Source organism: Nicotiana tomentosiformis, chromosome 12 (assembly GCF_000390325.3).
Source record: "Nicotiana tomentosiformis chromosome 12, ASM39032v3, whole genome shotgun sequence".
Taxonomy (NCBI): domain Eukaryota; kingdom Viridiplantae; phylum Streptophyta; class Magnoliopsida; order Solanales; family Solanaceae; genus Nicotiana; species Nicotiana tomentosiformis.
The window spans coordinates 7420698-7492786 of NC_090823.1; the positions used below are offsets into that span (position 1 = coordinate 7420698).

At 37.8% G+C, this 72089-nt stretch overlaps 2 protein-coding genes across 4 annotated transcripts; both read right to left on the bottom strand.

The window, feature by feature from the left end:
• Positions 1–28646: 28646 nt before the first annotated feature.
• LOC138903492 (uncharacterized) lies at positions 28647–34748 on the bottom strand. Of its 2 annotated transcripts, none has more exons than XR_011412637.1 (2): positions 30232–34740; positions 28647–29137 (listed from the first exon to the last, which is right to left on the bottom strand). XR_011412637.1 is itself a non-coding variant. In XM_070191689.1 (2 exons), the coding sequence occupies exon 2, from the start codon at positions 31740–31742 to the stop codon at positions 30327–30329; it is 1416 nt and encodes a 471-aa protein (XP_070047790.1). In that variant the 5' UTR covers positions 31743–31891; positions 34451–34748; the 3' UTR covers positions 29535–30326. The 2 variants fall into 2 exon arrangements, 1 of the variants encoding a protein (XP_070047790.1); XM_070191689.1 differs by lacking the exon at positions 28647–29137 and having other exon boundaries at positions 29535–31891; positions 34451–34748.
• Positions 34749–58022: 23274 nt separating this feature from the next.
• LOC138903494 (uncharacterized) lies at positions 58023–64132 on the bottom strand. 2 transcript variants are annotated; one of them, XR_011412638.1, is made up of 2 exons: positions 59606–64132; positions 58023–58513 (listed from the first exon to the last, which is right to left on the bottom strand). XR_011412638.1 is itself a non-coding variant. In XM_070191691.1 (2 exons), exon 2 carries the CDS (start codon positions 61114–61116, stop codon positions 59701–59703), a length of 1416 nt encoding a protein of 471 aa, XP_070047792.1. In that variant the 5' UTR covers positions 61117–61265; positions 63863–64132; the 3' UTR covers positions 58911–59700. The 2 variants fall into 2 exon arrangements, 1 of the variants encoding a protein (XP_070047792.1); XM_070191691.1 differs by lacking the exon at positions 58023–58513 and having other exon boundaries at positions 58911–61265; positions 63863–64132.
• Between the last annotated feature and the right edge of the window lie 7957 nt (positions 64133–72089).

The following is a 72089-nucleotide window of genomic DNA, read 5'->3' on the forward strand; positions in this document are numbered from 1 at the left end:
TATCTTGATTTACTCCAGCAGTCGGGAGGAGCATGAGCAGCATCTTCGAAGTGTGCTTCACACCTTGAAGAATAATCAGTTATATGCCAAATTTTCAAAATGCGAGTTTTGGTTAGACTCAGTTGCCTTTTGGGACATGTTGTATCGGTATAAGGAATAAAGGTGGATCTGAAGAAGATTGAGGCTTTTCAGAATTGGCCTAGACCTACTTCGGCTACAGAGATCCGGAGTTTCCTGGGTTTGGCAGGTTATTATCGTCGGTTCGCGGAAGGGTTTTCATTTATAGCAAGCACCTTGACCAGACTAACCCAGAAGGGCGTTCCATTCAGATGGTCAGACGAGTGTGAGTTGAGCTTTCACAAGCTCAAGACTGCTTTGACTACGGCGCCAGTATTGGTATTACCCACAGGCTCAAGATCATACACGGTATATTGTGACGCATCTCACATTGGGTTTGGTGCAGTATTAATGCAAGATGGCAAGGTAATTGCATATGCGTCGTGGCAGTTGAAAGTTCACGAGAAGAATTATCTTGTTCATGATGTAGAATTGGCAGCCATTGTTCATGCGCTGAAGATTTGGAGGCATTACCTCTACGGTGTCTCGTGTGAGGTATTTACTGATCATCGTAGCCTTCAGTATCTGTTCAAACAAAAAGATCTTAATTTGAGGCAGAGAAGATGGTTGGAGTTGTTGAAAGACTATGATATCACCATTTTGTATCACCTCGAAAAGGCTAATGTGGTGGCCGATGCTTTGAGTAGAAAGGCTGTGAGTATGGGCAGTCTTGCGTATATTCCGGTTGGTGAGAGGCCATTAGCTGCAGATGTTCAGACTTTGGCTAACCAGTTCGTGAGGTTAGATGTTTCAGAACCCAGTCGGGTTTTAGCTTGCACAGTCGCTCGGTCTTCTTTATATGAGCGCATCAGAGAGAGGCAGTATGATGATCCTCATTTACTTGTCCTTAAGGACACGGTGCGGCACGGTGATGCCAAACAAGTTGTTGTGGGGGAAGATGGAGTTCTGCGAATGTAGGGCCATATTTATGTGCCTAATATGGATGGGCTTCATGAATTAATTCTTGAAGAGGCACACAGTTCCAGGTATTCTATTCATCCAGGTACCGCAAAAATGTATCAAGATTTGCGGCAACATTATTGATGGAGAAGAATGAAAAAGGATATAGTTTCACATGTAGCTCGGTGTCTGAATTGTCAGCAAGTTAAGTACGAGCATCAGAGACCTGGTGGTTTGTTTAAGAAGTTAGAAATTCCTAAGTAGAAGTGGGAGCGTATCACAATGGATTTAGTTGTTGGGCTCCCACGGACTCAGAGAAATTTTGACGTAGTTTGGGTCATTATGGACAGGTTGACCAAGTCAGTCCATTTCATTCTAGTGGTAGTTACCTATTCTTCAGAGAGGTTAGCTGAAATTTACATTCGTGAGATTGTCCGCCTTCACGGTGTGCCCGTGTCTATTATTTCATATTGAGGTACGTAGTTTACCTCACATTTCTGGAGGGTTGTACAGCGTGAGTTAGGCACGCGGGTGTAGTTAAGTACAGCATTTCATCCACATACAGACGGACAGTCAGAGCGTACTATTCAGATATTGGAAGATATGATTCGCGCTTGTGTTATAGACTTTGGAGGTTCTTGGGATCATTTCTTACCACTTGCGGAGTTTGCTTATAATAATAGCTACCAGTCGAGCATTCAGATGGCTCCATATGAGGCATTATACGGAAGGCGATGTCGATCGCCAGTTGGTTGGTTTGAACCGGGAGAGGCTCGATTGTTGGGTACCGATTTGGTACAGGATGCCTTGGATAAGGTCAAGATTATTCAGGATCGACTTCGTACAGCTCAGTCTAGGCAAAAGAGTTATGTCGATCATAAAGTTTGTGATATTGCATTCATGGTTTGAGAACGAATATTGCTCTGGGTTTCACCTACGAAATGTGTAACGAGGTTCGGAAAGAAGGGAAAGTTGAGCCCTAACTATATCGGAACCTTTGAAATTCTTGAAAGGGTGGGTGAAGTAGCCTACAGACTTGCATTACCACCTAGTTTATCAGCGGTTCATCCGGTGTTCCATGTGTCTATGCTCCGGAAATATCATGGTGATTCGTCCCATGTGTTAGATTTCAACTCAGTCCAATTGGACAAAGATTTGACTTACGAGGAGGAGCCGGTGGCTATTCTAGCCCAGCAGGTCCGACAATTGAGGTCAAAGAGTTATCCTTCAGTTCGGGTGCATCTACCTAGGAGTCCGAGTCGAACATGCAGAGTAAATATCCACACCTTTTCTCCAGCTCAGGTACTTTTTCTAACTTCGTTCGAGGACGAACGTTTGTTTTAGAGGTAGATAATGTGATGACCCAAAATGTCATCTTTAAAATTAATAAGTAATTCTATGTTCTAAGACCTTAAAAAGCACCATTTATTATTCCTCGACTTACGTGCGCAGTTCGTAAAATTTTTCAAAAAGTTTTCATGTGAAAATGGATTAAAATGGAAAATAGAGCTTTAAAACTCAACTAAGTTGACTTTGGTCAACATTTTGAGCAAATGGATCGGGATCAGTGTTTTGAAAACTTCGGTAGGTCCGTATTGTGATTTGGGACTTGGGCGTATGACCGGAATTTAATTTGGAGTCCCTAACTCAAGTTATGACCATTTAACGGAATTAGCAATTTAAAGGCTAAATATTTCAAGTTTGAACACGGGGTTGACTTTTTGATATAGGAGCCGGAATCCGATTCTGGAAATTTGAACAGCTCTGTTATGTCATTTATGACTTGTGTGCCAAATTTGAAGTCATTACGGATTCATTTAATATGTTTTGGCACGAGATTTGCAAATTGAAAGTTTAAAACTCAAAGTTCGAATCGGGGTGTGAATTGTAATTTCAGTGTTGTTTGACATGAGTTTAGACCCCTAGTAAGTTCGTATTATGTTACGGGACTTGTTGGTATATTCGAGCGGGGTCCCGAGTACCCCGAGAGTGAAACGGATCGAAATCGAATTTAAGAATTGGACTTTAGCAAAATCTGAAATTTTGAGTTCTGGTGTAATTGCACCTGCGGAATTTTGACTGCAGGTGCGAGCTCGCAGAAGCGAGACTTCCATCGCAGATGCGGTCTTCGCAGGTGCGACCCTTTTGCGTAGAAGGGGACGTCGCAGGTGCGACATTTTTGTCCGCAGATGCGGAACCTCACCTGGCAGCCCACTTCGCAAATGCGAGACCGCAGGTGCGAAATTATAGCCCGCAAATGCGAAAATACTAGGCAGAATACATAAAATCGGATCTTAGCCATTTTTACTCAATTTTGAGTTTTAAGTCTCGGATTTGGGCGATTTCAAGGGGGATTTTCACGACTTTGAACTGGGTAAGTGTTCTTTATCATAAAGTGATTATATTTCACAAATCCATGTCTATATTCATCATTCATTTCGAATTTAGATGGAAGAAATTGGAATTTTTGTAAAACTTTCCAAAAACAAAAAAATATAAGATTTGAAGGTCCATTTGATATCGGAATTGGACAAATTTGGTATGGTTGAACTCGTATCAGAACGGGTGTTTGGATTTTGCGAGTTTTTCCGAGATTTGAGATGTGGGTCCCACTGCCGAATATTTTAATGAATTTTGGATTTTTATCCGGAAAAATTATTAATTCCTATGATTAGTATTGAATATATAGAATTATTTGTGAATAGATTTGAAACTTTCGGAGGCAAATTTGAAAGGAAAAGTTGTGGTTGAATAATTGATTGGAATTTGCAAAGCGAGGTAAGTGTCGGGGTTAACCTTGACTTGAGGGAATAGAACCCTTAAATTGTTTGTTATGTGAATTGCATGTAAACGACATATAGGCAAGGTGACGAGTGTCTATACGTCGTCAAACTAATTATTTGCCTGCTTACTTGAAAAATCATAAATTATTTTTAATCATAAATTAATTATTAGAATAATTGTTTCTCTATTATTCTTTACAAATATAAATTCTTGAATTCCTGCATTTATTGTTACATGTTATTTGAATTATGTGCCTTAATTGTTATTTGACATTTAGCATATTAAATATTAAACTGCCTATTTGCTCCCTGATTTCCATAATAATTTGCTATTTGTTATTGTTTGCTTCATAATTAAACCATAATTATTGTATGTTTGTTGTCTTGAAATTCTATATTAATTGTTACATTTATTGGGAAAATTTCTTCTATAAGAATTGGTAAATGAAAATGTTGGAGGAACGGGTTGCACGCCGCAACAGACTTATTAAAAGTCAATATTGGAGGATCGGGTTGCACGCCGCAACAGACTTATTAAAAGTCAATATTGGAGGATCGGGTTGCACGCCGCAACAGACTTGATTAATGTGAATATAATGGAGAGCGGGTTGCACGCTGCAACAGAATTAAGTGTGAATATATGGTAAGAGCGGGTTGCATGCTACAACTGAATTGATGGAAATGATAATTGGTTATGACTGCTGAGTTGGCTTCAATTATTATAAATGAGTTACTTGATTTATTTCTATTATTGTTGTTGTATCTAATATTGCGTACAGGTAATGTAAGTGACCCGTCTTAGCCTCGTCACTACTTCATCGAGGTTAGGCTCAACACTTACCAGTACATGGGGTCGGTTGTACTGATACTACACTCTGCACTTCTTGTGCTGATTTTGGAGTTGGTCCCAGCGGCGTGCCATAGTTTTGCTCGGATTTCAGGTACTCGGAGGAGACTTGAGGTATAAATGCATGGCGTCCGCAATTCTGAAGTCCCCGTCTATTTCACTTTAGGTGTGTGTTTATTTTCCGGCAGCCTTACTTTATTCAGACCTTTATTTGTATTTATTCTAGAAGCTCGTGCACTTGTGACACCAATTCTGGGATGGTATTTAGACATCGTTGTTTGATGGATTATTTCACTATATTTCAAACTTTGCTTCCGCATTTGTTTCCTTGTTATCAATACATTTAAAAAAAAAATTAAAATGGTTAATATTATTCTAACGTTAGCTTGCCTAGCAAGTGAAATGTTAGGCGCCATCATGGTCCGAAGGTGGGAATTTTGGGTCGTGACAGGGGGGGAGTGTCATAACCTACCATATCATCATGTCACGTTGGTGCCATTTGGCATATATTAATGCCATGTGGAAGCTTACATAGGAGGAAGGCTAGCATTTATGAGAAGATTCTGGAGAAGTATGGACATTTCCTTTGGAAGACCCGAGATCCTTATGGAACTGCTAGAAAAGTCATTGGAATCTTCTAGGCTTATAGAGAATTCTACAGAAAGCCCTTATCTTGTAAATATTAAGGACTTGTGTAATAATTAATATTTACACACTAGCCCCAAGGAGACTAGTATATAAAGGGGGTCATTCATTTGTAAATCACCAAGCAAAAACAATCAAGTTCTCTTTAATACAAAAGCTTCCTTTGGCAATTATCCTGTGTTCTAAAAATCCTTAGCGATCTTGAGTGTAGCAAGGCTGACTTGGCATAGCAAGAACGTGAGCAAGTTGTGCAACATCGTGAGCGAGTTGTCAAGTGCCACACGTGTACTTATTTAATGACTAAGGATGTGACATTTAGCTGTCTTTTTTATTGGATGGAACATGGAAACCACAAATCGGCATTAAAGTGTAATTAAGTGTGGTCATCAAAATAGTTAGTATTTTCCACAACCCAAATTCCACAATAGGTTTGTGATGGCGCGCCCAACGATGTTATTATGCAAGCCAACGCGTGAATCTCCATTTAATTATCCATTTTAACCTTTAAAATCAGAAATTCCTTAATCAAATAGAATTAAATGGATAACTCATGAATACATATGTTATTCTTTACCAAATTTTCGAGTATGGATGAATCATAAATCGAAGCAATAATAACCATATTGGGTACAACTCTGAACATCTACTGGAAACTCCCAAAACCTGATGTTACAAATGCATGGGCATCTACTAGAATATATAATATTCTTACACAACTTTCTAAAATAGACCGAAAATAATAAATGGATAAGACGGGGACTTTGTGTTGCGGATCGTAACATAAGGAGCAACTCACCATAAAGTCCCCTCAGTAATTGTGCCTACGCGCCCAAATGACGGCCAAATATATCTATCTCAGTACATGCACAATATAGTGCAGAAGTATAGTATGAGTACGTAAATCAACGCGTACTCAGTAAGTATTTAGCTTAACTCCCAAGAAGTAGTGACGAGGGATCGACATCGACACTTACTAGTGGTCCAATAAGTAAAACAGTGATAACAAATATATGTACATAACACGATCCTCAACAAAACAGCAAATATGAGGTCCTCAATAACCGAATACTACCTCAAATGGAATACATAATGGCTAACACAGATAAAACGGCACATCATAAGTCAGGAAAACTCATCGTTACAGTGACTTTTTATCAAATATTACGCACGATTCTGTCGAGGCAAACAACTCGATCCCGTAAGAATAATGGCATGAGTTCCTGCCATGGCATACGACCCGATCCCAGCTAAGGCACTCAACCTGATCCCATAATCGTGTACATTGCTAAGGTCGACCGATGCGAACCATAGATACATATCATAATACTGCTGAGAGGTACAACACTATCCTATAATGATACTGTTGAGGCGTTCAACCCGATCCCATAAGAATAGTAAATACTTTGACGGGTAACTTGCCCCACTCATGAATATATGTATGAGTTATGAAATATAAGAAACTTTTCGAACAATTTCGTACAACGCGGGAGAAATTCGCAAAAGGATGTACAATTCCTACTGCTAATCATGCAGGTCGCCAAAAATCTAAAATAACATGTCTGATACTTTACGCAAGTCTAGTCTTAGGCAAAAATGTAATTTAAAGCATTTAAACAAGCAAGAATAACTCAAATATTACAATTAAAGCATGGCCTGAGTCTAAGTCTACACGGACCTAATTAAGAATTCTAGCATACACATGGACGCTCGTCACTTCATACGTGTATAGCTCCCATAGCATGTAGCATTTAACAAATAAAACACATATAGGGTAAACTCCCCCTCACAAGGTTAGACAGAGACTTACCTTGCTCCGAAATCCGATAACCGGTTCCAACGCTATTCTAACTCCTCAAAACAATGCCAAACGATCTGAAACTAGTCAGACAACGTGAAGACCAATCAAAATATACTCAAAGGCGTGTAATTTAATAATTTATAAAAATTCCCAACTCTACTCGAAAAGTCAACAAAATCAACGTCCGGGCTCAAGTGCCCGGATTCTGAAAATTCTCTAAGATAAATATTACCGATAGTATCATGAACTCAAATATATAATTTATTCTCAATTCCATGTCTAATTTTGTGGTTAAAACTCAAAAATACTATTATCTAGATTTTTTCAAAAATCGCAAAATTTCTACCAATTCCATGTTAAAATCCATATATAATTCATGTATTTAACTTACAACAAATGGGAATAATTTACCTCATTATTGATGATGAAAATGGCTCCTCTAAACTGCCCAAAATCGGGTCCAAATAAGAAAATGAGATGAAATGAGCCAAAACCCGATTTGGCTAACATATAGTCTGCCCAAGCATCCTTCTTCGCGAATGCGATATGTGCCTCGCGTTCGCGCAACACAACTCAGCTCCAGCACAAACTTACTCTTCAAGATCGTGATACCAGGCCTGCAAATACGATGCCTTACCAGGCGGCCCTTCACGAACTCCACCGTGCCTCCACGAATGCGAAGGCCAAGACTCCCAGGCCCACCTTCCCTTTCGTGAATGCGATCGGGCTGTCACGGACGTGGAGCACCACTACACAAACCTTCACGAACGTGGATCACCTATCAGGAACGCGATGAACAAAAGACCTACATCTCAAATCCTTCTTCGCGAACACGTTCTCCCCACAAATCTAGAACTAGCATTAGCAGTTGCAAAACAAGAAGAAATGGTCTGAAACCACCCCGAAACACACCCGAGGCTCCCGGGACCTGTTGAATCACACCGGCAGTCCCAATACCTTGTCAAAACCAATACAAAGGCTCGAAATGCCATGATTAACATCAAAACCACAAATCGATGATGAAATCCATTTATTACCTTTCGAACTTCATTGAACGCGTCTGAATCACACTTAGACATGTCGAATCACCATCATACTTCACGCACAAGTTCCAATCAATAAAATGAACCTACACAAGGTCCCAGAACATTGTACGGAGTCCGATAACATCAAAGTCCACTCTAAGTCAAACTTAGCAAATTTCAAAACCTTCAAAATGCAAACTTATGTTATTAAGCATTGAAACGCTCCCGAACCATCCGATACTCGGCCCGAATATACGCCCAAGTCCAAAATAACCTTGCAAACCTATAGGAACCTTCAAATCCCGATTCCAAGGTCATTTACTCAAAAGTCAAACCTTGGTCAACTCTTCCAACTTAAAACTTCCGAATTGAGAATTATTCTTCCAAATCAACTCCGAACTTCTTGAAAATCAAAATCAACCACACGTGCAAGTCATAATACATAAAGTGAAAATACTCAAGGTCTCAAACCGTCAAACGGCATGCTAGAATTCAAAATGACTGGTCGTGTCATTACATTCTCCCCCACTTAAACATACGTTCATTCTCGAATGTGCCAAGAATCGTTCCAAAGTCTTCAATATCATTGTTTAACATCTTGTGCACCTACCCGTGCCACCAAAATCCATATGAGCATATTAGTTCAACCCAAAGTGAAGATTCTTCCTGCTACCTTAGCGCACAAGTCGTTGAACCAAATCTCAATATCCTGAATTTCCTACAAGATTGAATTTCCTACATATATACATTGTAGCAATCTCCACAAGTTGTACCAGAACATACGTATACACTCAAGTCGTAACCATGCGACGCATCGCATAATTCATATGCCCGCAGAAATATCATCCAACCGTAACAACAACCAATTTCCAAATTTAGCACCCTTAATACACCTCCTAACATATCAAATCCATATTCGTACCCTTGCAATACTGCACCAAAGAAAGAGACATGCAGAATCTCATAACCACCTGTCAAACCAACAAATCATGGAGCCCTTTTGCTCGACAAGAACCATTGCCACAGTATGAACCGATTAGTGACATTCTCCCCCAGACATACATTATTCAAATATAATTATGTTGATTCCAGGTCCATCAACCACGTCTCACCCAGTACAAGCTACGCAGTCGATAAGCCTCATCAAAACCATAAAAAATCTCATATGGTTCCATCAATGCGCCAACAAGCTACAACTCGAATATGACCAATAAGGAAAAGCAAACCCGAGTAAAGAACTATCCAGCCCGTGTAACAAATAAAACAACCAGACAATGTTATGAACCTACCGAAGAGATGAGGAAAAAGACACACAAAATAATTATAAGGAATCGTACCCAACATCTCACCATTGCGGGGTGAACCCGATCCACACATGATATCATTGCGGTGCGCAACCCCATCCAAACATCATACCCATGGCGGCGTGCCACCCAATCCACACATAACAATCAGTAAGGAAATAACCATCGAGCTCAAAAGCTCATACCCACTAAAAACACGTATATTAACCACTAGGATGTAAAGTACATAAACATAACCCTAGGGAGAAGGATAGTGCCATGTGTTACAAAAGGCCAAGCACTACTAGGGTGAAATAACCAACCAGTATCTCGAGAGCCATCTCGCTCATATAATACTACTAGCTACAGAGGATCACGACTCACGTGTGAATAATCGAGTTGTCTCACAACCCACATGGTATAATAGAGTAATACATGAAATAGACAACGACGGGAATAACATCCACCAAACCCGAAGACACATCCATAGACAATGTTGCATCATATAAACATGGTGTAGAATATACCTTGACATTAGGTCTGCCAACGAACCTCAAAGCCGATTTCAATCATTCCAAAATAGGCCAATAACCTTCCAAAGATTCATAATGACCCTATCAATGTCACATACGATAAACCATTAAATCCGGAACAAACTTCCACGGTCTGCAATCTAAAGAATAGAGTGTCTCTCAGACATAAACTCTCCAATCAGCGACAGTACCAGAATCTTCATACCTGATTTCTATCTCTACCACTTAAATGACTAATACGTCATACTTATATGATCATTCCGTGGGAGATACTCTCACAACCTTCCACACCAGGTAGCAAATCTACACATCCATAGCTGCCAGCCATACTATTTCTGTAATATAAGTCAAGAATCCGCAGATCAATATGCAATGCCTCTTCCACAGAACACCATTCTCAAGTGGCACTAATATAGCGTCAACATACTCTGAACATCTAAAATCTTTCCCCACTCCTCCGAGCTAGTGATATCCCTGTCAAAAATGAACCGCAACCTTGATCCTTCAATTCAAATTCAACATCGCTGACTGCACATGTCATGCTATTATGCGATAATGCAAGAATCCCATCATAATTACTGAACCACTGATGGAACAAACACTTCATCGGCCAGAACCTTCTGCAACTCATTTCAAGAGAAAGAATCGCAGCACGCAACCAACTTCTCATAATCGTAGAAGACACAAACCTCAAATCGTGGCCAAAACTGTCATAACCTCTTCGGACCCATTTGCATATATCCAAACCGTCTAGATTGGATCCCTCCAAATCAACCAAATTGCGGAGGCTGACAAGCCCACAAGTATAGTCATTAAACACTTGTATAGCCTTATCACAGCGAAAGAATCGGTCATTTCCTTTACCATGCCGATCTAAACCACTGCTAAACTAACTTAACTCCTGAGTTTTCTCTTGACTTATCTTCAGAATCAGTACCTCTCTTTTCCAGCACACAATGGACCTCAATCGACACTCATCTCTAGTGGCCCCAAACCGCAAGACCACATTGCCTCAATATCCATAAGTCACTTTATACTTTTCTCATGCATTCTACAGTATCTCCAACTGATACACTCGCGATGAAAGATCTTTTGCGAATCCGAATTTATTTGTTCCATCCTTCTAACATTGTACCATATACTTGATGATAACATAGGAATACTCCGAGTATCCATCATAATTGGCCGCAATACTTAATCCTTAGCCACATAACAAACTCGAAAATCCTTAAGCACCCCACCTTAAATCTCGATTCCACTATAACCATTATTGAGAGTCGCCCACTCTAATCCAGTCCCGATTGTATAACCAATAATTAGTGCTCTGTTAGCACATGAATATACTAAAGAATCAATCGAATGAAGCACGTACCTTGAACATCATGTTCACAAAGAAGTGTAAAATCTGAGTCATCCCACAATCTACACATTAATGAATAGGGCGAAATATATCACACATCTATCAGATTCCTTGCTCGAATTACCCTTCATGTTCTCTTTCTCAGTCATAGCTAATCCACCAACGTACCGATAATTAGAAATTTCAAAGACACATAATCATGCGACCCATGCATTGACGGTAGGCTCCTCCTCTTGGCTTTAAGCCACAATCACAAAATCTTAGGACACACAATGACTTCTCCCGCTAGCTACCAGATCCCACATCATTACTCAGACAAATCACTCGTAAGCTCTTGTTGTACTACTCATAACTCACCATGAATTACTAGCCCCAAACGCACACTCAACCTCCTATTAGTCACACCATCTTCTCAAGTAATACAAACCCACATGGTAGTACATGCTCCCTGTTGAATAAAAGGTAGAGCTCTTCATAGGAACTTAATAAGAAATCATCCACCCATAACCTTCCCACAATAGATAGCCCACATGTGTAACCCTTATGTCGACATCCTCTGACAACACTGCCATGGTTATAACCACTATGAAACCGGCTAATCCTCTTGATTCCACACTCGTCCATCAGCTGTAGAGTCCGTTCATTTCATTAACATCAACTGAAGGTCCGACAATATGTTTAAAACCCAAAACTATGTTGCATCCTAAAATGACAATCAAGCGTTCCCATTTCCTCTGCATCCTAGCTAACTCTTTTCATCACATTCGAACTTTCTGAGTACAGAAGCCACTACCTTGAACAAAGTACCCCATACATAGTCATTTGTCCACCATGACCCACATCGCTCTAAGCTTTTTCAAAGCATGTGGTTATCCTACCACAAAATTCATACGATACACTCCCATTCCCATTCTGGTTAAACCATATTCCTAAGCAACCAGTCGATCTCTATTGCTCGTACTTGACCTGCTAACGATCCAACCACCGCAAGACATATCCTACCATGTTCCTTCTCATCATCCAGCACTAGTCATACTGCTCCAAATCATGATCCACCTCCGTAGCACCCGAACAAATAGGTTTCCATCAACTTAAAACCTCATCAATATCATCTTCCTCGAGCCATCAATACCGGAACCACCTATCCGACCCTGAAGTCGTGATACACAGCCATCTCAGATAATAACTTCTTAGGTACCATTTCACAACATTGTGGTCCAAAGGCTAAAAACATAATGCATTCAAACAAGGACGATGACACCATAACATAACTAATAATTCCACCAAAGTTTGGAAATATCCAATCTCGCGACTCCGCCAACCAACGCCTGAACATCCATAGTCTGATTGCCTCTCCTCCGCTGGAATTTAATGTCAAATCTTCCAGTCACAAACCGATTAACCCTCCTCATGAAGCACTCACTGCCACAACACCCAAGCAAATATTGTCGCGTCCCCATTTTTCTCCCTCAAAAATCAGGTTTCGACATGTGACAACTCTTTTAAAGAAGGCATTAAAAGAGGAGAGTTGCCACCTAACGGTTTAAGGTGAGTTAGGGAACCTATTCACATATGACTCAGGTTTGACTAGTTTGCATCACCAAATATCGGGTAAGGGCTCGAAATTACCTCGAAGAGAAGGTGTTAGGCACTCTTCGAGGTCCATAACTGTGGGTCTCGGCTGAACTTGAATTATATGAATTATTCGGATAAATAAAGACAAAGAAATCAAGAAGTTTGAGAAATTTTATTATTGAAAGGGCTTTGAGGAAATACAAACACTTGATTCAAATATAAAAAGGGAATAAGAGTGGGGGTCCTAAGTTTTTTAGCCTAAAGGATCACCCCGTGCTACATAAATAATACTTCGTAACTCCCTCAAGATGGGGTGTTACTCGTATTATTCAGCGGGTACAGACTATCATCTCCTGCTACCCGATTACTATATTTAAGATAATACCTAAAGCGCACTAGTTCAATTATAAGTCGTACCTTATGTGTGCACTACCCGTCCCATACCTATGGTCCAGGAGGCATTAGACCTCTATTTTGGGTAGTTTTAGGCTTTACTTAGGCTGCTCAAAAATATCAAAACTAGGCGACAATTTAAAACAAATAGGACTGCACTTAAGGACAGTTAAAAGGCTCAAGTTATCCTCCGCAGTTAGACAACAAATGCACGCAAATAGATTTTTACGTTAGGCATTAGACAGATTCAGAATTGAGGAAGATTGAAGTCATTAAGCTCTATAGACATGGTTTCTATCTGATCCAAATGTGCAAGCAGTTTCAGATGCAGGGCGCCACTTTAGACCTATGGTTTCTAAATTACCAGTTTGAGAGTATCTGATACTGCTAAGTTGTTTATTGAGATTATAAATTATAAGTTAATAAAACTTATAGCATGATCTCTAAGTGGTTTACACAATAAGGGACGGTAAAGGTTATTGGAAATGCTCAGAATTTGCTCATGCTTTCTAATAGTGGCATGGCTAAGCAGTAAACAATGTTTGAAGAGTCCAGTATCAGCACTTTAGAGTGAGTAGTAATACCTTATAGGCAGGATTTCTAAAAATTGGCGATTGGAGCCGATTTTTATATTTTAGCTCCTATAGGCATGTTTTCTAGGTGCAATAGTGAATTAAATAATTAAAATCCTATAGGCATGATATCTAATGAACATGGTGAAATTATGCAAATTGAAGGACAGTTATTGGCATTTATTTCCTATAGGCATGTTGTCTAGCGACACATAGCAATAGACATGGGATAAATAAAGCACTTATGCTTTGATAGCATACAAGTTATGTGAGGGTGTGATTTCCCTAATGGCATGATTTCTAATAGTGTACATAGAGAGTGAACGACACATATAGAAAACACATCATTAAGTCTTATAGGCATGTTATCTACCCATCGCATATGAATATTAAATCTACCCCTTTCCTTTTACTATCAACCCCAATTGTTTATACAAAGATTATTACAGGCCCAATAGTGAGTAAAATAACAATGTAACATAACAGTAAAAAGGCCCACAGTAGTCTCAAATAAATACCCAGCATTGCCTGGGCCTTCAACATCTCCTACAGCATACCCAGGCCTTCAACATCTCCGTCGCGTTCAATACATGACTCAAGGGTCCATAGAAGGATCCAAACCAATTTACTTAACCACAACACCAAGTGTTACGCCACTTGAAACAACCAAATTCAGACACACAGTACATGACAGGGGGAAATGGAATTGTAGGAACATTTTTGGAGGTTGAAGGAGTGACTAAGGACCAAGCCCTAGTGTGTCAAAGTTCACAAGAGTCTCAATTGGACCCCGAGCAGTGCTCACACTAGGGAGGTCGATAATAGAACCTAGATAGCCTTGACTTTCAGCCGGCTAAGAATGAGAATTCAGAATAGCATGAGTAGTAAATAAGGAGAGTGGATAGTGATAGAGGGACAGAAATTAAGTACTACACCAAGTTAAGCATACAGAGCAACTAATCAAGTAGGCCAGTGGGTTTAGCAAGATAGCAAAGCACCACATAGATAGTCTCATATTGAAAGAAATTAGGGAAGCAACAAGTTTGCAAGATATACATAGATTATCATTCATGACATTAAACCAATTGAGACCTAAGAAGTTTGTATTGAGCTAAGCATGCATATTAGGGTCATACTAATCAGTATTTAGACATTGTGATAAACACTGAAGAGGCAAGACATTAAAAACATACTGGAAAAACATATTAGCATGGGAGCAAGATCATAGTTGAGGCAGAAATGAATGTTTAACTTAAAATACTAAGTGATGCTAAGGAAAACATGTTTAGAGTGAACCTTAAAGCAGTGTTCTATATAGTTGTGGCTAGTACACAAAGAACAGTCAATCATGCACAAAACTCAACACTAAATGATTCATAGAGGGAGATTTCCATAGAGTTGTAGTAGTATCCAAAGTATGAAGAAACTCTATAACTAACAACAGATAGTCGCAACAGTTAGATTTAGATCAAAATAGGCACGCATTGAAACTCAAAACTGAAACATATTCAGATGCTAGAAGTACAAGACTGATTCCACAAGAAAACAAAGAACCAACATAGAAGTGCAGACCAGCCTAACACAAACTAAGGACAAAGCAGTAAACTATATCATTCATTCAACCATCATAGGATGAAAAAAGAGTATCGAGCATTATCATAATAGTGTTATATCAGGGATTCTCAAACTAAATCATAGTCATATAATTCAAACACATTTAAGTATGCAGAAGGAAAGAAAGAAAATTAACATTGCAGGGGTTAAAGCACTAACCAATAGCAAAGATTATACGAACAGGAGAATAGTAAAGAGCTTAATAGCAAGAACCCCAAATCTCCGATGCTTCAGAGTTTACAAGAGCCTCGATAAGGGCTCCGAGAAGTGCTTGCACCGAAGGAGGTCGTTTAATAGCCTTGGCTTTCAGCCGGCCCAGAATTTCACAGAATATTCGAGTGTAATAAAGTGAATTAGTAAGTGAAAGGAGGAGAAAAATGAGAATAATAGCAGTGATTAGGAGACTACCAGGTCTCTTTAAGGGGTTTTAAGGGAGGGGTTTATATAGTGTAGAAATCAACCAAGTAAACATGGAAAACAAATTATTCAAACACAAATAAAGAAAGATATACTAGAGTCAATTATAATCGGTTATTTTTAGGGCGTGAACAAAGGGGTTCAGTAAATCAACCGGGAATAACAACTATCACGCAAATAATACTAAAAATAAAGGAATACAGAAGATTAAACAGATAATAAGGAAAATATCATACCAAAAATCATTTAGAGTCAGATTTAGTGCAAAATATAGTAGAAAATAGGAAAAGAATAGTCAAACACGGAAAAGGAAAAATATCAATCAATTGAAAAATCAGTAAAGGAAAACAAAAGGAAAGTCTCAAACCCCAGTTGGGACTGACGACTTGAATCGAACCAATAATGCAAGAATCGTTCAATATAACATACATATAGACGAAAGATCGTCCAGATCCTCATAGAATCAAAGTAAATCGGTTTGTTCTTGAGAAGTAGTTCTTGCCAAAAATAGGGCAAGAACTAAGTAACACATGGAAAGAACTAACACCGTAAACATGTGTATAACGATAGAGTATCACAAAATAGGTAAGTAGATCATGGATTGATTCTATGTTTGAGTCGGAATCGGAGAGGATTAAGGGTTACGACGACTAGGATTTAATTAGAAAAGAAGAGAGATGAGAGAGTTTAGGGGCGGAAGGTTTAGAAAATGGGGTTAGGGTTTGGGTGATCGGTAGTTAATTAAAAGGGGGGAATGGCTAGGGGTCGTTGATAATTTGAGATCAGCAGCCAGGACTAGAGGAGAAGCGGACGGGTCGCGAACCGGGTCCCCGGTCGGGTTATAACTAAGGGGTCGTTTGGACAAGGGTTGGGCTAAATATATTGGGCCAATTTGGTTCATAAAATTAGTTTAAAGCTAGGCTATTATTTAAATACACAAAAATAATTTATAAAAATGTTTGACAAATAAGAAAAAATATTATTTATACACTAAAATGCTTAACAATAATAACTTTATATTATAAAAATATAAAATACTATTTTGACACAAGTAATATAAATAAAGAGTATTTTTGTACAGATATAGGCTATTACTGCAAAATTGCGTAAATAGCTTAACAATATTAATGTAATTACATAAAATGAAGTAAAATATTTGAAACATGTATTATAGGTGCGAAAATAATAACTTTAAGTAGTTAAGTCATCATCAAATACTTTGAAGGAGTAATTAATAATTATTCAAGTAATCAATTTAAAAGCTCTAAAAAATATGAAAAATTATAGAAAATGATTGTATAGGTTTGTAAACTAAATGATGATGCAAATATACCATGTTGAAAGTATATATGCATTTGTTTAGAAAATATGAGGGAACCATTGGGTATCAACAGCACCCTACCATTTACACCAGTACTGAGTGATAAGAGGACATGAATATCATAATATATTGTGTATAATCTCGAAACCAGGGGCAATACTAACACTGGGCTGAAACGACAGAAAAACCCTCCACAAGGTGACGATAATATTCTTCCCGCATATGCAGGGAAAAATATCCTGCACCATATCTGTAGCATCTCCACAACTCGTTGGTGCCCAACTGATATCTAGTGCCCAACATCGCATACAAATGAGTATGAAGAAACTGATGGCATAAGCTTCACTGAAATCAAATCGCATAACAAGAAATTAAGAAATGGAAGTTCTCCTAATAGTCTTGTAGCCTCTCGAAGATAAGTACATACGTTTCCATACCGATCTATAAGTCTCTACTAGACTTGCTCATGACTCTTGAGACCTCAGTGAACCTAGATCTCTGATACCAAACTTTCACGACCCAAGTCCCACAATAGGTCGTGATGGCATCCAACGACGCTATTAGGCAAGCCAACGAGTGAATCTCCACTTAATTATCCATTTTAACCTTTAAAAATCAGTAATTCCTTAATTATATAGAAATCATGAATACATGTTCTTGTTTACAAAATTTCTGTGCATAGATGAATCTTAAATTGAAGCAATAATAACCTTATTGGGTACAACTGTAAACATCTACTAGAAACCCCCAAAATCTGGTCTCCCAAGTGCATGAGCATCTACTTGAATATACAATATTGTTACACAACTATTTGAAATAGAAAATAGACATAATATAATAAATAGATTAGACTGGGACTCTATGTGTTGCGGATCGAAACATAAGAAGCAGCTCACCACAAAGTCTCCTCAGTAACTACGCCTACGCGCCCAAATGACCACCAAATATACATATCTCAATACCTACACAATTAGTGCAGAAGTGTAGTTTGAGTACGTAAATCAATGCATACTCAGTAAGTAATTAGCCTAACTCCGAAGAAGTAGTGACGAGGAGTCGACATCGACACTTACTAGTAGTCCAATAAATCAAGTATAATAAAAGTAGACATGTAATAAGCATGGCAAGTAAAATAGTGATAACAAATATATGTACATAACACGATCCTCAACAGAAAAGCAAATACGAGGTACTCAATAACCGAATACTACCTCTAATGGAATACATAATGGTCAACACTAGATAAAATGTCCCATCTTAAGTCAAGATAACTCATCGGTACACTGACTACAATAACGACGACAACTAACCTAGTGTATTCCCATAAATGGGGTTTGGGGAGGGTAGTGCGTATACAGACATTACCCCTATCTTATAAAGATAGAGAGGTTATTTCAGATAGACCCTCGACTCAAGGATCGGTACACTGACTACTTATCAAATATTACGCACGATTATGCCGAGACGAACAACCCGATCCAGTAAGATTAATGGCATGATTTCTTGTCGTGGCATATGATCCGATCCCATCTGAGGCGTTCATCCAAATCCCAAAATCATGTGCACTACTGATGGTCAACCGACGTGAACCATTGATGCATCTCATAATATTGTCGAGGCGAACAGACCGATCCCATAATGATACTGCTGAGGTGTTCAACCGGATCCCGTAGGAATAGTGAAGACTTTGACGGGTTACTGACCCCGCTCACAAATATATATGTGAGTTATGAAATTTAAGAAATTTTTCGAACAATTTCATACAACGTGGGAGAAATTCACAAAAGGAGGTACAATTTCTACTGCTAATCATGCAGCTCGCCAAATATCTAAAATAACAAGTCTATTACTTTATGCAAGTATAGTCTGAGAAAATGTAATTTAAAGCATTTAAACATGCAAGAATAACACAAATTCTACAATTAAAACATAGCGTGAGTCTAAGTCTACTCGAACATAATGAAGAATTCTAGCATACACACAGACACTCATCACCTCATACGTGCGTAGCTCCCACAACATGTAGCACATAATAAATGTAATATTTACAAGGTAAATTCCCTCTCACAAGGTTAGACATGAGACTACCGTGCTCCAAAATTTGATAATCGGCTCCAACGCCTCTCTAACTCCTCAAACCAATGCCAAACGACTTGAAACTAATCAAACAACGTGCAAACCAATCAAAATATACTCAAAGACTCGTAATTTAATAATTTATAAAAATTCTTAACTCCACTCGAAAAGTCAACAAAGTTAACCTCCTGGCCCACCCGCCTGGATTCCAAATATTTTCGAAGCTAAATATTACCATAGTAACATTAACTCAAATATATAATTTATTCCCAATTTCGTGGTCAAAACTCAAAAATCCCATTTTTAGGTTTTCTTCAAAAATACTCAATCTCTACCAAATTCTATATTAAAATCCATATATTTAACTTACAGCAAGTGGGAATAACTAACCTCATGATAGATGATGAAAAATTACTTTTCGCGATCACAAGACCAAGCCCGCGAATGCGATGCCTTACCAGGCCGGCCCTTCATGAACACGAACGTTCAGCTTCCCTTTCGCGAACGTGACCAGTTTGTCGCTAACGCGGAGCACCACTGTCGAAACCTTCGCGAACGCGGCTTGCCTATCGCGAACGCGATGAACAAAAAACCTCCATCTCAAATCCTTCTTCGTAAATGCTTGCCCGCCGTGTTCGTGAAGGACAACACCAGAACCAGCACCAGCAGTTGCAAAATAAGGAGAAATGATCTGAAACTACCCCGAAACATATCTGAGGACCCTGGGACCCCGTCCAATCACACCAACAAGTCCTAATACTTTATCCAAACTTATCTAAACGCTCGAAATGCCACGAATAACATCAAAATCAAGAATCGATGATCAAATCCTTCTTTTAACTTTCAAACCTTCAAACTTTGTTGAACGCGTCCGAATCATACTTAGACATACCGGATTACGACTAAACTTAATGCACAAGTTCCAATCAATATGATGAACCTATCAAAGGTCCTAGAATACCGTTCAGTGTCCCCGATAACACCAAAGTTCATTATAAGTCAAACTTAGCAAATTTGAAAACCTACAAAATGCAAGCTTCAGATATTAAGCGTTGAAACGCTCCCGGACCATCCGATATTCGACCAGAATATACGCTCAAGTCCGAAATCACCTTGTGAGGTTGTTTACTCAAAAGTCAAAATTTGGTTAACTCTTCCAACTTAAAGCTTCTGAATTGAGAATTATTCTTCCAAATCAACTCTGAATGTTTCGCAATTCAAAATCAACCGCACGTTTAAGTTGTAATACATAAAGTGAAGCTACTCAAGGTCTCAAACTGTTGAACGATATGCTAGAACTCAAAATGACCGATTGGGTCGTTACAGTATTAATATATTAAGAGGTTGTTGGTTTATATAGATAAGAATATTAATTTTGATATAAATTTAGAATTATAGTTATTATGTATTTGATTTTAGGTATTCGCAAATATGAATATATATATTATACCAAAAATTATTACTCTCGTTGTTTCAATTTAAATGACATACTTTCTTTATTAGTCCGTTCTAAAAATAATGACATATTTTTTTATTTGAAAATAATTCAATTTTAATTATTTTGCCTACTTTACCCTTAATGAGAAGTTTTTATAGCCACACAAATATCATGGCCCCACAATGCTTTTGCCCTTTAAGCTTTTCGGACTACTTGTTTAAAAAAACTTTTTTTTTTCTTAAACTTTGTGCTAAGTCAAAGTAGCTCATCTAAATGAAACAGATGGAGTATTAGTTATCCTATATAGGAGGTGAGATAGATAATCCCATGAAATATCCCAGAATTATAATCTCATGTGATATCCCATAACTGAACCAAATGACCCCTAAAGTGTACTTGTAAACATTATCGTACAAATACAGTCAGATCTCTTTATAACAGTTTTTCATATAAAAATCAAATTTTTTTCATAATCGGGTTTTTGTGTTATATGTCACATCTCTATAATAACTTTTTTATTTATCTATAACAATAACAACTATTTGTATAATAGTACGTTGTTTGTAGAATTATCCCTTTTTAACATTCATCTTTTTTTCTTGGGGGGGATACAACATCGATATTTATAGAAATAAAATCTCTAAGATTACCAATAATAGGTTTAAAAGTTCTGACCAAATATTTTAAAATTAATATACCACTTATTTTGAAACTTTACTATATACCACTTAAATAGACTTCTCATCTTTTGTAACATTAAAAAATGAATATTTTTTTTCTATAACCGTCAAATAATCGCATTAAACATCAAATATTATTATAGATATATAATAGTCGATCACATTGAACCCAAAAATATCGAAACAAATAATGTTATTATAGTGAAGTTTGATTATATAATTTTAAGAGTACCAACATGATTGCCCACATTTTTTGCCGGGCATACTTCCCACCCCACCCACCCCCGCTACAAAAATAAATAAAAAATAAATAAACAAGTAGTGTGTTCTCTTGCTCGTGAAAATACATAACTATGAAAACTAACAAATAACCCTGTGTACTACAAATTAAAAATGGCAAGGTTTACTTCTTTTGTTAGCTGAATTTATAGAGGAAGCCTAGATATTTGTTCCACGGGGTAAAACGCATCGTGCATCCTCCTCCTCAAATTGTATAAAAAATGTTTTACTCTTCTTCTCCAAAACCGTGTTTCAGCAATCTGTTGCATGGATTTCTTACAGATCCAATGAAAGATTTCAACTGCCGGTAGCAAATACACAAGTTGTCGAACAAAGTCAGGAAACAAAACCGAGCTAGTACATGCCATTGACAAGGAACCAAAGAATACCAAACCATGAAAAATTAGATGGCCGCGCCTGGAATAATATTTCTGCTTAATTCGATACAGTAACCAGTAAACAAGCAAAGTGCTTACTGCAACAAACATGATTCTGGGATGTGTTTGAAATGGATCAGTCATGTCCTTTCCTTGATATTTAAGCTGCAGAAAGCCGAGGATAAGACCGTAGAATGATGCAAAAACAGTAGTGAAGGAGGAGCTAATAGTACTGTCGTCTAATAATAATAGTTGTTCCTCGTACAAGTAGAAAATGTGGAATTGCACGGCCATGAAACCTTGGTTGGATTGATCAGCGAACAGTACCACGTTTGGGAGGGTAACAAGTTGACGAATTGATCTTGTTCTAGTATTATCCTCCATTGGCAAAGTAGATCAGAAAAGAAAAGAAGTATTAAGCAATTAAAACATTTGGTTCAGTTACTATGGAAGAGTAGTGAATTATATATACCAGCCAATTATGGTGAGTTAAGCAATTAAAACACTTGGGTTCTATGCTCTATTATTTATGAAGGAAAAGTAGACCTGCAACTATGGTTAACGTTAAGAAATATTTCGTCAACGTAATGTCGGTTTTTTAACCCAAATAGTCCTTCAAGTTTGGAGGTAAGTCTATTCGAGTCCCTAATATATTACCTTTGTGATAGTTTGATTACAAAGATAAGGGAATATAATACCCGGATAAAATGTGGATTACTTTAGAAAGAATTACACAATTAATCACTTCATAAGCTGACCTTGCAGTATTTTAGCCCAATTACAAATTTCCAAATCTGTAGCCAAATATCAATAAGCTCAGATCCGGAAAAACAATTTCGCATTTTTGATTCTCTATATCTTCAGGCATAAAATATCCGTGAGTTTTCACTCCTTTTTCTTCAAGTTTATAAATACATATCACAATTACAAAAATGCAAAAACAGATGCGAGAAACATAAAATCTCATCTTCTTCAACGTTAATTTTGTTAAATTTTGAATATAATTTTGTAAGAAATTTGGAGTGGGTATTGTTTGAACTTATTAGAAATAGTTTAAGTAGGTTGTATACAAAGTTTGAAGTCATTTGATAGAGATTTGGACTAGTTTTGAAGAAAAATTGCAAGTGAAAATCGCACATAAGTTCATCAGAGATGCTTATACACTTTTATACAATGTTATACACTTTTATACAAAGAGGTACATTATGTATATAGTTGTATAAAAGTGTATAAGATGTATAATCATAGTAGTAAAAATATTCGTGATATACTATGTATATAGGTGTATAAGAAGAATAAAAAGAAGAAGAAAATGCGAGAAATTCACCAAATACCTATAAATAATGTATCAACATTGTATATAATAGTGTATAAGAGGTGTTTATACACTATTATACATTATTATACAAATGAATCCTATCAATGGAGCTTCACGGGTTCTTCTTCCTTGGGCATCCTCTAAAATTTAACTCAAATCTAGCTTAAATCCAAATCACTTCAAATTTAAGTTTTGAATTCATCTTGATGATTCCAATTAATTGGGACAATACTCATTCCAAATAACTAACAAATCGAAAAACCCAATTTCTAAAATCGAATCTTTGAACCACCTTTAATGGTGACTTTTATTTTTCAAATTTTTAGTTAACCATTGGGTCAAAATTACACGTGGAATGAGGATAAGTCTAAGACAACGCTGACACCTTCTTTCTGGTTTGATGATCCAACAACCTACTGAGTGAACCTCTTTAGTGCATGACAATAAACATATTTCTCCCCATTATATTGGAGGAAGTGATCTCCAAAAAATTAATTCTCTTGCAAATTGGTTTTCTTCTTCATCAAAATAGTAGTTATCAACTTTAAATTTGGAAGAAGAATTGAAGGAGAATAACAATGGTAGAGAAATCTTGGAGTGCAAAGCCGTGACACGGGGAAAAGAATAAGAACGAAGAACGAAGAAAAAAGGATGGACTAACTGGTGAAAAATAATTTTCAGGTTATGTACAACCCGAGCTACACTAGGTAATGGCTTCAAACGTGAGTCATTTTCTGATGGATTGTTGGGCCAAGTGATAAGGGGTGTAATTCTCCCATTTGGTATAAATTTTAGTGTCCGGATTAATTATCTCAGAATTATTTTTACCACAATTGTGGTATTAATTTTATATCAAACACTATGTAGGAGTACTAATTTTCGGATTACTAATAGTTGGAAAAAATAATAAAATAACACATTTGTTCTTCTCCAAAACTTTTATCCCGATTCTGTTCAAGAAAGCTTAGGTTAAAATTTAAACTACAAGTTAAGAGCCGTTTGGATGTGCTTATTTTAAATGACTTTTAAGCATAAGCCATATGATTTTTGGTTATTTTAGCTTAAAAACAAGTGGTTAAGTATTTTTTTTTTTACTTTATCCAAATACTCCAAAATAACTTAAAAGTTATTTTGACTTAAAAACACGTAAGATAAGCTAATCCAAACGGGCTCTTTATAACACTATCAGAAAAGAAATGAAGTATTAAGACCGCAAAACTTGAGTTAAGCAAAGCATTTGGTTCAGTTACTATGGTTAGTCTTTCTCGTTAATTATGGTTAGTATTTCTCACGCTTATTCTATGCTCCATTATTTATAAAGGAAAAGTGGACCTACAAACTATGGTTAGTCGGTTATCAAGACCAACTATGGTTAACGTTAAGAAAGATTTCGTTGACTTGTCATATCGGTTTTTAACCCAAATAGTCCTTCATGTTTGGAGGTAAATCTATTCTAGTCCCTACATATTAACTTTATGATCGTTTTGTGGGATTACTTTATCTCCCGTTTGGTAGAATTTTTAGTTTCTTGATTAATTATCTCGAAATTATTTCTATCGTAATTTTGGTTAATTTTATATCATACATTATGTGGGATAACAATTTTTAGATTATTAATATCGGAATTAAACCATAAAATAATATATTTGTTCTTCCCAAAACTTCTATCCCAATGTCGTTCAAGTAACCGTAGGTTAAAATTCAAAATACAAGTTTATCTAGTTTAAACTAATTACATATTTCATATTATATTCAATATATTTTATTTTTTATCTAAATAAATAAATATTTATCAATAAAAGTATATCTACTAAATAATCTCATTATTATTTAATTATCATATTTCAACTTTCATATTATAATCCCGGTATAACTTGTTTGCAAACTAAAAAAGGAACCTTTGAGCACATATGATTCTTTCTTTTAATCCACTATCAAAGTAACGAATCTCTCAATATGAATTATTTTCAAGTTTAATGAAAATGTCTTATGTTTTTCATGTATTTAAGCTAAATTAAAATCGCAATAGGGTCTTCTCATATAAATTTAAAAAGGCTATATGTACTGATTTTTTAATAGGATAGCTTTGACTTTCTTTATAATTTGGTCCGTTACGGCCACTCTTGACTTTTTTGACTTTCTCATAGGATAGCTTTTTACCAACGATAAATATTTATTTTTTTACTTTTACTTATTCAATATATTAAATTAAGAGAAAGATAAAAAAAAATTCCTATTTTACAGTAATCATTTCCCAAAACTTTTGAAAATATTACCATTATTATGGAAAAATTTGTAAAATACATGCTTCATTTATTTTTTTCTTGAAGGGAGTACAAAGTCAAAAGTGGACAACTAAAAATAAAAGAAGGGAGTATATCCTTTCTCCTCCTCTTCTTCCTTCTTTTTTGGAGGGTAAAAATATGTTTACTGTGTCAAATTATTTTATTTTATCCTGTGTATAATTTGATTTATAATTACCGTTAAAACAAATTGTCTCATTTTTAGCTCTAGGCTCTTACTGGAGCTCCAAACCAATCTATAATGGAGGGTCATTTGGACCTCTTTATAATTTGCCTCGTTATTTGTAGCACATGATATGTTGAAAATCATACTAAATTCTTGTTTTATGGTCCTAAAATATCAAAAAATGAGGAACGGTCATGGAAAATTCATGTCTATTATTCATTAGGTCGCACAAAATTTAGGCAATTCGGAGCCCATCACCTAAATTCATGAAGATGGCGTGAACATTAGCAATTTAGAAATCATACTAAATTCCTATTTTATGGTCCTAAAATGCCAAAAAATGAGGAATAGTCATGAAAAAACTATGTCTATTTTTTATTAGGTTGTTTCTGATGGGCCCACAAAATTTTGGGCGATTCAGAGCTCGGCGTCCGAATTCATAAATATGGCGTAGACTAACACAAAATATCGAAAATCGTCATGAATTCCTATTTTATGGCCCTAAAACGCCAAAAATTGAGGAACGGTTATGGTGAAGTTATGATTATTATTCATTAGGTCATTATTTACGATCCCACAAAATATTAGGCGATTAGAAGCCCGTCGCCCGAATTCATGAAGATGGCGTTAGCACACAAATATCAAAAATCGTCCTGAATTTCTATTTTATGGCCCTAAAATGCAAAAGAAATAAAAACGATAAACGGTCATGGCGAATCAGTTATTATTGTTTACTATGTCGTTTCCGATGCCCCCCCCCCCCTCCCAAAAAAAAATTAGACGATTCAGTCATTGCCCGAATTCATGAAGATGGAGTGGACATTAGCGGACGAAAAATCAAAAATCGTCCTGAATTTTTATTTTATGGCCCTAAAACACTAAAAAATGAGGAACATCCATGATGAAGCAATGACTACTATTCATTAGATATTTTCTGATGGGCTCACAAAATTTTAGGCGATTCGGAGCCCTTTCACCCAAATTTATGAATATGGCATGGACATATTAGCACACGAAAAATTAGAAATCGTCATGAATTCATATTTTATTGCCCTAAAACATCAAAAGATGATAAATGGGCATGGCAGTATGGTCATATGCAGAGTGGGTTCAATTGCTTTTCAGATCTAAGAAACTAACAACGAATTGATGATCCGCTGATCTTAAGATACGGAGACTGTTCATTCGGTCTCCTGATCATCCCATCTATAAAACCAAACTTCTTCCTTGCTCAAAAGGCAGCCCCCATGGACCTAGTCCACCCATCATAATTTTCTCCCTTCAATTGTATACGTGTTATCAGTATCCCAGGATCATCACTAGATATCGTATGGAGAGATTGTCTTCCCTTAGCTAGTCTTATCGCCAGTATTACTCCTGTCGGCAACACTACTTTCTTTATCAATGTCTCCGGCCATAAGTATATCAATTGAAGGGCTCTGATACCATTCCAAAATGTGGACTGAATTTCGAAGAGAGAGAAAGGGAAAAGCTTGTGCCTTCCGTTGATATCAAAGAGAATATATATATATATATATATATATATATATATATATAAGTTTGTCCAACTCTGATTAATGAATTCATAAAAGCATGATAAGAAGATCCTAATATAATACAAACTCTATAATACAATATATTTACCATATCTAATACTCCCCCCGCCTCATATTAACAGTCGTGGTTACTAAAACTAGTTGTCTCAAATTATTTGTCATTTTAGAAGTTCAAGACAAAATTAATTATTTTTTTCCTTTTTTTTTTACCCTTAGTAATAATTGTTCTTGAAGATGGAGATAACACATAAATAGAATAAATATCCAATAAAGAGAGATTATATCTTAAGACATAAATAAGGGTAGAATAATCCAATCCCTTTCCTAATTAATATTTTTTAAGGGCGTGTAAAAAAGAAACATGACACATAATATGAGACGACAATAACAACAATAACAACTCAGTATAATCCCACTAGTGGGGTTTGAGGAAGGTAGTTTGTGCGCAGACCTTACCTCTACCCTAGGGTAGAGAGACTATTTCCGATAAACCCTCGACTCCTTCCCTCCAAGAACTCTCCACCTTGCTTTTGGGGTGACTCGAACTCACAACCTCTTGGTTGTAAGTGAAAGGTGCTCACCACCGGAGCAACTCACTTTTCTCGCACATAATATGAGACAGAGGGAGTAATATTTACATGCCTAATAGTAAACAACTGACAATTGCATTTGGCTTTCACTGATTGCATGATGATCACTAAAATCTAATAAGATTTGTTTTAGTAATGAATTCCTTTTTACCAGGTTTTAACTAGTAATAATATTTTAAGGTTTTAACTAGTAATAATATTTTAACTGAGGGATATGCTGCACACTTATTATTTTTATGTCCTTTTGTCTTCAAGAGCATAAACGGGTCCAAATGAGCGAAATGGATATTGGTTATTCGTAAAAAGACGAAGCAAACAAATATGCAGTGGTTAAGATTTTTCCTAAACATAGGAGTATATACCCCCCCCCCCCCTTTTGCTCTAAACCAGTCTTTTTGGAGTTCTTTTTAATTTAACAGCTTGTTTGGACCGTTGTTATCTATCGTTTTATAATGTATTGTATTATGTTATATTATATTGTATTGTATCGTTTTATAAATGCAATGTTTGGATAAATTGTATTGTTTAATGCTGCTAAATAATATTTTACAATTTGGTTTGCCTGAATCGTACTCATGTACTGTAACGAATAAGTTTACAAAAATATTCTCAATTGTTTAAATATTAAATTTATTAAGAATTACGCATAAATATAATTTAAGAAAATCTCTTTCTACTAATTTATCATCAAATGTCTTATAAATAGATTACACAATTAAATTCATACAAATTCTAACAAAATTAGCTATTTTACATTGGAGTTGAAAGCGGCAGAAGTTCTAGAGAAAAAGGAACGAAGACAACGTAAGTTATAGGTGGGAGATTTGGAGTTAAAATTAAAAAAAAGGTAAAGGGTAAAATAGAACTATGGAGTAATAAGTTAGGGCATAATAGGAAATAAAAATAGGAAACAATCCCACCACACCAAATCGATTGTTTTAAAAAATGGGACTTATCATTGTTCCGGAACAATGAATTTAACAATACAATACAACCAATTTTAATGAAACAATCAAAACAAATATTATTTTTGGATAACAATACAATACGATACAATGAATAACAACCATCCAAACAAGCTATAAAACTCAATTCAATGCCAAGGTCTATCTATCCTTTGCCACTGCAACTCCCAAGTCTTTATTCCTTTTCCCATGAAGTGACATTATACCTGCTATTATAGTAGGATAAGTATATACTCCAAATATGTCATAAATATACTCAAGTTTAAGACTATATCATTTGAACTCTAGTGTTTTGTCATCATGATACATCACATTTTTTGCCTCCAAGTGGATCAGGTTGTAGTAGCCTCGTTCTATCATTTGGAATGAATACAACATACCCAGTATTATCCCACTCAATTAGAAATGAATAGCGTTACAGATATCAAATATTAACAAAGTACTCTCTCTATTTTATTTATATGACAGTGTTTGACTTGATCAGATACGGAGTTTAAAAAAGAAAAGACTTTTGGCACATACCTAAAGTAGCCTTAAAACTTGTACTCTTAAACAACCATGATTTTTTGATGACTATAAGCACATTCATCAAGGGCGAAATGAGAAGTTAAAATAAAGGGTTTTCAAATATAGTAAGGCAACATTCTTTCTAAAACAAACTTAAAAGGAAAGAGCATCATATAAAACCAGGAGTACAAGTCATTTATCAATCTTGATTAGAAGACCTTATCTCATGTACAACTAATCAAAGGAAAGTGATTCACTTTGCAGCTCAGTTGATAAGACCTTTTCTTGAAATTGCTTCGATCAATACTTGGATATAAGAGCGGGAGTTGTGCTAATACTATTCTGTCATCTATAGTTGCAGACTGCAGTAGGAATAGATTGACCTCTTTACACAATAGATCATTTATCAACATCAAACTGTGAGAACCCTCCTTCCTTCCAAAACATGCGTATTTTCTTATGTTTAATAACGATGGTGTGAGTCAGCTTGCATGCACCTCAATTAATTTCACGGGCATACATCCTACCAGCATAGGTACCGAGTAGCTAGCATTGTAGATGTTGCATAAACCTTTCAAATTACATTAACAAAGAGGGAAAAAGACCCAACAAAAAAAGAGGAAAAAAGAGCGGTGGAAGTTTGTAGACAACAGTCCCATTCAGTGACTGATCTGTACAGACTGCCTGCACTCGATGAAGTCGATTTGACCTATATAAAGTTGAATAATTTTTAAAAAAATATGTCTAAGCTAGCTTCAAACTGATTGCTAAGTAAGGGTACAGAATACCCCACCTACTGATTCAAACACCTGGATCTGCCTCAGAATACATGTTCCCTGAGCATCTACTCTACAGAAATGTGAATGTCCGTGCTGAATGATGGGTATATCATGGGCCAACTGGTTTTCTATCCCAGGCCTCTCTTGCTCCAACCAAATCAGGACGATATCTCTTAGCTAACACTTCTACTTGTGCAGCAAATGACTTGTTTTCATGTTGACTTATTTGACGAACCATCTGTTTCCATCTTTTTCGACATAACTCTCCATCCCTGTGGTCAAGAAGATTGTCCCAATCCACGTCCTCTATGCAGCTCGGATCCAGTTCAAAAAGGGCATCAATTAGGCGATAGTCATCAGTATCTGCCCATTCACCTGCAGCCACCATCGGTGATGTTAATTGTCTGTACCATTTGTTGCAGCAATTTAGAGCAATCCTGGTGGACAATTTGTCACTAATTTCACTCCAGCAAATATTATCCCGTAACATCCCATGCTTAGATTTCTTCTCTTCAAAAAGCTTCAGTTGCAGATTAGCGTTCACCAAATCAAACAAATTTTGGATCTCCTCCTGAGCCCAATTTCCTTTTTTGAGATTGTCCAGTTTTATCCTATGCCATGCATTTCCCACATGTACCCTATCTTTCCCAAGTTCATCAGCCAAGATCTTCCACTTGGGCCCATGTTCTCCATGGAACTTTCGTACCATCTCATACTTTTCTTCAGTCCATTTACCCTTCTTACCCATTCTAAACAAACGTTGTGCACGTTTATAAACTGCTATATAAGGCCTGTATGGTATAGCCTTCCCTATCTTTTTCCAGCAGCCCTTTAATTCAGGAATAAATTTAGAGTCCAACACTTTTTGCAACCCGTCTCCACCCAAGTTATGTACCTCGATGTATCTATAAACAGCGTCTTTGACAATTTCATCTTCTTCTTTTGTGAACCATTTGCCGCACAGTAATTTTTCTTGGTTAATTCCATGCTTCTCATCACTTGGATCACCGGATGGAGGAAAAACCTGAACATCACCTGAAAATTCTCTTTTTTCACTCTTTCCATGTGTAAGATCTTTACAATTGTGTCCTTTTGTCTTTTTCCTCTCTCTGATGTTAGCATCATCTATTTTGCTATTTTCTATCTCTTCTATGGTTGAAACATCACCTTGATTGACTCCAGACGCAATATCTACCTGTTCATCCTCTTTGTTCCTCTTTTCCTTTTTCCTTTTCTTCCTCTTCTCCTCGGCTATAACATTTCCACCAGAGCCCTCGCTGAGTGTCTCAACCACCTCACTGTCATGTGTATCACTTGCACTTTTATGAGCAATTGTTTTGGTGTCTACAAGTGCATCATGCATTGTATTCCGCTCATTCTTCAATGTATTTTTCTTCTTCACAACATTTTTAACAGCATTCTCACACCTGTCTTTACTGGACTTCTCAGGCTGTTTTCCAGCACCTCTTTCTTTCTTTCTCTTGATATCACGATCTTCACTTCCTGTGGGTTCTTTAGTTTCCATCTTTGCCTTATCTCTTTCTTTCTTGGTCCCTACAGAAGCGAGCTTCTCTTTCTTGAAACTTAAATCAAGCTCAACAGCTTTAACAACACCCTGTCATTCCTGAATCAGTGGTGCTAGAATTCTTTTGCAATGCACCAAAAATGGTTTCTCTGCAGAAGGAAGAGAGAGAAAAAAGTATGGCTAGGAGACTGAGCATACTACAACCCCTTGATGAGATTACCAGAACCCATTTATATACTTATATTCATATTATCCAATTCACTTGTAAGTAAAAATAACACTCAGTAATCTACTAAATTAAAGACCTAAGTCCTCAATTTTGGAATCTCTGTTTTAAGTATCAAGTTGCACAGAGGAGTCAATTGTATTTCAAACATAAAGCAAACCGCAAAACAGTGTTGTGAAGAGCGTGAAGCGAAGAAAAGCGACAAGCCCCTTTTCGCTTAAAACGAGAAGCAAAGCGCTCGCTTTTTTGAAGTGAAGCGGAATTTTAAAAAAAATACTGCATAGACAACCTATGAAACTGTAAGCAAAAAAATGGCTACAACTGAACGAAAAAAATTGGGCCGCATTTCGCTGCAATTTAAGACTGAAGAAGAAGAAGAAGAGGAAGAAGAAGAAGAAGCAGAAGAAGAAGAGAATGAGAAAAAGAAGAACTGGAGGGGGGGGAAATTTTGGCAGCATTTCGCTGCTATTTTGAGACTGAAACGGTGAAAGAAAAAGAAAAAGAAAAAGAAAAAGAAAAAGAAGAAGAAGAAGGGGGGGAGGAGGAAGAAGAAATCACATACCTGGGCTTGAACATGATGAACTTGAACTTTAAAAGTGCAGAAAATGGGAACCCTAATCGTCTTCTTTTCTGCTGCTCGATATGTTTTGAAAAAAGAGAGCTTTTTAAATTTTTAATCGTTGGCAACACCTTAATATATCGAAGCGCTCGCTTCTGTCGCTTCTCGCTTTTTTGGCAGAAGCGAACGCTTTATAACACCTGATACGCTTCACAACATAGAAGCGACCAAGTTCCCGCTTCGCTTCGCTTCACGCTTTAAGCGCTAAGCGAGCGCTTTTCACAACTCTGCCGCAAAATAAACACTAAATCTCACATCTGTATAATGAAATACTATTTCAGCTCCCATATTATGGTTGCTAATTAAATGGCATGGCTACTCGACTAACGCATGGCACTAAAACTCCAAAGTATAAGGAAAATATAACACATCTTGAAGGGCAAATAGAATTACCTAGTCAATTCTAAGCACCAAGGTAAATCCTTCCTGCTAAAAATCAGTCACTAACATTGAGACCTTCTGTATTTGTGGTTAAGTTTCTATCAAACTACTTTTTAGTGACAGTGATGCTCGGGCCAGCTAGAGCCCACCTCGACTATTTCATTGGGTACTTGCTACCTCCCACCAGTACAAATATCAGGTAATTCTACCTGCTTAGGTGTCACACATCCTTTTTCCGAGGAATCGGGGAGTTTTTCTAATTAAACTGACATTAATCGAAATAGGATTATTTATTTAATTAGAGTCGCCACTTGGAATATTTGTTATGGTGTCCCAAGTCACCGGTTTATTTTAAAATCCCAAATCGAGGAAATTGACTCTTATTTATGGTATGCGTACACAGAAGACCGAGTAAGAAATTCTGTTAACCCGGGAGAAGGAGTTAGGCATTCCCGGATTCCGAGGTTTTAGCACAATCGCTTCAATCATACATGGCTTAATTGTTGATTACGTGTTATAGAACCTATGTACGTTTTGCCTTTTACCGCTTTTAAATTATGGTGTTATGGAACAATCTTGAAACGAACCACGTATGTAAATCCGTTTTGTTCGGGCATCAAAATCATGTCACGCGTACGTGTACATAATTAATAACACTTTATTAATTTTAAGATTGTTTGGTCAAGGTCGCACGAACGCGTACCTCGAATTATTTTGGGAATCATAATTATGTCACGCGAACGTGTACATAATCACGATAATAAAATTAAAATGTGTCTAAATCATTCTACGAGTATTCATAAGTTAATTATTTTCTAAACTAGTTTGAGATTCGTTGTGCAAGGCCAAAGAGATTATGGATCATGCTTTGTAAAAGAAACTGTAAGTTGAATAAGTAAGTAATTTCAAATGTCTCATGTGTACGAGAATCTGTTGGCCAATTTATTAGAGTCCACGCGACAACCACCGCTCAGCTTTATGAATTTGGCATGTAGGATGGTAAACAATGAGATAATTTCAAACAAGTGTGTTCGAATCCAAAGGAAAACACATGATAGCAAAGTTACAGTATTTAAAATTACTAGCATTGGTGGGCTAGGATAAAAAATAAGGTTGGGCTCGAATGAACCCTTAGTCCCATGTTACTTTAGGCTTGCGTCTGAGGCCCACTCAGCCCTTAATAGAGTTGAAACATTACTCTTATTACAGTTGTAGCCACTGGTTGTAAACAACGGCTATTCTAAATTGAAAGGATTTAATGCTAATTTCGTACAATAGTCATTCTTACATTTATGCTGGTGTTCATATCTTGAATTAACCAAATTTCAGCATCTACTTTAATTACACTACGTGACAAATGCATTCATGTCCATAATCATATTACAGTCCAAACATGAGAGTTTAACAAATTATGCCAGATTTCATAGAGAATAGGGGCTGTCATTTCAAAGGAAAATGTGAGTACATAGATGTTGAACTTACCAGTTCAAAGCTGAGAAAACACTAGGGAACAGACCAAATAAAGGTCAGAAATGGCCTCAACTAGAGCTCAGCAATGATTCCAACAGCTAACAGCAGAATTGCAGACCAAATCGGCTTGCCAAAAACCCAGAAATAATAACGAAATTCTCTAGAATCAAGCAGAAACAGATGCAATTTCTCCACAGCCTTTTTTAAAAGGAAAATCAGTGAATTCAGATGAGGGTGAGGTGAGAATGAGCTTGTGTGAATTATGATAGAGAGAAAAGAAAGAGAGGGGCGGCGGTGAGGGGGTCCGTTCATCTGATTAAGGGGAGGATTTTTGTAGTTTTAGCTAAGAGGGAGGGTAAACGACGTAGTTTCTTCACCATACTACGTCGTTTTATTGTTCATGCCTTAAGGCACTTGGACCGGGTAGAAAATGGACTAGGGCGGGTGATGCAAGAATTGGGCTGCTGAAAATTGGCCCAAATCGCTCAAGACTTGGCAGCCCGTCTCCTTAACTTTGTTAAAATTCACATTTTGGCCAATTAATCAAATGACTTTTATTTTAATCATGCTTTTGACGTAATGAAAGATAAAATATTTTTTGATGATTTTTATGATTTAAAGCATTTCTAAATATGCATGAACAATGCGAATAAATGTAAAACAAATAAAAAAAACTCCTAACATTCTATAAAAGCAATTAAAATTATTTTTGGACTATTTTTAGGAATAATTTCTTATGTGGGGCAAAAACTAGGTGCTTACATTAGGCAGATGGGATGTAAATCACCAGAGTGTCTAAGCAAATTCAGATAAACCGGAACAATCAAAATCTTGCTAAATTTCTGTAAGTTTAGCTTCCTTAAAGACATAATTCGAACAAAAATAAACTTCATCATTCTATTGATCAGGGGCGAAGTTACACTCTGGCTTCGTCAGAAATTCACATTGCGTATATAGGTAAAATATTAAATTTTAGAGATATATAATATATTGAACATTCTTTATCGGGGACTTTTTTTACTTCTTTCAAGTTTGAACAGCCTTGGGAATACTAGCTTAGTCGCTATTGTTGATCACTTCATAATACGATATCCATAAGATCTAACACCTAAGACATCTGCGTTTTTTTTCCTTTTGAAGATGGAATTCCAACTTTGTAACTAATATAACATTTAAAAAGATCATCTTTATTCCTCACCGGAGCAAACTGCAACTCACAACAATAATATATTACATTTAAAAACTTAAACTCTCTTTCTATACCTAAAAATTCACCAAACTTAGGTGGCATTAGTTCTACATCACTTCTTGCAAAGATTGGAAAATAAAATATTGAAAAACTTTATTCATTTCAAAGGTTAAAAAGGCCACCTTTAAAAATTAGTCAGGATAAGAACTCCAATATTTGCATAATAGCAAGTGAAACAAATACCAAAAATCACATGTTCAAATGAAAATCTAGGAAAGCTAGATATTGCAGTCAAACTTGATGGATTTGACCTTTAAAATATAACTATTGAATTATGTCATTTGATTGTGCACGAATTTTTAAAAAACTTCGGAAATTAATGGTCTAAAATAAATCACAGATATTTGTTTGGCTATAAATCCTGGATAAAATGAGAAGTTTAAAGTTAGATCATTATTTTGGGACGTAGTAAATATCAAATAACATTACATAAATTGATATGAAGGGGGTAATATACAATGTATGAAAAATATTGGGTTCAACTAAGTACTAAACATGAATTTATCATAATCGAAACAAACTAAAGGGAAAAAAATGAAAAACAAATACGGATACGTACAAACCATAACAGATTGACAGATGTGGGGAGAGGATATGAATTGGAAAAATTTACCTGAGACGGCAAGAGGAGGCCGGAGGTGTAGCCGGAAGGACATAATAGATTGAAAAATAGGCTACGCTAATAACACAGAAACAAATCATGTGTAATGAAACAATAAAGAAGAATATTGCAAAGAAAGAGAGAGAATTCTTATTGATTTGGATGAATTACAACGGAATAGTTACCCTCTATTTATAGGGAAAAAGTAAGTTAGCCAGTGTGTGCGGGTGAAATCGAGCTCATGATACATCCCGGCCTTCGACAAAATAAGCCAGGCTCGAGACATGGCGGAAAGCGATCGAAATCGAGCCAAAGTCCCACTGGGCCAGAACCCGGGGGCATGACGCCTTCATTCGAAAATGTCGAGGCCATGGTCCCAGAATCGATCCTGACCTCGAACGACTTCGAAGAACATTGTCAGACAATCCCGCATAGCCAATAGAAAGCCAAAATATTCGTGACCGGACGAATATCACGGCGGGGATGTCGACACGTATCGATAAGGAACCAACAATCAGAAGATTTTTTACCTTTTATACAGTTGTACCTAAAGTAGGACTCCCCTAAGATATAAAGGGGATCTTATAATTCATGAAGGACATTGTAACATGCACTCAAAAGCTATATATTATTATTTTCTCTTTAGCTCTTGTTATTTTTCATATGTACCGGTCGTGGTGAGACCGGCTCGAGAGTGGCTATTTCACTAAGGCTGAAACTATCCAACTCGTATGGTTTGAATTTATTTTATCTTTTTTTATTCAATAGTAACTTAATTTATCGCTTTGTATTAAGTTAATCCACGTATCCTTAAAACCACTTACAAATTTAATTGTTATCCGATTTGAGGGTAAAACAATTTGGCGCTCACCGTGGGGCTAAGGATAATAGCGGCAATTTGATACAAATTCTCGTAACACACCCTATTTTACAATTGTTCTTTGAAGTGTTTTTGATTCCTGGTCAAAGTCGAAATGTCAAACCCCCAGTCTGCCCCTCTAAACATAGATTCCGAGTCCAGCCACCATGGCTAGAACAACAATGTAGCACCCGGTAACGAGGTGCCCCCAGTCGATCTCGGCGGAGTTCTGGTCGTTGACCCTATCGACACCAGTTCGCATGTGGCCATTAATACAAATTTGCATACTAGTCCTGAGAACAGTGTGCGCCAGGAAGTCCGATCGATTTCCCAGAATAAACACAACAGTGAAAGTGATGGATGAATTTACGGGTGTTCTTCGAAATATTACATGTTCAATAGGCAGTGATAGGCCAGTTGAAGAAGCAAAGCTGAGCGCCGAGCAGGGTTGAAACCGAGCCATCCCCAGAATTCACCCGTAGAAATGAACCGATCAGGGAAAGGCCGAATGAAAATGAATCGGAGATCAACCCCGAGATCATAAAAATGCTCGAATAATTGACAAAACGGATAGAATCGGGGGAGAAGAAAATTGAAGCAAATGACAAAAAGGTGGAAACCTACAATTCCAGGGTCGACCAAATCCTAGGAGCACCTCTAATATTGAAGGGCCTAGATTCCAAGAAGTTTATTCAAAAACCTTTTCCTCTGAGCGCAGCCCTGAAGTCGATCCTAAATAAGTTATGCATGCCCGGGATTCCTAAGTACAACGGAACGACCGACCCAAATGAGCATGTGACTTCCTATACATGCGCCATCAAATGGAACGACTTGGAGGATGATGAGATCGAGTTTGTCCTGCTGAAAAATTTCGGGGAAACTCTATCCAAGAGAGCTATGATGTGGTATGACAACCTACCTCTTAATTCTATTGACTCATTTGCTATGCTTGCAGATTCCTTTGTAAAATCATACACCAAGGCAATCAAGGTCGAAACCACGAAGTCATACCTTTTCAAAGTGAAGCATATGGATAATGAAATGCTCAGAGAATTCGTGTCCCGGTTTCAAATGGAACGGATGGACTTGCCTTCAGTCACGAACTACTGGGCCGTTCAAGCCTTCACCCAGAGACTCAATACTCGAAGCTCGTTGCCTTCACAGCAGTTGAAATAAAATCTGGTGGAGTACCCGGTTGTTACTTGGGCCAACGTGCATAATCGGTATCAATCAAATATCAAGGTCTAAGACGATCAACTCGGGGGCCATTCCGGTTCTTTTTACCCTGTCATAGCCGTCGATAAAGTCAGTAGAAACGTAGATCCTGAACTGAGGTCATCCAGACAATAGAGACCAAAGAGGTAGCCGATTTGGGTGAAAACCCATAAAAGTGAAAGAATGAGTGATCGGGGTCAAAGCAATCGGGGACTCATAAGCAAAAATAGTTTCGACAGGCACATCGGGCATAAGGAGGTGCCAAGGCTATCAAATTGCAACTTTAAAGTCGACGCCGCCACGATCGTATCCGCCATCGGACGCATCAAAGACACCAAATGACCACGACCTCTACATTCTTATCCAGCCCAAAGGGATCCTAACCTAATTTGCAAATAAGATGGCACTCACAGCCACAAAACAAAATATTGCCTATAATTAAGAGAGGAAGTAGCCCAATTATTCAAAAACGGACACTTCCAAGATTTCCTGAGCGATCGAGCCAAGAACCACTTCAGGAACAGATATTCTAATAAACAGATTAAGCATGAGGAACCTTAGTACGTCATTAACATGATCATCGGTGGGGTCGGCATTCCCTAGGGGCCGATGCTAAAGCGCGCCAAAGTATCAATCACACAGGAAAAATGGACTTGGAATTACGTGTCGGAGGGAGCCTTGTCCTTCAACGACGAAGATGATGAGGGGATCGTACATCCCCACAACAATCCACTAGTAATATCATTTCTTATAAATAGATCTTGAGTTAAGTGTGTGTTAATTGATCCATGTAGCTTGGCCAACATTATCAAATCGAGGGTGATAGAACAGCTCAGCCTACAAGATCAGACCGTGCATGTTGTGTGAGTCCTAAACGAGTTCAACATGGCATGTGAGACCACTAAAAGGGAGATAACATTACCGATGAACACCGCCAGGACCATTCAGGAAACAAAGTTTTATGTGATCGAAGGGGACATGAGGTACAATGCTTTGTTAGGAAGACCATAGATTTACAACACGAGGGCGGTACCCTCGACTCTGCACCAGGTGTTGAAGTTCCCGACGCCGGGAGGAATAAAAATAGTTTACGGAGAACAACCGACCACAAAAGAGATGTTCGCGGTCGATGAGGTGGTCTCTATATCCACACTTTCGACACCAAAGGAGGTGGGTCTGGTCACCAATGGAGAAACCAAATAGCAACTACTGACATCGACTCTGTCCTAATTAGAGAAGCAGGAGATGGGTGGGGACGATGACTACGGGGTTCCCAGGTCTTTCATAGCTCCCGACAATTTCGATACTACCAAATCAACGGTCGAGGAACTGGAGCAAGTCGTACTGATCGAACACTTACCTGATCGAAAGGTATACCTGGGCACGGGGTTGAATCCCGAGCTCAGGAAAAAACTCATTCAATTTTTTATAGCTAACGAAGATTATTTTGCTTGGTCCCACCTTGATATGACATGGATCCCGCAGGAAATTACCACTCACAGGCTAAGCCTGGACCCGAAGTTACCCCCGGTCAAGCATACGATGAGACCCTAGTCCGAGGTCAAACATGTTTTCATCAAATATGAGGTATCTAAACTTCTTAAAATAAGGTCCATCTTGGAGGTTAAATCCCCAGACTGGTTAGCAAACGTAGTAATAGTTCCAAAAGAGGGAACAAATTAAGAATGTGTGTGGACTATAAAGACTTGAATAAAGCGTGTCCCAAGGACTCTTTCCCTTTGCCTAACATCGATCGTATGATCGATGCAAAGGCCGGCCACGATATCCTCAGTTTTCTCGACGTTTATTCCACGTACAACCAAATTCGGATGAACCCGGGTGATAAGGAAAAAACTTTCTTCATCACCAAGTACGACACCTACTGCTATAACGTGATGTCATACGGACTAAAAATCATTGGCGTCGCTTACCAATGCCTAGTAAATATGATGTTCGAAAAACAAATAGGAAAATTAATGGAGGTTTACATTGACGATATGTTGGTTAAGTTCCTGCGAGCAGAGGACCATTTGAAATATTTGTAGAAAACCTTCGGCATATTGAAGAAATACAATTTGAAGCTGAACCCAGAGAAATGTGTATTCAGAGTCGGGTCCGATAAATTCCTTGGATTCATGGTATCCAATCGGGGAATTGAGATCAACCTCGATAAGATCAAGGTCGTCGAAGATATCGTTGTTGTGGACAAAGTGAAGGCCGGACAAAGGTTAATCAGATGCATAGCTGCCTTGGGATGATTTATTTCGAGGTCTTTCGACAAGAGCCACCGGTTCTTCTCATTATTGAAGAAAAAGAGTAACTTCTCATGGACCTTGGATTGTTAACGAGCCTTGAAGGAGCTCGAGCAATATCTAACGAGCCCACCACTGCTTCACACATCAAAGACAGACGAACAACTATACATGTACTTGGCAGTATCAGAGATAGCGATAAGTGGAGTCCTAGTCCGGGAAGAGAAAGGTAGGAAATTTCCAATTTACTACGTTAGCAGGACTTTAGGTGAGGCCAAAACTAGATACCCTCACCTAGAAAAATTGGCGCTCGCTTTGCTAAGCGCCTCTAGGAAGCTGAAACCGTACTTTCAATGTCGCCCCATATGTGTCGTAACCACTTACCCAATAAGGAATGTAATGCATAAATCCAAGCTCTCGGGACGGTTGGCCGAACAGGCCGCAGAGATCAACGGGTACGATATCAAATATTGGCCTTGGACTGCTATTAAATCTCAAATTTTGGTAGACTTTGTAGCCGACTTTATGCCGGCCCTAACACCCGAGGTCAAAAGAGAGTTGTTGTTAAACTCGGGCACTACTTCGGGAGTTTTGGCCCTCTTTACGGATGGCGCCTCGAATGCAAATGGGTCCGTACTTGGAATTCTAATGAAGTCACCCGCAGGTAATGTAGTTAAACAATCTATTAGGATTGTAAAATTAACTAACAATGAGGCCGAGTATGAGGCCATGATTACAGGTCTCAAACTAGCTAAAAGCTTGGGGGCAGAGGTAATCGAAGCTAAGTGTGACTCCCTCTTTGTGGTGAACCAAGTTAATGGGACCTTCGAAGTCAGAGATAAACAAATGCAAAGATACCTAAATAAATTGCAAGTAACGTTACATCAGTGAGGCCGATGCCCTTGCTAACTTGGAATCGTCGGTCAATGACAATGAGTTCAACTCAGGGAGGTCGTACAACTCATGAGATCGGTAGTAGAAGAAGGTTACGCTGAGATAAACTCAACAAGCCTAACTTGGGATTAGAGAAACAAACATATAGAATATCTGAAGATCGGAAAACTGCCCTCGGACCCTAAGAAATCGAGGACCCTGCATACGAAGGCGGCCCAGTTCAGCCTGTCCGAATATGGTACATTGTTCCAGAGAACGTTCAAGGACCCACTCACAATATGTCTAGGACCAGGAGACACCGAGTATGTTATGAGGGAAATCCATGAAGGCACCTGCAGAAATCATTCGGGCGTCGAATCATTAGTTCAAACAATAATCAGAGCCAACGACTATTGGATCGACATGGAAAAAGGCGCGAAGGAGTAAAAAAAATACGACGGATGTCAAAGGTATGCTCCAATGATTCATCAGCCCGGGGAGCTACTACATTTGGTCTTGTCAACATGGACGTTCATGAAATGGGGGATGGACATCATCGACCCCCTTCCATAGGCACCTGGTAAGGCTAAATTTATATTGTTTATGACTGACTATTTTTTTAAATGGGTGGAATCCCAGGCTTTTGAGAAAGTCAAGGAGAAGGAAGTCCTTGATTTTATCTAGGACCGCATAATATGTCGGTTCAGAATGCCGACCGAGAACGTGTGTGACAATGGGAAGCAGTTCATCAGCAGTAAAGTAAGCAAGTTTCTCAAAGATCATACGATCAAAAGAATCATGTCAACACCCTATCACCCTAGTGGGAACGGGCAAGTAGAGTCCACGAACAAAACCATACTCCAAAACATCAAAAAGAAATTGACCGACGCCAAAGGAAAATGGAAAGAAATCTTGCCCGAAGTCTTATGGGCATACCGTACGACCTCGAAGTCCAGTACCGGGCCACCCCATTCTCGTTGGTTTACGGTATCGAAACTCTAATACCGGTCGAAGTCGGAGAACCGAGTCTCAGGTTCTGATATGCAATCAAAAAATCAAACAACAAGGCCATGCATACGAGCCTGGAACTGTTAGATGAAAGGTGTGAATCAGCCCTCGTCCAGTTGGCCGCACAAAAATAACGGATCAAGAGGTATTACAATCGAAGAGCCAATATTCGACATTTCAATGCCTGGGACTTAGTGTTAAGGAATGTCACATTAAACACTTGGAACCCGAACGAAGGGAAGCTGGGGACGAGCTGTGAAGGTCTATATCAAATTATCGAGATCACCAGAAAAGGGTCGTACAAACTAGGAGAAATGAACGGTTAGCGACTACCGAACAATTGGAACATAACTCACTTGAAATGATATTACTGATAAGGTACGACCCCATTTACTTCTTTTATTTATTTACATTTTGGACTAACACTTGCAGGTGACCGTCAAAGAACGATATAATTGTTTAGGCCTGAAAGCACGTATTGCACTATTATTCCCTTGAACCGGTTTTGTCCCAAATGGGTTTCCTGACAAGGTTTCTAACGAGGCAACAGTGGATCGTGCTAACTAAGAATTGAAGACCATTTGTGAACCAATATCAAGGATCACATCAACAGTATCCGAGGCTTCTCTATGATCGACCTCGAACATTGGGGGACATCACTCTCGGATAATGATTTTGGCAAGGAAAGAAACTTTGTGCTCGAATAATCTAGGCTCGATCGATAGGATTTACTGTAAGGGCTCAACGGTCAAATGAATCGTACCCACATACACCGCCTGAGCCCGGACACAAATCTTGAACACATGTGTAACTTTGTATATCACTCACAAAAATAAAAGGAAGTTTCTACCTTGTGGATAAATATTTTGTCCCTTGAAAATTTTTCTTTCTTACATTTGATCCCCTAAAGACATCGAGCCCAAGGGCCACCTCACTTGGGGAATTCCGCCCAAGGAAGGTTCGGATGACCCTGGATAATGAAGCACGGGGGCACAAAGCTTATTAGGTAGTGCCTGAACTTTTAAGGCTACGGCCAATCCCATTCGGGGACGGTTGTCTCGGTTAAGACCGGATGACTTGGGGTAACAATCCTATTAGAAAACACCCAAACTAGAAAGGCTACAGCCGCCCTAGAACGACTTGAAGATGTCTGAGATCCGTAACCAAAACATAAGGCCTTCAAATTTTCTAAACCAGTTCAAAAGGCTACCCTCGGCAAATTGTAATCTAAAATATTCTTAGTACTTTGGGAAAAGCTTATGGTAATACCAAGCCCCCCACAAGTTTTAAGCAAAATAATATCGAGAGCAAGTCTTGTTCGAACCTACGAACAAGACTTTATTATTACGTGCTAAGGCGTTCGATATCTTTACAATCATAAAGAAAAGTGCGAAAGGAAACAATCTCAAAATTTGTCGAAAGAAAAAATGGCCTTATATATATATATATATAAAGATCTTTACAAAGGCCAAACGGCCTCGACAAAAAAGTACAAAGGTACAAAAACAAGGAAAACTTTACAAGGCACCTAAACGGCTTGGTCTCCACCAGAGCCCGCCTCATCACCGGGACCATCAGAGTCTTATCCTCCGCCGAATTTGCCTGAATCCTCGGAGTCGTCTTCATCCTCGGGATACGCCAATTTCTTGGCCTCGGCCTCGAGCCCCTGAGCACTTTCGACCTCGGGTGACAAATCAAAACCCCGAGCATGAACTTCCTCGAGGGCCTCCCTTCGGGACTGCCTTTTCTCGTATTCGACAATATCTTTCAGGTGTTCCTGGGCTGCCTCGACATCAGATTTATACTGGTCCACCATCTCATCGGCATTGGATTTAGTTACTTCAACCACCGACTTGGCCGCTTTAAGCTCCTTGGCAAGGGTCTCTCGATCGGCAACAACCGAGCTTAGCTTAGACTGAAGCTCCTCAACTTTTTAGGACCGTGCCTCCATCTTCTCTCTCATCTTTCTAATTTGGGCCTCCATCGAGGTTAACTACGCCCGAGCAGTCTCTTTTTTTGAGGCCAGGTGGTCCATCCTGCCTCTCAACTCTTCGTCCTCGACCTTGATCGCATCCATCTCGGCTTGAAGTTGGTCAATTCGATCAATATTTTGCTGGACCTACGGGTTCCAACCATTAGTCACCGTATCTAGCTCATCGTCACTAACTTAAAAGATTTTTACCTGTTCAACCAGGTTGGCATGTTCTTTTCGAGCCGCTTCCAACTTAGCTTAAAGGCTCTTAGCCTCTCCTTGACGTTGCTCGCTTAGAAGTTTGTACGTATCTCTCTTCTCAACAAGCTCTTTAACTTCGGCTTCGAGTTGGTTCAGCTCATCCTGATACCGGAGGAACGTTTTGTGGTAAAGCACTGAGGCCTACAAATATGAAGAAAAATGTTAGTATTATCAATGAATTAGTTCAAGTATCAGAGGAGAAATTTAAATCATCAGGAGTTATCTAGGGTTACTCGGTTCAACACATGTTGTGCTTCATTGAATAGGTAGGGCACATCTACCTTGTTCATTTTGTCCTGGTAATGATAACTGGCCACCCCTATGGGGGCGGAAATAACTCGGGCATCCTCCGGAATAGTGATGATAATGGACCGCTTCAGATCAGGATCCACACTCGGGGCAGGGAACCACTTGATCATTTTCGGGCTTGAGTTAGTCCTACCTACCCCCGAGGATGGACTTTTCCTCGGTACCTCTAAGTTACTTAATTCGGTGACATCCTCCGTGGTGGTGGAATCCGCGACATCAAAAAGCAGCGGAGGGGGTCGTCCGCTCTGTGGGCCCCTCATTGGGGCGCTCTTTCACCATTTGTGCCTTGTTTTACAATGAATCAATAAATGAGGGTCACTCGGTGATATCTATCATGCTGAATGCCTCCTTCGGGGCACTACCCGCATCTCGGGAAGCCTCGACCCCGGTCTCCTCATTGAGCTCCCTAGCTTGAGGCAGATCGGCCTCACAGATTTCTGGTTCAGAGCCCCCTGCTCTTCGAGCTGCGACGGCTCGCGGGACTCCAGAACAAAAGGTTCTTCTCCCTCAGACTCGTCCCTTAGCCAATAGAGCAAATCTGAAGCTGGTGCTCGGGAGTTGGTGTTTTCTTTTGACTTGCGCACCAGGTTTCTCTTTGTTTTCTTTTTCTCTCCACCGACTGGAGGCCTAAGCTCGACATCCTTAGATAAGCCTACAAAAATAAGTAAAGGGAGTAAGGGATTAATGTTAAAAAGAGAATCCTAATACAACCTACTCGGGAAAGAAGTCTCGCGTGGGAACGGGCCTCCCAACGGCCCTTCGAGAGTTTGCGCCACGAGCGATGTGAGTAGGGCATTTGTGAAATGATATCCTCGACCCACTACTTGAGTCGAGGAACAACATTTGGGAGTAGCGCGACGGTTGCACCACCACAAAGCACTGATAAGGAAAAGAGAACTAAGTATAAATTCAGCATTCTAAAATAATTTCTACTTTTGTGACATATTCCACTTCTCGGGGAATGGCCTGCACTCAGCCGGGATCAAGTCCGAAGTCCTCACTCGGACAAAACGGCCTTTCCAAGCTCGATCCCAGTCCTCATCAATACTTGAGAACGTGACTTTGCTAGCCTGACGCACAAGCTTTATCAGTCCCCCCGAAAGATTCAGGAACTGTATAAGTATAGTAGATGATCAATGGTGAACGAGCATCCATCGATTTTGTTCACAAAAAATTAGAGGAAGATCACTATCCTCCAAAGTGATGGATGAATCTAGCCTAGGCACACAATGTACCTCTTGCAGAAATCCAAAATGATTGGGGTCTACCGGGCCCAATGTACAGGGATAAGTGTAAACACTTAGATATCCCTCGACATAGGTGGTAATGGCCTCTTCAGGGTCGAGGACCACTATGTCTTTATCGGCCCAGTTGCAGTCTCTTTGGACCGTAGAGAGGACCTATTTAGTAATCAAGCATATGTATCTTGAGACCTCCTCACACCGACCCTGTACGAAAGAAGGCGTTTCAACCTTGAAATTGATGTTGATCGAGCATCCCCCGAGGATGAACATTTTTAGAGGGGGTTCAGGTACTGGTTTATGATGGCAAGCTATGATCTCGTATTTTAGTCGCTTATTACACTCTAATTCACTGCACTTTACTTGTTTTGAGCTTTAATTGGTAGTGGTTTTGCACTTATTGTGTGTTTTATACATTGTAGGAGTGATTTTGCGTTATGTAGATATTGTGGAGCTAATTTGAGCTATTTGGAGCTTTGAATTATGAGTAGAAGCCTAAGTAATTAAGCTGGGATCACGTTCGGGGGTGGAAAACCAAGTTTGGATGTCAAAATTTTGAAAAACTCATTTCTGGAAACAATTTTCACTACCGCCCCGCGACATGCCTCATGCGCTAGTGCAAAAAGTGGCCAGAAATCATCTTTTGGCACGTTCTAGAATTTCCTACATGCGCGCCGCATGGGGCGGCGCGTCATGCGGTGAAGTAGCCCAAATATGTTTGAGTGACTTCCCAATTCCACTAAAAAGGGTCATTTCGTCCAGGGATTATTGGGGGATGGCTTAAATACACGGGAAAATACCATTTTCGGGACTTTTGACACATTTTCGACCTAAGGAGGCTAAGGAGGAGTTGGAAGAACACAAGCACAAGGATTTCATCATTTCTTCCTCACTCAAGATACGGCTTTGGATTGAATTTATGTTTTCCTATAATTTAGATACATTTGTGAAGAACTTATCCATGTCTATGGAGTAGATCCTTTTGGGATTTTGATGGATTTGGTGTATTTATGATTGTTTGTGTATTATAACTCTATCTATATTCCCTTGTTCTTGTAATTGAAAGAGGCATAACTTGTGATATCTTTGCATTATATTGTTGGTTGAGTTCATAGATTCGTCTAAGTAATCGAAAGAGGCTAGTTGAATCATTGATTAAACATAAGAAGCAGCTCACCACAAAGTCTCCTCAGCAACTACGCCTACTCGCCCAAATGACCACCAAATATACATATCTCAATACCTACACAATTAGTGCAGAAGTGTAGTTTGAGTACGTAAATCAATGCATACTCAGTAAGTAATTAGCCTAACTCCGAAGAAGTAGTGACGAGGAGTCGACATCGACACTTACTAGTAGTCCAATAAATCAAGTATAATAAAAGTAGACATGTAATAAGCATGGCAAGTAAAATAGTGATAACAAATATATGTACATAACACGATCCTCAACAGAAGAGCAAATACGAGGTACTCAATAACCGAATACTACCTCTAATGGAATACATAATGGTCAACACTAGATAAAATGTCCCATCTTAAGTCAAGATAACTCATCGGTACACTGACTACAACAACGACGATAACTAACCTAGTGTATTCCCATAAATGGGGTTTGGGGAGGGTAGTGCGTATACAGACATTACCCCTATCTTATAAAGATAGAGAGGTTATTTCAGATAGACCCTCGGCTCAAGGATCGGTACACTGACTACTTATCAAATATTACGCACGATTATGCCGAGACGAACAACCCGATCCAGTAAGATTAATGGCATGATTTCTTGTCGTGGCATATGATCCGATCCCATCTGAGGCGTTCAGCCAAATCCCAAAATCATGTGCACTACTGAGGAACCGACGTGAACTATTGATGCATCTCATAATATTGTCGAGGCGAACAGACCGATCCCATAATGATACTGCTGAGGTGTTCAACCGGATCCCGTAGGAATAGTGAAGACTTTGACGGGTTACTGACCCCGCTCACGAATATATATGTGAGTTATGAAATTTAAGAAATTTTTCGAACAATTTCATACAACGTGGGAGAAATTCACAAAAGGAGGTACAATTTCTACTGCTAATCATGCAGTTCGCCAAATATCTAAAATAACAAGTCTATTACTTTATGCAAGTATAGTCTGAGAAAATGTAATTTAAAGCATTTAAACATGCAAGAATAACACAAATTCTACAATTAAAACATAGCGTGAGTCTAAGTCTACTCGAACATAATGAAGAATTCTAGCATACACACAGACACTCATCACCTCATACGTGCGTAGCTCCCACAACATGTAGCACATAATAAATGTAATATTTACAAGGTAAATTCCCTCTCACAAGGTTAGACATGAGACTACCGTGCTCCAAAATTTGATAATCGGCTCCAACGCCTCTCTAACTCCTCAAACCAATGCCAAACGACTTGAAACTAATCAAACAACGTGCAAACCAATCAAAATATACTCAAAGACTCGTAATTTAATAATTTATAAAAATTCTCAACTCCACTCGAAAAGTCAACAAAGTTAACCTCCTGGCCCACCCGCCTGGATTCTAAATATTTTCGAAGCTAAATATTACCATAGTAACATTAACTCAAATATATAATTTATTCCCAATTTCGTGGTCAAAACTCAAAAATCCCATTTTTAGGTTTTCTTCAAAAATACTCAATCTCTACCAAATTCTATATTAAAATCCATATATAATCCATATATTTAACTTACAGCAAGTGGGAATAACTAACCTCATGATAGATGATGAAAAATTACTTTTCGCGATCACAAGACCAAGCCCGCGAATGCGATGCCTTACCAGGCCGGCCCTTCGTGAACACGAACGTTCAGCTTCCCTTTCGCGAACGTGACCAGTTTGTCGCTAACGCGGAGCACCACTGTCGAAACCTTCGCGAACGCGGCTTGCCTATCGCGAACGCGATGAACAAAAAACCTCCATCTCAAATCCTTCTTCGTAAATGCTTGCCCGCCGTGTTCGTGAAGGACAACACCAGAACCAGCACCAGCAGTTGCAAAATAAGGAGAAATGATCTGAAACTACCCCGAAACATATCTGAGGACCCTGGGACCCCGTCCAATCACACCAACAAGTCCTAATACTTTATCCAAACTTATCTAAACGCTCGAAATGCCACGAATAACATCAAAATCAAGAATCGATGATCAAATCCTTCTTTTAACTTTCAAACCTTCAAACTTTGTTGAACGCGTCCGAATCATACTTAGACATACCGGATTACGACTAAACTTAATGCACAAGTTCCAATCAATATGATGAACCTATCAAAGGTCCTAGAATACCGTTCAGTGTCCCCGATAACACCAAAGTTCATTATAAGTCAAACTTAGCAAATTTGAAAACCTACAAAATGCAAGCTTCAGATATTAAGCGTTGAAACGCTCCCGGACCATCCGATATTCGACCAGAATATACGCTCAAGTCCGAAATCACCTTGTGAGGTTGTTTACTCAAAAGTCAAAATTTGGTTAACTCTTCCAACTTAAAGCTTCTGAATTGAGAATTATTCTTCCAAATCAACTCTGAATGTTTCGCAATTCAAAATCAACCGCACGTTTAAGTTGTAATACATAAAGTGAAGCTACTCAAGGTCTCAAACTGTTGAACGATATGCTAGAACTCAAAATGACCGATTGGGTCGTTACAGTATTAATATATTAAGAGGTTGTTGGTTTATATAGATAAGAATATTAATTTTGATATAAATTTAGAATTATAGTTATTATGTATTTGATTTTAGGTATTCGCAAATATGAATATATATATTATACCAAAAATTATTACTCTCGTTGTTTCAATTTAAATGACATACTTTCTTTATTAGTCCGTTCTAAAAATAATGACATATTTTTTTATTTGAAAACAATTCAATTTTAATTATTTTGCCTACTTTACCCTTAATGAGAAGTTTTTATAGCCACACAAATATCATGGCCCCACAATGCTTTTGCCCTTTAAGCTTTTCGGACTACTTGTTTAAAAAAACTTTTTTTTTTCTTAAACTTTGTGCTAAGTCAAAGTAGCTCATCTAAATGAAACAGATGGAGTATTAGTTATCCTATATAGGAGGTGAGATAGATAATCCCATGAAATATCCCAGAATTATAATCTCATGTGATATCCCATAACTGAACCAAATGACCCCTAAAGTGTACTTGTAAACATTATCGTACAAATACAGTCAGATCTCTTTATAACAGTTTTTCATATAAAAATCAAATTTTTTTCATAATCGGGTTTTTGTGTTATATGTCACATCTCTATAATAACTTTTTTATTTATCTATAACAATAACAACTATTTGTATAATAGTACGTTGTTTGTAGAATTATCCCTTTTTAACATTCATCTTTTTTTCTTGGGGGGGATACAACATCGATATTTATAGAAATAAAATCTCTAAGATTACCAATAATAGGTTTAAAAGTTCTGACCAAATATTTTAAAATTAATATACCACTTATTTTGAAACTTTACTATATACCACTTAAATAGACTTCTCATCTTTTGTAACATTAAAAAATGAATATTTTTTTTCTATAACCGTCAAATAATCGCATTAAACATCAAATATTATTATAGATATATAATAGTCGATCACATTGAACCCAAAAATATCGAAACAAATAATGTTATTATAGTGAAGTTTGATTATATAATTTTAAGAGTACCAACATGATTGCCCACATTTTTTGCCGGGCATACTTCCCACCCCACCCACCCCCGCTACAAAAATAAATAAAAAATAAATAAACAAGTAGTGTGTTCTCTTGCTCGTGAAAATACATAACTATGAAAACTAACAAATAACCCTGTGTACTACAAATTAAAAATGGCAAGGTTTACTTCTTTTGTTAGCTGAATTTATAGAGGAAGCCTAGATATTTGTTCCACGGGGTAAAACGCATCGTGCATCCTCCTCCTCAAATTGTATAAAAAATGTTTTACTCTTCTTCTCCAAAACCGTGTTTCAGCAATCTGTTGCATGGATTTCTTACAGATCCAATGAAAGATTTCAACTGCCGGTAGCAAATACACAAGTTGTCGAACAAAGTCAGGAAACAAAACCGAGCTAGTACATGCCATTGACAAGGAACCAAAGAATACCAAACCATGAAAAATTAGATGGCCGCGCCTGGAATAATATTTCTGCTTAATTCGATACAGTAACCAGTAAACAAGCAAAGTGCTTACTGCAACAAACATGATTCTGGGATGTGTTTGAAATGGATCAGTCATGTCCTTTCCTTGATATTTAAGCTGCAGAAAGCCGAGGATAAGACCGTAGAATGATGCAAAAACAGTAGTGAAGGAGGAGCTAATAGTACTGTCGTCTAATAATAATAGTTGTTCCTCGTACAAGTAGAAAATGTGGAATTGCACGGCCATGAAACCTTGGTTGGATTGATCAGCGAACAGTACCACGTTTGGGAGGGTAACAAGTTGACGAATTGATCTTGTTCTAGTATTATCCTCCATTGGCAAAGTAGATCAGAAAAGAAAAGAAGTATTAAGCAATTAAAACATTTGGTTCAGTTACTATGGAAGAGTAGTGAATTATATATACCAGCCAATTATGGTGAGTTAAGCAATTAAAACACTTGGGTTCTATGCTCTATTATTTATGAAGGAAAAGTAGACCTGCAACTATGGTTAACGTTAAGAAATATTTCGTCAACGTAATGTCGGTTTTTTAACCCAAATAGTCCTTCAAGTTTGGAGGTAAGTCTATTCGAGTCCCTAATATATTACCTTTGTGATAGTTTGATTACAAAGATAAGGGAATATAATACCCGGATAAAATGTGGATTACTTTAGAAAGAATTACACAATTAATCACTTCATAAGCTGACCTTGCAGTATTTTAGCCCAATTACAAATTTCCAAATCTGTAGCCAAATATCAATAAGCTCAGATCCGGAAAAACAATTTCGCATTTTTGATTCTCTATATCTTCAGGCATAAAATATCCGTGAGTTTTCACTCCTTTTTCTTCAAGTTTATAAATACATATCACAATTACAAAAATGCAAAAACAGATGCGAGAAACATAAAATCTCATCTTCTTCAACGTTAATTTTGTTAAATTTTGAATATAATTTTGTAAGAAATTTGGAGTGGGTATTGTTTGAACTTATTAGAAATAGTTTAAGTAGGTTGTATACAAAGTTTGAAGTCATTTGATAGAGATTTGGACTAGTTTTGAAGAAAAATTGCAAGTGAAAATCGCACATAAGTTCATCAGAGATGCTTATACACTTTTATACAATGTTATACACTTTTATACAAAGAGGTACATTATGTATATAGTTGTATAAAAGTGTATAAGATGTATAATCATAGTAGTAAAAATATTCGTGATATACTATGTATATAGGTGTATAAGAAGAATAAAAAGAAGAAGAAAATGCGAGAAATTCACCAAATACCTATAAATAATGTATCAACATTGTATATAATAGTGTATAAGAGGTGTTTATACACTATTATACATTATTATACAAATGAATCCTATCAATGGAGCTTCACGGGTTCTTCTTCCTTGGGCATCCTCTAAAATTTAACTCAAATCTAGCTTAAATCCAAATCACTTCAAATTTAAGTTTTGAATTCATCTTGATGATTCCAATTAATTGGGACAATACTCATTCCAAATAACTAACAAATCGAAAAACCCAATTTCTAAAATCGAATCTTTGAACCACCTTTAATGGTGACTTTTATTTTTCAAATTTTTAGTTAACCATTGGGTCAAAATTACACGTGGAATGAGGATAAGTCTAAGACAACGCTGACACCTTCTTTCTGGTTTGATGATCCAACAACCTACTGAGTGAACCTCTTTAGTGCATGACAATAAACATATTTCTCCCCATTATATTGGAGGAAGTGATCTCCAAAAAATTAATTCTCTTGCAAATTGGTTTTCTTCTTCATCAAAATAGTAGTTATCAACTTTAAATTTGGAAGAAGAATTGAAGGAGAATAACAATGGTAGAGAAATCTTGGAGTGCAAAGCCGTGACACGGGGAAAAGAATAAGAACGAAGAACGAAGAAAAAAGGATGGACTAACTGGTGAAAAATAATTTTCAGGTTATGTACAACCCGAGCTACACTAGGTAATGGCTTCAAACGTGAGTCATTTTCTGATGGATTGTTGGGCCAAGTGATAAGGGGTGTAATTCTCCCATTTGGTATAAATTTTAGTGTCCGGATTAATTATCTCAGAATTATTTTTACCACAATTGTGGTATTAATTTTATATCAAACACTATGTAGGAGTACTAATTTTCGGATTACTAATAGTTGGAAAAAATAATAAAATAACACATTTGTTCTTCTCCAAAACTTTTATCCCGATTCTGTTCAAGAAAGCTTAGGTTAAAATTTAAACTACAAGTTAAGAGCCGTTTGGATGTGCTTATTTTAAATGACTTTTAAGCATAAGCCATATGATTTTTGGTTATTTTAGCTTAAAAACAAGTGGTTAAGTATTTTTTTTTTTACTTTATCCAAATACTCCAAAATAACTTAAAAGTTATTTTGACTTAAAAACACGTAAGATAAGCTAATCCAAACGGGCTCTTTATAACACTATCAGAAAAGAAATGAAGTATTAAGACCGCAAAACTTGAGTTAAGCAAAGCATTTGGTTCAGTTACTATGGTTAGTCTTTCTCGTTAATTATGGTTAGTATTTCTCACGCTTATTCTATGCTCCATTATTTATAAAGGAAAAGTGGACCTACAAACTATGGTTAGTCGGTTATCAAGACCAACTATGGTTAACGTTAAGAAAGATTTCGTTGACTTGTCATATCGGTTTTTAACCCAAATAGTCCTTCATGTTTGGAGGTAAATCTATTCTAGTCCCTACATATTAACTTTATGATCGTTTTGTGGGATTACTTTATCTCCCGTTTGGTAGAATTTTTAGTTTCTTGATTAATTATCTCGAAATTATTTCTATCGTAATTTTGGTTAATTTTATATCATACATTATGTGGGATAACAATTTTTAGATTATTAATATCGGAATTAAACCATAAAATAATATATTTGTTCTTCCCAAAACTTCTATCCCAATGTCGTTCAAGTAACCGTAGGTTAAAATTCAAAATACAAGTTTATCTAGTTTAAACTAATTACATATTTCATATTATATTCAATATATTTTATTTTTTATCTAAATAAATAAATATTTATCAATAAAAGTATATCTACTAAATAATCTCATTATTATTTAATTATCATATTTCAACTTTCATATTATAATCCCGGTATAACTTGTTTGCAAACTAAAAAAGGAACCTTTGAGCACATATGATTCTTTCTTTTAATCCACTATCAAAGTAACGAATCTCTCAATATGAATTATTTTCAAGTTTAATGAAAATGTCTTATGTTTTTCATGTATTTAAGCTAAATTAAAATCGCAATAGGGTCTTCTCATATAAATTTAAAAAGGCTATATGTACTGATTTTTTAATAGGATAGCTTTGACTTTCTTTATAATTTGGTCCGTTACGGCCACTCTTGACTTTTTTGACTTTCTCATAGGATAGCTTTTTACCAACGATAAATATTTATTTTTTTACTTTTACTTATTCAATATATTAAATTAAGAGAAAGATAAAAAAAAATTCCTATTTTACAGTAATCATTTCCCAAAACTTTTGAAAATATTACCATTATTATGGAAAAATTTGTAAAATACATGCTTCATTTATTTTTTTCTTGAAGGGAGTACAAAGTCAAAAGTGGACAACTAAAAATAAAAGAAGGGAGTATATCCTTTCTCCTCCTCTTCTTCCTTCTTTTTTGGAGGGTAAAAATATGTTTACTGTGTCAAATTATTTTATTTTATCCTGTGTATAATTTGATTTATAATTACCGTTAAAACAAATTGTCTCATTTTTAGCTCTAGGCTCTTACTGGAGCTCCAAACCAATCTATAATGGAGGGTCATTTGGACCTCTTTATAATTTGCCTCGTTATTTGTAGCACATGATATGTTGAAAATCATACTAAATTCTTGTTTTATGGTCCTAAAATATCAAAAAATGAGGAACGGTCATGGAAAATTCATGTCTATTATTCATTAGGTCGCACAAAATTTAGGCAATTCGGAGCCCATCACCTAAATTCATGAAGATGGCGTGAACATTAGCAATTTAGAAATCATACTAAATTCCTATTTTATGGTCCTAAAATGCCAAAAAATGAGGAATAGTCATGAAAAAACTATGTCTATTTTTTATTAGGTTGTTTCTGATGGGCCCACAAAATTTTGGGCGATTCAGAGCTCGGCGTCCGAATTCATAAATATGGCGTAGACTAACACAAAATATCGAAAATCGTCATGAATTCCTATTTTATGGCCCTAAAACGCCAAAAATTGAGGAACGGTTATGGTGAAGTTATGATTATTATTCATTAGGTCATTATTTACGATCCCACAAAATATTAGGCGATTAGAAGCCCGTCGCCCGAATTCATGAAGATGGCGTTAGCACACAAATATCAAAAATCGTCCTGAATTTCTATTTTATGGCCCTAAAATGCAAAAGAAATAAAAACGATAAACGGTCATGGCGAATCAGTTATTATTGTTTACTATGTCGTTTCCGATGCCCCCCCCCCTCCCAAAAAAAAATTAGACGATTCAGTCATTGCCCGAATTCATGAAGATGGAGTGGACATTAGCGGACGAAAAATCAAAAATCGTCCTGAATTTTTGTTTTATGGCCCTAAAACACTAAAAAATGAGGAACATCCATGATGAAGCAATGACTACTATTCATTAGATATTTTCTGATGGGCTCACAAAATTTTAGGCGATTCGGAGCCCTTTCACCCAAATTTATGAATATGGCATGGACATATTAGCACACGAAAAATTAGAAATCGTCATGAATTCATATTTTATTGCCCTAAAACATCAAAAGATGATAAATGGGCATGGCAGTATGGTCATATGCAGAGTGGGTTCAATTGCTTTTCAGATCTAAGAAACTAACAACGAATTGATGATCCGCTGATCTTAAGATACGGAGACTGTTCATTCGGTCTCCTGATCATCCCATCTATAAAACCAAACTTCTTCCTTGCTCAAAAGGCAGCCCCCATGGACCTAGTCCACCCATCATAATTTTCTCCCTTCAATTGTATACGTGTTATCAGTATCCCAGGATCATCACTAGATATCGTATGGAGAGATTGTCTTCCCTTAGCTAGTCTTATCGCCAGTATTACTCCTGTCGGCAACACTACTTTCTTTATCAATGTCTCCGGCCATAAGTATATCAATTGAAGGGCTCTGATACCATTCCAAAATGTGGACTGAATTTCGAAGAGAGAGAAAGGGAAAAGCTTGTGCCTTCCGTTGATATCAAAGAGAATATATATATATATATATATATATATATATAAGTTTGTCCAACTCTGATTAATGAATTCATAAAAGCATGATAAGAAGATCCTAATATAATACAAACTCTATAATACAATATATTTACCATATCTAATACTCCCCCCGCCTCATATTAACAGTCGTGGTTACTAAAACTAGTTGTCTCAAATTATTTGTCATTTTAGAAGTTCAAGACAAAATTAATTATTTTTTTCCTTTTTTTTTTACCCTTAGTAATAATTGTTCTTGAAGATGGAGATAACACATAAATAGAATAAATATCCAATAAAGAGAGATTATATCTTAAGACATAAATAAGGGTAGAATAATCCAATCCCTTTCCTAATTAATATTTTTTAAGGGCGTGTAAAAAAGAAACATGACACATAATATGAGACGACAATAACAACAATAACAACTCAGTATAATCCCACTAGTGGGGTTTGAGGAAGGTAGTTTGTGCGCAGACCTTACCTCTACCCTAGGGTAGAGAGACTATTTCCGATAAACCCTCGACTCCTTCCCTCCAAGAACTCTCCACCTTGCTTTTGGGGTGACTCGAACTCACAACCTCTTGGTTGTAAGTGAAAGGTGCTCACCACCGGAGCAACTCACTTTTCTCGCACATAATATGAGACAGAGGGAGTAATATTTACATGCCTAATAGTAAACAACTGACAATTGCATTTGGCTTTCACTGATTGCATGATGATCACTAAAATCTAATAAGATTTGTTTTAGTAATGAATTCCTTTTTACCAGGTTTTAACTAGTAATAATATTTTAAGGTTTTAACTAGTAATAATATTTTAACTGAGGGATATGCTGCACACTTATTATTTTTATGTCCTTTTGTCTTCAAGAGCATAAACGGGTCCAAATGAGCGAAATGGATATTGGTTATTCGTAAAAAGACGAAGCAAACAAATATGCAGTGGTTAAGATTTTTCCTAAACATAGGAGTATATACCCCCCCCCCCCCTTTTGCTCTAAACCAGTCTTTTTGGAGTTCTTTTTAATTTAACAGCTTGTTTGGACCGTTGTTATCTATCGTTTTATAATGTATTGTATTATGTTATATTATATTGTATTGTATCGTTTTATAAATGCAATGTTTGGATAAATTGTATTGTTTAATGCTGCTAAATAATATTTTACAATTTGGTTTGCCTGAATCGTACTCATGTACTGTAACGAATAAGTTTACAAAAATATTCTCAATTGTTTAAATATTAAATTTATTAAGAATTACGCATAAATATAATTTAAGAAAATCTCTTTCTACTAATTTATCATCAAATGTCTTATAAATAGATTACACAATTAAATTCATACAAATTCTAACAAAATTAGCTATTTTACATTGGAGTTGAAAGCGGCAGAAGTTCTAGAGAAAAAGGAACGAAGACAACGTAAGTTATAGGTGGGAGATTTGGAGTTAAAATTAAAAAAAAGGTAAAGGGTAAAATAGAACTATGGAGTAATAAGTTAGGGCATAATAGGAAATAAAAATAGGAAACAATCCCACCACACCAAATCGATTGTTTTAAAAAATGGGACTTATCATTGTTCCGGAACAATGAATTTAACAATACAATACAACCAATTTTAATGAAACAATCAAAACAAATATTATTTTTGGATAACAATACAATACGATACAATGAATAACAACCATCCAAACAAGCTATAAAACTCAATTCAATGCCAAGGTCTATCTATCCTTTGCCACTGCAACTCCCAAGTCTTTATTCCTTTTCCCATGAAGTGACATTATACCTGCTATTATAGTAGGATAAGTATATACTCCAAATATGTCATAAATATACTCAAGTTTAAGACTATATCATTTGAACTCTAGTGTTTTGTCATCATGATACATCACATTTTTTGCCTCCAAGTGGATCAGGTTGTAGTAGCCTCGTTCTATCATTTGGAATGAATACAACATACCCAGTATTATCCCACTCAATTAGAAATGAATAGCGTTACAGATATCAAATATTAACAAAGTACTCTCTCTATTTTATTTATATGACAGTGTTTGACTTGATCAGATACGGAGTTTAAAAAAGAAAAGACTTTTGGCACATACCTAAAGTAGCCTTAAAACTTGTACTCTTAAACAACCATGATTTTTTGATGACTATAAGCACATTCATCAAGGGCGAAATGAGAAGTTAAAATAAAGGGTTTTCAAATATAGTAAGGCAACATTCTTTCTAAAACAAACTTAAAAGGAAAGAGCATCATATAAAACCAGGAGTACAAGTCATTTATCAATCTTGATTAGAAGACCTTATCTCATGTACAACTAATCAAAGGAAAGTGATTCACTTTGCAGCTCAGTTGATAAGACCTTTTCTTGAAATTGCTTCGATCAATACTTGGATATAAGAGCGGGAGTTGTGCTAATACTATTCTGTCATCTATAGTTGCAGACTGCAGTAGGAATAGATTGACCTCTTTACACAATAGATCATTTATCAACATCAAACTGTGAGAACCCTCCTTCCTTCCAAAACATGCGTATTTTCTTATGTTTAATAACGATGGTGTGAGTCAGCTTGCATGCACCTCAATTAATTTCACGGGCATACATCCTACCAGCATAGGTACCGAGTAGCTAGCATTGTAGATGTTGCATAAACCTTTCAAATTACATTAACAAAGAGGGAAAAAGACCCAACAAAAAAAGAGAGGAAAAAAGAGCGGTGGAAGTTTGTAGACAACAGTCCCATTCAGTGACTGATCTGTACAGACTGCCTGCACTCGATGAAGTCGATTTGACCTATATAAAGTTGAATAATTTTTAAAAAAATATGTCTAAGCTAGCTTCAAACTGATTGCTAAGGGTACAGAATACCCCACCTACTGATTCAAACACCTGGATCTGCCTCAGAATACATGTTCCCTGAGCATCTACTCTACAGAAATGTGAATGTCCGTGCTGAATGATGGGTATATCATGGGCCAACTGGTTTTCTATCCCAGGCCTCTCTTGCTCCAACCAAATCAGGACGATATCTCTTAGCTAACACTTCTACTTGTGCAGCAAATGACTTGTTTTCATGTTGACTTATTTGACGAACCATCTGTTTCCATCTTTTTCGACATAACTCTCCATCCCTGTGGTCAAGAAGATTGTCCCAATCCACGTCCTCTATGCAGCTCGGATCCAGTTCAAAAAGGGCATCAATTAGGCGATAGTCATCAGTATCTGCCCATTCACCTGCAGCCACCATCGGTGATGTTAATTGTCTGTACCATTTGTTGCAGCAATTTAGAGCAATCCTGGTGGACAATTTGTCACTAATTTCACTCCAGCAAATATTATCCCGTAACATCCCATGCTTAGATTTCTTCTCTTCAAAAAGCTTCAGTTGCAGATTAGCGTTCACCAAATCAAACAAATTTTGGATCTCCTCCTGAGCCCAATTTCCTTTTTTGAGATTGTCCAGTTTTATCCTATGCCATGCATTTCCCACATGTACCCTATCTTTCCCAAGTTCATCAGCCAAGATCTTCCACTTGGGCCCATGTTCTCCATGGAACTTTCGTACCATCTCATACTTTTCTTCAGTCCATTTACCCTTCTTACCCATTCTAAACAAACGTTGTGCACGTTTATAAACTGCTATATAAGGCCTGTATGGTATAGCCTTCCCTATCTTTTTCCAGCAGCCCTTTAATTCAGGAATAAATTTAGAGTCCAACACTTTTTGCAACCCGTCTCCACCCAAGTTATGTACCTCGATGTATCTATAAACAGCGTCTTTGACAATTTCATCTTCTTCTTTTGTGAACCATTTGCCGCACAGTAATTTTTCTTGGTTAATTCCATGCTTCTCATCACTTGGATCACCGGATGGAGGAAAAACCTGAACATCACCTGAAAATTCTCTTTTTTCACTCTTTCCATGTGTAAGATCTTTACAATTGTGTCCTTTTGTCTTTTTCCTCTTTCTGATGTTAGCATCATCTATTTTGCTATTTTCTATCTCTTCTATGGTTGAAACATCACCTTGATTGACTCCAGACGCAATATCTACCTGTCCATCCTCTTTGTTCCTCTTTTCCTTTTTCCTTTTCTTCCTCTTCTCCTCGGCTATAACATTTCCACCAGAGCCCTCGCTGAGTGTCTCAACCACCTCACTGTCATGTGTATCACTTGCACTTTTATGAGCAATTGTTTTGGTGTCTACAAGTGCATCATGCATTGTATTCCGCTCATTCTTCAATGTATTTTTCTTCTTCACAACATTTTTAACAGCATTCTCACACCTGTCTTTACTGGACTTCTCAGGCTGTTTTCCAGCACCTCTTTCTTTCTTTCTCTTGATATCACGATCTTCACTTCCTGTGGGTTCTTTAGTTTCCATCTTTGCCTTATCTCTTTCTTTCTTGGTCCCTACAGAAGCGAGCTTCTCTTTCTTGAAACTTAAATCAAGCTCAACAGCTTTAACAACACCCTGTCATTCCTGAATCAGTGGTGCTAGAATTCTTTTGCAATGCACCAAAAATGGTTTCTCTGCAGAAGGAAGAGAGAGAAAAAAGTATGGCTAGGAGACTGAGCATACTACAACCCCTTGATGAGATTACCAGAACCCATTTATATACTTATATTCATATTATCCAATTCACTTGTAAGTAAAAATAACACTCAGTAATCTACTAAATTAAAGACCTAAGTCCTCAATTTTGGAATCTCTGTTTTAAGTATCAAGTTGCACAGAGGAGTCAATTGTATTTCAAACATAAAGCAAACCGCAAAACAGTGTTGTGAAGAGCGTGAAGCGAAGAAAAGCGACAAGCCCCTTTTCGCTTAAAGCGAGAAGCAAAGCGCTCGCTTTTTTGAAGTGAAGCGGAATTTTAAAAAAAATACGGCATAGACAACCTATGTAACTGTAAGCAAAAAAATGGCAACAACTGAACGAAAAAAATTGGGCAGCATTTCGCTGCAATTTAAGACTGAAGAAGAAGAAGAAGAAGAAGAGGAAGAAGAAGAAGAAGAAGAAGAAGCAGAAGAAGAAGAGAATGAGAAAAAGAAGAACTGGAGGGGGGGAAAATTTTGGCAGCATTTCACTGCTATTTTGAGACTGAAACGGTGAAAGAAAAAGAAAAAGAAAAAGAAAAAGAAAAAGAAGAAGAAGAAGAAGAAGAAGAAGAAGAAGAAGGGGGGGAGGAGGAAGAAGAAATCACATACCTGGGCTTGAACATGATGAACTTGAACTTTAAAAGTGCAGAAAATGGGAACCCTAATCGTCTATTCTTTTCTGCTGCTCGATATGTTTTGAAAAAAGAGAGCTTTTTTAATTTTTAATCGTTGGCAGCACCTTAATATATCGAAGCGCTCGCTTCTGTCGCTTCTCGCTTTTTTGGCAGAAGCGAACGCTTTATAACACCTGATACGCTTCACAACATAGAAGCGACCAAGTTCCCGCTTCGCTTCGCTTCACGCTTTAAGCGCTAAGCGAGCGCTTTTCACAACTCTGCCGCAAAATAAACACTAAATCTCACATCTGTATAATGAAATACTATTTCAGCTCCCATATTATGGTTGCTAATTAAATGGCATGGCTACTCGACTAACGCATGGCACTAAAACTCCAAAGTATAAGGAAAATATAACACATCTTGAAGGGCAAATAGAATTACCTAGTCAATTCTAAGCACCAAGGTAAATCCTTCCTGCTAAAAATCAGTCACTAACATTGAGACCTTCTGTATTTGTGGTTAAGTTTCTATCAAACTACTTTTTAGTGACAGTGATGCTCGGGCCAGCTAGAGCCCACCTCGACTATTTCATTGGGTACTTGCTACCTCCCACCAGTACAAATATCAGGTAATTCTACCTGCTTAGGTGTCACACATCCTTTTTCCGAGGAATCGGGGAGTTTTTCTAATTAAACTGACATTAATCGAAATAGGATTATTTATTTAATTAGAGTCGCCACTTGGAATATTTGTTATGGTGTCCCAAATCACCGGTTTATTTTAAAATCCCAAATCGAGGAAATTGACTCTTATTTATGGTATGCGTACACAGAAGACCGAGTAAGAAATTTTGTTAACCCGAGAGAAGGAGTTAGGCATTCCCGTATTCCGAGGTTTTAGCACAATCGCTTCAATCATACATGGCTTAATTGTTGATTACGTGTTATAGAACCTATGTACGTTTTGCCTTTTACCGCTTTTAAATTATGGTGTTATGGAACAATCTTGAAACGAACCACGTATGTAAATCCGTTTTGTTCGGGCATCAAAATCATGTCACGCGTACGTGTACATAATTAATAACACTTTATTAATTTTAAGATTGTTTGGTCAAGGTCGCACGAACGCGTACCTCGAATTATTTTGGGAATCATAATTATGTCACGCGAACGTGTACATAATCACGATAATAAAATTAAAATGCGTCTAAATCATTCTACGAGTATTCATAAGTTAATTATTTTCTAAACTAGTTTGAGATTCGTTGTGCAAGGCCAAAGAGATTATGGATCATGCTTTGTAAAAGAAACTGTAAGTTGAATAAGTAAGTAATTTCAAATGTCTCATGTGTACGAGAATCTGTTGGCCAATTTATTAGAGTCCACGCGACAACCACCGCTCAGCTTTATGAATTTGGCATGTAGGATGGTAAACAATGAGATAATTTCAAACAAGTGTGTTCGAATCCAAAGGAAAACACATGATAGCAAAGTTACAGTATTTAAAATTACTAGCATTGGTGGGCTAGGATAAAAAATAAGGTTGGGCTCGAATGAACCCTTAGTCCCATGTTACTTTAGGCTTGCGTCTGAGGCCCACTCAGCCCTTAATAGAGTTGAAACTTTACTCTTATTACAGTTGTAGCCACTGGTTGTAAACAACGGCTATTCTAAATTGAAAGGATTTAATGCTAATTTCGTACAATAGTCATTCTTACATTTAAGCTGGTGTTCATATCTTGAATTAACCAAATTTCAGCATCTACTTTAATTACACTACGTGACAAATGCATTCATGTCCATAATCATATTACAGTCCAAACATGAGAGTTTAACAAATTATGCCAGATTTCATAGAGAATAGGGGCTGTCATTTCAAAGGAAAATGTGAGTACATAGATGTTGAACTTACCAGTTCAAAGCTGAGAAAACACTAGGGAACAGACCAAATAAAGGTCAGAAATGGCCTCAACTAGAGCTCAGCAATGATTCCAACAGCTAACAGCAGAATTGCAGACCAAATCGGCTTGCCAAAAACCCAGAAATAATAACGAAATTCTCTAGAATCAAGCAGAAACAGATGCAACTTCTCCACAGCCTTTTTTAAAAGGAAAATCAGTGAATTCAGATTAAGGGATAGAGAGAAAAGAAAGAGAGGGGAGGCGGTGAGGGGGTCCGTTCATCTGATTAAGGGGAGGATTTTTGTAGTTTTAGCTAAGAGAGGAGGGTAAACGACGTAGTTTTTCCACATACTACGTCGTTGTATTGTTTAGGCTTAAGGCACTTGGACCGGGTAGAAAATGGACTGGGGCGGGTGATGCAGGATGCAGGCATTGGGCTGCTGAAGATTGGCCCAAATCGCTCAAGACTTGGTAGCCCCTCTCCTTAACTTTGTTAAAATTCACATTTTGGCCAATTAATCAAATGACTTTTATTTTAATCATGATTTTGACCTATGATTAATTCCTAAATGCAATTAATGAAAGATAAAATATTTTTTGATGAATTTTATGATTTAAAATATTTTTAAATATGCATGCATGAACAATGCGAATAAATGCAAAACAAATAAAAAAAACTCCTAACATTCTAAAAAGCAACTAAAATTATTTTTGAACTATTTTTAGGAGTAATTTCCTATGTGGGGCAAATGTTAGGTGCTCACATTAGACGGATGAGATGTAATCACCAAGAGTGTCAAAGCAAATTAAGATAAACCACAACAATCAAAATCTTACTAAATTTTTGCAAGTTTAACTTTCTTAAAGAGATAATTCGAACAAAAATAAACTTCATCATTCTATTGATCATGGGCGAAGCTACACTCTAGCTTCGTCAGAAAATCACACTGCGTATATAGGTAAAATATTAAGTTTTAAAGGTATACAATATATTGAACACCCTTTGTCAGAAATTTCTTTTTACGTTTTTCAAGTTTGAACGGCCTTGGGAATACTAGCTTCGCCGGTGCTATTGATCACTTTATAATAAGATATCCATAAGATCTAACACCTACGACATTTGAGTTTTTTTCCTTTTGAAGATGGCATTCCAACTTTGTAACCAATATAGCATTTAAAAAGACCATCTTTATTCCTCACCAGAGCAAACTGCAACTCACAGCAATACTATATTACATTTAAAAACTTAAACTCTCTGTCTAAACCTAAAAATTCACCAAACGTAGGTGGCATTAGTTCTACATCACTTCTTGCAAAGAGTGGAAAATAAAATATTGAAAAACTTTATTCATTTCAAAGGTTAAAAAGGCCACCTTTAAAAATTAGTCAGGATAAGAACTCCAATATTTGCATAATAGCAAGTGAAACAAATAGCAAAAATCACCCGTTCAAATGAAAATCTACGAAAGCTAAATATTGTAGTCAAACTTGATGGATTTGACCTCTAAAATATTGCTATTGAATTATGTCATTTGACTGTGTACGAATTTTTAAAAAACTTTGGAAATTAATGGTCTAAAACAAATCACAGATATTTGTTTGGCTATAAATCCTGGATAAAATGAGAAATTTAAAGTTAGATCATTATTTTGGGACGTAGTAAATATCAAATAACATTACATAAATTGATATGGAGGGGGTAATATACAATGTATGAAAAATATTGGGTTCAACTGAGTACTAAACATGAATTTATCATAATCGAAACAAACTAAAGGGAAAAAAACGAAAACAAATACAGATACGTACAAACCATAACAGATTGACAGATGTGGGGAGAGGATATGAATTGGAAAAATTTACCTGAGACGGCAAGAGGAGGCCGGAGGTGTAGCTGGAAGGACATAATAGATTGAAAAATAGGCTACGCTAATAACACAGAAATAAATCATGTGTAATGAAACAATAAAGAAGAATATTGCAAAGAAAGAGAGAGAATTCTTATTGATTTAGATGAAATACAACGGAATAGAACCCCTCTATTTATAGGGGAAAAATAAGTTAGCCAGTGTGTGCGGGTGAAATCGAGCTCATGGTACATCCCGGACTTCGACAAAATAATCCAGGCTCGAGACATGGCGGCAAGGGATCGAAATTGAGCCAAAGTCCCACTGGGCCAGAACCTGGGGGCATGACGCCTTCCTTCGAGAATGTCGAGGCCATGGTCCCAGAATCGATCCTGACCTCGAACGACTTCGAAGAACATTGTCAGACAATCCCGCATAGCCAATAGAAAGCCAAAATATCCGTGACCGGACGAATATCACAGCGGGGATCTCGGCACGTATCGATAAGGAACCGACAATCAGAAGATTCTTACCTTTTGTATAGTTGTACCTAAAGTAGGACTCCACTATTATATAAAGGGGATCTGATAATTCATGAAGGACATTGTAACACGCACTCAAAAGCTATATATTATTATTTTCTCTGTCTTTAGCTCTTGTTCTTTTTCATATGTACCGGTCGTGGTGAGCCCGGCTCGAGAGTGGCTATTTCACTAAGGCTGAAACTATCCAACTCGTATGGTTTGAATTTATTTTATCTTTATTTATTCAATAGTAACTTAATTTATCGCTTTGTATCAAGTTAATCTATGTATCCTTAAAATCACTTACAAATTTAATTGTTATCCGATTTGAGGATAAAATAGTTTGGCGCTCACTGATAATAGCGGCAATTTGATACAAATTCTCGTAACACACCCTATTTTACAATTGTTCTTTGAAGTGTTTTCGATTCCAAGTCAAAGTCGAAATGTCAAACCCCCAGTCTGCCCCTCTAAACATAGATGCCGAGTCCAGCCACCATGGCGAGAACAACAATGTAGCACCCGGTAGCGAGGTGCCCCCAGTCGATCTCAGCGGAGTTCCGGTCGCTGACCCTATCGACACCAGTTTGCATGTGGCCATCAATACAAATTTGCCTACCAGTCTTGAGAACAGTGTGTGCCAGGAAGTCCGATCGATTTCCCAGAATAAACACAACAGTGAAAATGATGGGATGAATTTATGGGTGTTCTTCGAAATATTACATGTTCAATAGGCAGCGATAGGCCAGTTGCAAAACCAAAGCTGAGCGTCGAGCAGGGTTGAGCCCGAGCCATCCCCGGAAGTCACCCGCAGAATGAACCGATCACGGAAAGGCCGAATGAAAATGAATCGGAGATCAACCCCGAGATCATAAAAATGCTCGAAGAATTGACAAAACGGATAGAATCGGGGGAGAAGAAAATTGAAGCAAATGACAAAAAGGTGGAAACCTACAATTTCAGGGTCGACCAAATCCCAGGAGCACCTCCAATATTGAAGGGCCTAGATTCCAAGAAGTTTATTCAAAAACCTTTTCCTCTGAGCGCAGCCCTGAAGCCGATCCCAAATAAGTTATGCATGCCCGGGATTCCTAAGTACAACGGAACGACCGACCCAAATGAGCATGTGACTTCCTATACATGCGCCATCAAATGGAACGACTTAGAGGATGATGAGATCGAGTTTGTCCTGCTGAAACATTTCGGGGAAACTCTATCCAAGGGAGCTATGATGTGGTATGACAACCTACCTCCTAATTCTATTGACTTATTTGTTATGCTTGCAGATTCCTTTGTAAAAGCACACGCCAAGGCAATCAAGGTCGAAACTAGGAAGTCATACCTTTTCAAAGTGAAACATATGGATAATGAAATGCTCAGGGAATTCATGTCCCGGTTTCAAATGGAACAGATGGACTTGCCTTCGGTCACGGACTATTGGGTCGTTCAAGCCTTCACCCAGTGACTCAATGCTCGAAGCTCGTTGCCTTCACAGCAGTTGAAACAAAATCCGGTGGACTACCCAGCTGTTACTTGGGCCAACGTGCATAATCGGTATCAATAAAATATCAGGGTCGAAGACGATCAATTCGGGGGCCCTTCCGGGTCTTTTGACCCCGTCATAGCCGTCGACAAAGTTAGTAGAGACGTTGATCCTGAACCGAGGTCGAGCATGGATCAGTATCGGCCATACAATAAAGACCAAAGAGGTAGCCGATTTGGGTGAAAACCCATAAAAAGTGAAAGAATGAGTGATCGGGGTCACAGCAATCGGGGACTCATAAGAAAAAATAGTTTCGACAGGCACATCGAGCATAAGGAGGTGCCAAGGCTATCGGATTGGAACTTTATAGTCGACGCCGTCACCATCATATCCCCCATCGAACGCATCAAAGACACCAAATGACCTCGACCTCTACATTCTTATCCAGCCCAAAGGGATACTAACCTAATGTGCAAATAACATGGCACTCACGGCCACAAAACAAAAGATTGCCTACAATTAAGAGAGGAAGTAGCCCGATTATTCAAAAACGGACACTTCCGAGAGTTCCTGATCGATCGAGCCAAGAACCACTTCAGGAACAGATATTCTAGTAAATAGATTGAGCAGGATGAACCTCAGTACGTCATTAACATGATCATCGGTGGGGTCGTCATTCCCTAGGGGCCGATGCTAAAGCGCGCCAAAGTATCAATCACACGAGAAAAATGGACTCGGAATTACGTGTCGGAGGGAACCTTGTCCTTCAACGACGAAGATGATGAAGGGATTGTACAGCCCCACAAAGATCTACTGGTAATATCATTACTTATAAATAGATCTTGAGTTAAGTGTGTGTTAATTGATCTAGGTAGCTTGGCCAACATCATCAAACCGAGGGTCATAGAACAGCTCGGCCTACAAGATCAGACTGTGCCTGCTGTCCGAGTCCTAAACGGGTTCAACATGGCATGTGAGACCACTAAAGGGGAGATAACATTACCGGTGAACACCGCCAGGATCGTTCAGGAAATAAAGTTGTATGTGATTGAAGGGGACATGAGGTACAATGCTTTGTTAAGAAGACCATGGATTCACAACACGAGGGCGGTACCCTCGACTCTGCACCAGGTGTTGAAGTTCCCGACGCCGGGAAGAATAAAAATAGTTTACGGAGAACACCCGACCACAAAAGAGATGTTCGTGGTTGATGAGGTGGTCCCTATATCCACACTTTCGACACCAAAGGAGGTGGGTTCGGTCACCAATGGAGAAACCAAATAGCAACTACTGACACCGACTCCATCCCAATAGGAGAAGCAGGAGATGGGTGAGGACGATGGCTACGGGGTTACCAGGTCTTTCATAGCTCCCGACAATTCCGATACTACCAAATCAACGGTCGAGGAACTGGAGCAAGTCGTACTGATCGAACACTTACCTGATCGAAAGGTATATCTAGGCACGGGGTTGAATCCCGAGCTTAGGAAAAAACTCATTCAATTTTTTATAAATAACGAAGATTATTTTGCTTGGTCCCACCTTGATATGACAGGGATTCCACCGGAAATTACCACTCACAGGCTAAGTCTGGACCCGAAGTTACACCCGGTCAAGCATACGATGAGACCCTAGTCCGAGGTCAAACATGTTTTCATCAAGGCTGAGGTATCTAAACTTCTTAAAATAGGGTACATCCTGGAGGTTAAATCACTAGACTGGTTAGCAAACATAGTAGTAGTCCCAAAAAAAGGAACAAATTAAGAATGTGTGTGGACTATAAAGACTTGAATAAAGCGTGTCCCAAGGACTCTTTCCCTTTTCCTAACATCGGTCGCATGATCGATGCAACGGTCGGCCACGAGATCCTCAGTTTTCTCGACATTTATTCCACGTACAACCAAATTCTGATGGACTCGGGTGATCAGGAAAAAGCTTCCTTCATCACCAAGTACGACACATACTACTATAACGTGATGTCGTACTGACTAAAAAATGTTGGCGCCGCTTACCAATGCCTAGTAAATCTGATGTTCGAAAAATAAATAGGAAAATCAATGGAGGTTTACATTGACGATATGTTGGTTAAGTCCCTGCGAGAAGAGGACCATTTGAAATATTTGTAGAAAACCTTCGGCATATTGAAGAAATACAATATGAAGCTGAACCCGGAGAAATGTGCATCCAGAGTCGGGTCCGATAATTTCCTCGGATTCATGGTATCCAACCTGGGAATTGAGATCAACCCCGATAAGATCAAGGTTGTCGAAGATATCACTGTTGTGGACAAAGTGAAGGCCGAAAAAAGTTTAACCGAATGCATAGCCGCCTTGGGATGATTTATTTTGAGGTCTTTCGACAAGAGCCACCGGTTCTTCTAACTTTTGAAGAAAAATGTAACTTCTCATGGACCCTGGATTGTCAACGAGCCTTGGAGGAGCTCAAGTGATATCTAACGAGCCCACCACTGCTTCACACACCGAAGACAGACGAACAACTATACCTGTACTTGGCAGTATCAGAGATAGTGATAAGTGGAGTCCTAGTCCGGGAAAAGAAAGGTAGGAAATTTCCAATTTACTATGTTAGCAGGACTTTAGGTGAGGCCGAAACTAGATACCCTCACCTAGAAAAATTGGTGCTCGCTTTGCTAAGCGCCTATAGGAAGCTGAAACCGTACTTTCAATGTCACCTCATATGTGTCGTAACCACTTACCAATTAAGGAATGTAATGCATAAACCCAAGATCTCGGGACGGTTGGCCGAACATGCCGCATAGATCAACGGGTACGATATCAAATATCGGCCTTGGACTGCTATTAAATCTCAAATTTTGGCAGACTTTGTAGCCGACTTTATGCCGACCCTAATACCCGAGGTCAAAAGAGAGTTGTTGTTAAACTCGGGCACTTCTTCGGGAGTCTTGACCCTCTTTACGGATGGCGCCTCGAACGCAAATTGGTCTGTACTTGGAATTCTATTGAAGCCACCTGCAGGTAATGTAGTTAAACAATCTATTAGGATTGTAAAATTAACTAACAATGAGGCCGAGTATGAGGCCATGATTACAGGTCTCAAACTAGCTAAAAGCTTGTGGGCAGAGGTGATCGAAGCTAAGTGCAACTCCCTCTTTGTGGTGAACCAAGCTAATATGACGTTCGAAGTCAGAGAGAAATGAATGCAAAGATACCTAGATAAATTGCAGGTAATGTTACATCAGTGAGGTCGATGCCCTTGCTAAGTTGGAATCGTCGGTCAATGACAATGAGTTCAACTCAGGGAGGTCGTACAACTCATGAGATCGGTAGTGGAAGAAGGTCACGCTGAGATAAACTCAACAAGCCTAACTTGGGATTAGAGAAACAAATATATAGAATATCTGAAGACCGAAAAACTGCCCTCGGACTCTGCGTACGAAGGCGGCCCGGTTCAGCTTGTCCGAAGATGGTACATTATTCCAGAGAACGTTCAAGGACCCACTCACAATATGTCTAGGACCAGGAGACACCGAGTATGTTCTGAGGAAAATCCATGAAGGCACCTGCAGAAATCATTCGGGCATCGAATCATTAGTTCAAACAATAATCAGAGCCAACTACTATTGGATCGACATGGAAAAAGGCGCGAAGGAGTTTGTACAAAAAATACGATGGATGTCAAAGGCATGCTCTAATGATTCATCAGCCCAGGGAGCTACTACATTTGGTCTTGTCACCATGGACGTTCATGAAATGGGGGATGGACATCGTCGACCCCCTTCCATAGGCACCGGTAAGGCTCAATTTATATTGTTTATGACTGACTATTTTTCTAAATGGGTGGAATCCCAGGCTTTTGAAAAAGTCAAGGAGAAGGAAGTCCTTGATTTTATCTAGGACCACATAATATGTCGGTTCGGAATGCCGACCGAGATCGTGTGTGACAATGGGAAGCAATTCATTAGCAATAAAGTAAGCAAGTTTCTCGAAGATCATACGATTAAAAGAATCCTGTCAACACCCTATCACCCTAGTGGGAACGGGCAAGCGGAGTCCACGAACAAAACCATACTCCAAAACATCAAAAAAGGATTGACCGACGCCAAAGGAAAATGGAAAGAAATCTTGCTCGAAGTCTTATAGGCATACCGTACGACCTCGAATTCCAGTACCGGGGCCACCCCATTCTCGGTGGTTTACGGTATCGAAACTCTAATACCAGTCTAAGTCGGAGAACCGAGTCTCAGGTTCTGATATGCAATCAAAAAATCAAACAACGAGGACATGCATACGAGCCTGGAACTGTTAGATGAAAGGTGCGAAGCAGCCCTCGTCCAGTTGGCCGCACAAAAATAACGGATCAAGAGGTATTACAATCGAAGAGCCAACATTCGACAGTTCAATGT

What these genes read in the sequence shown, in the direction of transcription:
- LOC138903492 (XM_070191689.1), bottom strand. Translation starts at nt 31,742, where the DNA reads ATGGAAACTAAAGAACCCACAGGAAGTGAAGATCGTGATATCAAGAGA.
- LOC138903494 (XM_070191691.1), bottom strand. Translation starts at nt 61,116, where the DNA reads ATGGAAACTAAAGAACCCACAGGAAGTGAAGATCGTGATATCAAGAGA.